The sequence below is a fragment of the Amblyraja radiata genome, chromosome 25 (genome assembly GCF_010909765.2).
Source record: "Amblyraja radiata isolate CabotCenter1 chromosome 25, sAmbRad1.1.pri, whole genome shotgun sequence".
Taxonomy (NCBI): domain Eukaryota; kingdom Metazoa; phylum Chordata; class Chondrichthyes; order Rajiformes; family Rajidae; genus Amblyraja; species Amblyraja radiata.
Genome location: NC_045980.1, coordinates 26,961,425 through 27,022,372, shown reverse-complemented (window position 1 = coordinate 27,022,372; position 60,948 = coordinate 26,961,425). Strand labels below are relative to the sequence as shown.

Genomic DNA, 60,948 nt, shown 5'->3' with positions numbered 1-60,948 from the left:
ACACATTAATAAATGATACATAAATTATACATGTACATCAGAAAGAAAGAAACAAGATTGCGACCAAAAACATAATAAAGAAAAAACAGTGTCGATAGTGTACAAGTTTGGGGCATAGTGTCCCGTTATCGACGCAAGATTAGGGGTAAGTTGGTCCTTCCAAAATCTGGATAGTTGTAGGCAAGTAACTGTTCTTGAACCGGGTGGTGTACTTTCTGTAGTAGATCTGTAAAAGTTTGTTGGAATATTTGGAGACATAAAGTATTTCTTTAAAATTCTTTGAAAGTAGAGGCATTGACGCTCCTTCGCGGATGCAGTTGTTTGCTGGGCCCGGGACACGTCATCCACGATGTTAATGCTTAGAATTTAAAGCTGATAACTCTCTCCACCACTGCTCCATCAAAAACAAACTGGCCTGAGATCCCCAGACTTCCTCTTTCTGAAGTCAGCGACCAGTTCCGTCTTGTTGCTTTGGAGCGAAAGGTTGTTGTTCTGACACCACTCAACCAAGTGTTCCGTCTCTCTTCGCTTTGTTGACGCAGCACCATCAGTGATTCATCCAAACAGAATGGTGTTGGGGGTGGATCAATAGATGACTTTGGAGCTGTGGGTGTAAAGGAAGCAGCCATGGGTGCAAAGGAAGTAGAACAGGGTGTAAAGCGCGCAGCCTTGAGATGCACTGTGTTGCTGGTCAATGGGGAGGAGATGATGTTCCACATCCGCACTCGGTCACTTGAAGCTAATTCACCAAAAAATAAAATGGTGGCTAATCTGATTGTAACCACTGATCTGTAGTCCCATCCACCTCTGGTAACATATCTCTATCCCACCTTGTTTATTAGGAATATTTCTGCCTTTGGAAAATAATAAAGACTGCTTCTACCACATTTTAAGAAACGTAATTGATGAGACTTTCTCCATTCTGAGAGATGTGTTTTGTTTCTTCACTTTTTGAAGTAGGCGTTTATTTTTGTGTAACTGGTGAGGTTTAGTTTTAGATTGCCCCAGACGAATTGTCCTCACCCTTCACATGCTGTTAAGACCCCGCATAATCACCTGTGCTTCAATTAAAGCACCTCTCACGCTTCTAACCGTCGAGCAATTCCTCATAAAACAACTCGCTCGTTGCAGATATGTGTCTACTAGTAATAATTTACTGAATTGCTTCAAAGGCATTTACATTTCAATACTCTGCTCGATTCGGCGATGAAGTATAACTGAAGCACTAAGAACCTCTCTCTTTTGCATTCGTTTTGTCTGACGTTAGATGCAAACACTATTACCTTTCATAGGTAGTTGTTGTACCTCATTCTAGCCTGTTGCGAATACTACCAGGGAACCGAAATAACTCTGCATTTCAAAACACTGCAAATTGTCATACTGTAAATTAGAAGGGTCTCGACCCGAAACGTCACCCATTCCTTCTCTCCGGAGATGCTGCCTGTACCGCTGAGTTACTCCAGCAGTTTGTGTCTATATTGTAAAGAACATTCTTTTATATCAGTTACCCTGACAAAATTGACATTCCACATGTTCCCATATCGTGCATTTACCGGGGATTTGCCCATTCACTGGAACTATCCACATGCATGGCGGCCTTGTTGGTTCTTCATGTTATTAGCAAATTCAACAGCCATATATTTTTTAGCTTTTTTTGACTGTGTGTATACATTTTTGGGAATTGTGGCTCCAGCAGTGACCTATGAGGCACATCAATTTTTGTATCTTTCCAACCAGAAATTAGCCTGTTTAAGCGTTTTCTATGTTTCCAACTAATCGCCCAATGTTCTGTTCTTCCGATTACCATAAACACCAAGACTCTTAGAAAATAGTAGGAGTAGGACATTCGGCCCTTCGAGCAGCACCTCCATTCAATATGATCATGGCTGATCATCCAAAATCAGTACCCCGTTCCTGCTTTATCCCCATATCCCTTCATTCCATCAGCCCTAAAAGGTATATCTAACTCTCTCTTGACCATATCCAGTGAATTGGCCTCCACTGCCTTGTGTGGCAGAGAATACCACAGATTCACAACTCTCTGGGTGAAAAAGTGTTTCCGCATCTCTGTCCTAAATGGCCTACCCTTTTTTTTAAAAACTGGGACCCCCGGTTCTGGATTCCCCCATCATCGGGAACATTTTACCTGCATCTAGCGTATCCAATCCCTTAAGAATGTTATATGTTTCTATAAAATCGCCTCTCATCCAAAATTCCAGTGCAGATAAGCCCAGTCGATCATATGTCAGTTCCACCATCCCGGGAATTAATCTGGTGAACCTACGTTGCCCTCCCTCAGTAGCAAGAATGTCCCTTCTCAAATTTGGAGACCAAAACCGCACACAATACTCCAGGTGTGGTCTCACTAGGGCCCTGTACAACTGCAGTAGGTCCTCCTTGCTCTTATACTCAAATCCTCTCGATATGAAGGTCAACGTGCCATTCGCTTTTCTTCACTGCCGACTGCACCTTCATGCTTTCTTTCAGTCACTGATGTTCAAGGACACACAGGTTTCGTTGCACCTCCCCTTTCCCTAATTTGACACCATTAAGATAATAATCTGCCATCCTGTTCTTACCACCAAAGTGGATAACCTCACATTTATCCACGTTGTACTGCATCTGCCCACTCACCCATCCTTTCCAAGTCACCCTGCAACCTCATGGCATCCTCCTCGCAGCTCACACTGTCACCCAGCTTTGTGTGATCAGCAAACTTGGAGATGTTACATTTAATTCCTTCATCTTAATCGTTAATGTATATTGTTAATAACTGAGGTCCCAACACTGAGCCTTGCGGCACTAGTCACTGCCTGCCATTCTGAAAAGGACCCGTTAATTCCTACTCTTTGCTTCCTGTCTGCCATATAGTTCACCGTCCATGTCAATACCCTACCCCCAATATTACCACATTATTTACCAGATCAACCTTAGATTCCTCACCTTACCAAATGCCTGCTCGAAATTATATCTGCCTGGCATGGTACTTCTTCAAAGCCTTTCGATAAATTGGTGAAACGTCCTTCATAAATTCATAAATTGTAGGACCAGAATTAGGCCTTTCAGCTCACTAATTCTACCCGGCCATTCTATCACGCTTGATTCTATCCCACTCAGCCCCATTCTCCTGACTTCTCCCCATAACCCTAAACACTCTTACTAATCAACAACCAATCAATCTGCACCTTAAAAATATCCATTGAGTTGGCTTCCACAGCGTTCTGAAGCAATGGATTCCACAGATTCACCACCCTCTGACTAAAGGAATTCCGTCTCATCACCTTTTGTAAATGTAGTCCTTTTATTCTGAGGCTATAAACTTTGGTCCTTGACTCCCCCGCTCGTCGAAACATCCACTCCACATCCACTCTATCCAGGAGGGGAGGGGGCGCTCTCCTAAAGTCTACTATCAATTCCACCGTCTTAAGAACATTGAGCTCCAGATTGTTACGAAGGCACCAGGACGCCAGCTGTGTTACTTCCTGACTGTAGGCAGATTCCTCTCCAACCTGGATCAGTCCAATCAGGGTTGTTTCGCCCCTGGGATCCCTGGGATCACCCTCGTAAACCGCCTCTGGACCCTCTCCAACGCCAGCTCACCCTTCCTCAGATTGGAGCCCAAAACTGTTCACAACACTCCAAATGCGGTCTGACCAGTGCCTGATAAAGGCTCAGCAATACATCCCTGGTTTTGTATTTTGTTTTTGAGTTCTGGCCCTCTCGAAAGAAATGCTAGCATTGCATTCGCCTTCCCGACTACACTTGTAAATTAACTTTTGGGGAATCCTGCACCAGCACTCCCAAGCCTCTTTGCACCTCTCGTTTCTGAATGTTCTCTCTTTCTCAACAACATTTTGACTTTTGCGAGATGACCTTATTGATCATTTTGTCAGTACCCTTTATATATTTTAGTAACAGCTTGCAATATTTCTGTCTCTCTTCCTTTCTGAATGAAAATGATCACCAAGGAACGTCCATGGTAGTTTTGAAATAAAAACTCAAAGCAATGAATTCAGCGCTGCAATGGGATGAATTAAGATTCTAGAATGAAATACAATACATCTTAACACCCTGTCAGCCCGTGGCTCTATCAACTTCCTAATGATTGCAACTTTTGTGAGTTTGTTCCTTGCTTCCACTTCCATGTCTGCAGCCGTTTCTGCGATGTTGTCCGTGTTGTGTAGTAGCGCAGACCGAGGACATTTTTCAGTTTACATTTTCTGTCATCTCCATATTCCCCTTTACTTTTACCCCAGATCCCCCTTCATTGTCCAGTCTGTAGGTTGTAATAAAAATGAAAGAAATTCTTATTATCATGCATTAACATTTCTAGCTGACGTCCAACAATACTTTAATATACTCATTGAACGCTTCGTCATATTTTTTTACAATACGCTGTTCAATTCTCTGATTTCCATTCAACTCATAGACATTTTTTTTGCTCTTAGTTTTCTTTAACATGTTTAGATAATCGTGGATGTGTCATGCACTTGGATTTTATTTCTTGTGGCACGTGTGTAGTTTCTGTCTTTTGAATGATTTCTTTGAAAGCTTCCGTCTACATCTGGCATTTCCGATATTTTAATTGAATTTGCTGGAGGATTTCAAGTTCAAGTTCACATTTAGTGTCACATACACGCACCAATTATGGTACAGTGATATTTGAGTTACCGTGCTTGCCATACAAGTAAAAATAACACAATACGTTCAGCTGGCTCCGTTCCATGGCATGCATTTACCCCCATACAGCATTCCCTCACCCTCACATTTCGACTTTAATTAATGATGTATTGTTCTTCCCATGCCCTTCAATTCGACCGTCTGAAGGGTCAACATCTACTCGTTCTCTCGCATTGCGATGAAGACATATTAACAGACTCTCCTGTGCCGTTTAATTTCACCATTAAAGTGGACACTTTAAATCCAATGAAGGGGCTAATGGTGGAATGGTGCCTTGCGATATTACACGACTGCGAATTATTTGTAGGAAAAGGACAAATGTATTATTTTATAATTATTTGGGAGCTTAAAGTGATTAGTGCAAAGTCTCTACAGTGCCACCATTCAACATAGCTGACACAGTTTACTCAGTAAATAAGAGCCTGCTCTCACACAACAGATCCCGTGTGAGTCTCAAAGCTTCTCTCCCCCTCCCCCCGCCGCCGTTGAGTTCACCGTTGTCTGCTATTCTCCTCCCACTTAAAACAAGATGAATATTTCTTTCTCCCAAAGGGCTGGAGCTGCAGAAATATAATTTTACCCCGAGCCAATAATTCAGTGAATCGATGTCACGTGGATAAAGATTTGCATGAATAATTAATAATTAGTGACTGAAGACTTTAAAAGAGAAACTTCGAAAGGGCTCAAAACCGCGCTTGTCTAGCAAAATATTCCTTTATCACCTTCAACATGGCTGAATGGGTTTGGGTTCTCGCCTTGGTGACCTGTTTCCACTGTGAGTAGAGCGCAGAATGATTAATGCTGTATCGTTTTACATTCTGCTGTGTTTTTTTCTAATGGTTCTGTATATTTATCTGTTATTTCTATCAGCTATAAACGCGGAAACTACCTTGACTCAGATCCCGTCTATATCAACCTCGCCGGGAACAACCGTCAAAATCACCTGTACACTTTCAGAGGGCAGCATCGGTAGCTTCTACACGAGCTGGTACTGGCAGAAGCCGGACAGCAGCCCTGTCTTCGTGTTGTATGCAAGCACCAACAGAGGCACCGGTATTCCAGACAGATTCACGGGATCCGAGGACTCATCCACGAACCAAATGCATTTAACCATCACCAACGTGCAATCGGAGGACGCGGCCGATTATTACTGTGCTGTGTGTGACACTAGTACATACCAATTCACCTTCGGGAGAGGAACCAAACTGAATCTAAGCAGTAAGTAAAGCATTCACGGTGTGAAACAACAAATCGTTGAACTTGGGTTTTGCTTTCCATCATAAATCCTCGTTAGAAAGATCCTATTAAACCAAAGTAGACAGAACGGGTCAGCCAGCTTCTCCGGTAGACGTATAGATGGGCAATGGTTTGTGTCGGAACCTTTGCGAGACTTTCCCGAACGGAAATCTCATCTTTCTTTGTCCTCCAGAGATGCTGTCTGATCCGCTGGATTACTTCAGCACTTTGTGTTGTACTCAAGATGCCAACATTCGCGGTTCCTTGTTTCTCCTACGTGAACTTGTTTTTTTTAATATAATTCTTTACCTCCATCCCTACAACACTCCGGGAAATCTGCGCTCATCTATCCGTGGCTTCTTGACCATCGTGGAATTTAACGCCTTCGCAGACTGACAGCTGTGCTTCAAAGTTTCATTAGCTTACAGTATATTGTGGACACGGAGAATACCAACTCTGAGAGTGGGCCAAATAGAATCATTGGAAGCATCCAAAGGAAAGTTAATAAACATTTGGCAAGGGATGTCGGTGAATTTAAATTGGATAGTTTTGAAATTGCAAATACCCATTAGGACAAATTGCGCGAAGTTGATTTCTGATCGTTTTAATGATACCATGAGGCTGAAGTGGCGTTTAGACAGGTTTACACGCGCTCCCTACATCAGCGCAAAAGCTAATTGTCAGGGAAAAGGTAAAAAAACAACATTTAAACGCTTCGCACGGCAGCATTTCAATTCTCTTTACGCGAAAGTGTGGTGGATTGTTGCAAGTCTGATTCAGCTCTGAAATTAAAAACAAGAGCAGCACCGGATTCGGGTTCATTTCTCGTTCAGCGAGCCATTGCCACCTGAGCTGATCACATTTGTGTGGATATGCCGTCAGATTCTTTGTACCCACCTTGTAGAACCTACAAGGGATTTTGATGCTGGTTCTCCGATTGCCATCGAGTGTATGATATAGCAGAAACGCAGACTGTTCATTATGCTGTTAAACATGATCCCTCTGATTGTTGATTTTTTTTTATGGGCAGGCGGTTGGTAGACCGACATGTCACAAAGCTCAAAAGAGCGAGACATCATTTGCCATTTTCGGATAAATTAATGCAGAAATGGGCACACGTGTATTCGAGGTTATTGCAGAATTGCCTTGAATCGTACGATTGGAAGGAAATAGTACAGCGTCTTTAAATTCAGCATTAGCTTGAAATGTTTTATAAAGTCCGAATATGTTGGATGTTAAACCCAGAGCTGTCTGGACATGTGTCAGAAGGAATTTGAATCCGACCAAAACATTTCGTTAGTTTTACCTTTCATTTTTCTGACCGCCACCATCATTGAATCATGGACTTTCTGGACGATGTGGAAGATTCACTAATAAGTAACATTCTAAAGACTATTCCGGGATAGAATTGGGATTACTATTTAAAGAAGCATTAATTTGGAAATGCTGCTCATTCTGCCAGGATGAGTTGTAATTCCATTTTTTCTGCCCGTTTCCATGATCTGTAGAAAATCGTAAGTTATATGTTTTACCAAACCTCGGATATACCCCCATAAAAATTAACTTATCATGATTCTGCTGTATAAAATGAGGTTTATAAATGAACGGTAATTGTAAAGCCAGTGCAGTACACGGCCATAGAGCCACGGAGTTATGCAGCGGTGGAACAGTCCTTCAGTCCACTTATTTCATGCCGACCGGGGTGCCCTACTCGAGCTGGTCCCATTTGCGCGTGTCAGGCCCATATCTCTTTGAACCTTTCTTATCCAAGTATTAATTCGAATGTTTATTTAAATGGTGTTATTGTACCTGCCTCATCAACTTCTCTGGGGAACTCATTCCATGGAATCAACGCATTATGTGTACAAATGTTGCCCTGAATCAAAGCCCTCTAATTCTTCATTTTCCTACTACCGGGAAAATACTCCGTGCGCTAACCCTATGTATCCCCCTCGCGATTTTGTACACCGCCATGCGATCACCCTAAGGTCTTCTACACTTCAAGGACTAACTGATAAATAATTCACTTGTATTTATTTCAATTCTTTATTTCTAGGTCCGCGCTCTCCCACCGTTTCCATTCTGGCGCCATCAATGGGTGAAGTCACCGCAAAAAGTACCGCCACCCTGGTGTGTTTGGTGAGCGGGTTCAATCCGGGCGTTGTGGACATTGAGTGGACCGTGGACGGCAGTGCGAGAAGTGACGGCGCTACGACCAGCCGGGTCCAGCAGGAGAAGGACAACTCGTTCAGTGCGAGCAGTTACCTGACTCTGCCAGCCGCCTACTGGAACTCACACGACCTTTACTCCTGTGTGGTTAAACACGAAACCCAGGCAACCCCGATTAAGTCCAATATCGCTAGATCCAGTTGCCTCTAATTCAAAGGATCAAATACCCGATTTGCTCCATTTCGTTGTAAATTAATCCAATATTCAGATATGGAATGTTCGCTTTAACAGGGGATTTGTTCAAACGCAGGACGTGTGCATTTTGTTGCCGTGAATGCGCTGTCCGTATTTTACGGTGAACTGACAAACAATAATGTAACATTTAATGCAATAAAAACGATTATTCTATTCACGATGCATCGTTGTAATTTTCTGTGCAAATGTCCTTGCCTTCAATAGAATAAAAACAATAATGTCCGATGATGCCAGTGTGTATAAATTGGCATTTTGTGAAACTTCGTAATATTTCAAATAAACTGCGAGTTCATGATTGATAGTGATCCATGTGTTAGGACAGTTGAAGGGACCGCTTGCACATACCCCCCCCCCCCCCAGATTGAAGAAATTAGGTGCAAATCCGTGTCTCCGATTTTGGATATCCCAGAAATACGGAAGCGCAGTCTTGGCATTACGCTAATATGCTTGAAGTACCCAAATGTGTCCAATCGATCCGCACTAAATATCACAATAAATCAGTGTTCATACCATGAAAAACGCGATGAAAAGTGTGGGTTGACGGATTAGTTAACTGCGGCATTACCGGGGTCTTTAATCAGCTCAACATTAATCACCAGAAGTGGTCATATATTTAAACAGTATAACGAGAGGAATACATTTCAGACTCGTAGGGGTGAGCGCTAGGGGGGACTTGAAGGGGGGCTTCGCAACAACAATTAACCGGAGTAAAAGTAGTTACTTCGCAATTCCCAGAAATGGGATAAACAGCTTTCGGGATATGGCAACTGCTTCGATTTTCTTCTCTGGGAATAAAAAAAAATGTTTAACAGGGGGAATAAATTGTGAAAAGTGGTGTACTGTGGCTGGGGAAAATCTGCAACCGATGTGGCTAGGTCCTATCTGGAGAGACCCTCCAGTATGATGTCAATTTCCAGTAGTACAATAACAGGTTGGGGACGTGTGCTGTCTATTTTCACCCCATCCCTTCCTCTATAGTTATCATTCACTCCCTTTCCCCCTTATTTTGTGGCTGATTTCACTTCTTGTTCCTTTTCATCCCCAGCCTTTGCAAATTAACCCCCACCCCCATCTGTTAATCAATCCCCCCTCACATGTATACACCTATCTATCACGTGGCCAGCTGTATCACACCTCATATCTATTTTCCAAATTTACCCCCTCTGTTCGAGGGGCACGACCTGAAATGATGCCTCGACATTCTAATCAGATGTTGCCTGACCCGGCGAGTCATGTAGAGTCCAATGGCGAAGTCTTGTTTTGCTGGATTTGTCCGGTATTATGACCACCTCTCTGATCGAATTTACCTCTTCAATCCACTTCTTGTCAGACTTTTCGATGATCTACATTGATATCCTACACCCAGTTGCAAGTCGAACATATCCATGCTTTGTCCCCATTTTCCTACCCCCGCGAGGCTTCCTTTGCTTTTGATGGGCGACGGGCATTTTGGAAATACAGGTCAGCGTTTAGTGTTTCATCAACGCGGTATTCCTCAACCACCATACGAGCTTGGATATTTGACCAGGCAAGTTCCACGGCGCCACGTGGTTTATTTACAAGAGGTAGTTCAAACAGGTACTATAACAGCATTTAATAAACATTTGGACAGGTACATTGATAGGAAAGGTTTAGAGGGATACGGGCCACCGCGGGCAAGTGGGACTTGTTGGGCCGAAGGGCATTTCCCTACTGAATAACTCCTAGTGATACTTTTTTTAAATGAAAATAGGTGCAGGAGTAGGCCATTCGGCCCTTCGAGCCTGCACCGCCATTCAATATGATCATGGCTGATACATGCTTACTGCGGATCTGCAGAAATGATCGGGACCTGTACAAAAAGAAACCCAGTTGGCAGAGGAATACGGGGGCTGGTGGGCAGGAGCACTCATCTCTGCACCGTAAAATAAAGTTGCCTAGCTGCTCACAATAACACAAGATGTAGCTTCGAGTATATTTTCATCCTGCGTGATGTGGCGCTGCATTCGACGCTATTCTGTGGTCCCTGCAGTTATCTTGCTGTTAGATGCTGAATCAATCCAAAATAGTGACATCATCTGCAGCACCTTTGGTATATTTACAGTTCTTGTCATTTATGGGGAGGCAAATGTAAACTGCTTGATGTGAAAATGCTGGTATTGCCCAAGATGCAATTCGGTGTATTAAAACAATATATCAGGAGCCTACAGCTAGGATTAAGGTAAATGGAAACATATCAAAAAGGATCCAGTTAGAGAGGGGCACAAGGCAAGGATGCTGTCTTTCTCCTACTCTCTTCGTTTTGTATATTGAACCCTTAGCACAAGCAATAAGGCAGAGAGAAGACCTGCAGGGGGTCAAAATAGGGGGTAAAGAGCATATAATTGGTCTTTTCGCTGATCATTATTTTTCTTGAACTACCAGATATGTCTCCTAAATCTAATGAACCTATTTGAAACATATGGATACTACTCAGGGTATAAACTGAATATAACAAAAACACAAATTCTTTCATTCAATTAATCTCCATCCCAACAAATCAGAGATGCATATAATCTGAAATGGAATTCTAAAACGATGCAGTATCTTGGTGTAACTATAACCAAAACACTTTCCAACTTGTTTGAAACTAATTATAACAAAATTGAAGAAAACATCAAAAAGGATGTTGAAAGGTGTCGACCCTTCCTCTAGACTTCAGTGCCAGAATACCAACGGTAAAATGAATATCCTACCTAAACTACTATATTTATTCCAATCTCTCCCAATTAATGTCCCCCGAGATAAATCCATAGCCTGGGATAAAATGATCTCTAGATTCATTTGGAATAGCAAAAAAACAAGAATAAAACTAACAACACTTCAACTGCCGAAAAGCAAGGGTGGAATGGCTTTATCAAATCTGAGGAAAGACTTTTATGCAGCTCAACGCAGACCTCTGTTGGTGTAGACCTGATTATGAATCTCGATGGAAAGAAATTGAAAGGGAGATACAGGGTTACCAGATCCAGATTTTGGTGGGAGACTAATATCTGAGAGGGGCTTTGAGACATGCTATGGACCCAATAGTAGCATTTACGTTAGAAATATGGAATGTTGTAGTGGAAAAATACAAATTAAAAAGAGGGGTTCACGCATTGAAGTGGTTCGCATATGACTCAAAGTTTAAGCCAGGGGTGCATGATTCAAAATTCAAAGAATGGGCACAAAAAGGCATAATGGCAATGTATACAGTTTCAGAAAATGCGAGTTTATGAGCTTCCAAGATTTAACGCCAAGTCTGGTCTTGAAAACAAAGATTTTTTTAGATACTTGCAATTAAGAGACTACTTTACAATAGAGATAAGGCCAGAACTAGATGAAACTTCAAATAATGTGATCAAGGTGATTGTGGATGCATACAAACAGAAGGGGTCTCGGGTCAACTCTGCTTTCTACCAAGCTCTGATGGGAAGCGGGGGAGAATCAACGCTCTACATAAAAACAAAATGGGAAACAGAATTAAAGATTCAGATAACAGAAGAAGAATGGTATCAAATGTGTGAAACACAATGTCCTTCTACAAGCTCTCTAGTATGGAAAGAATTTTGCTGGAAGAATCTATCTCGCTTTTTTATAAGCAGCCAACTTGCTGTCCAACAACACTGTTGGAGGCTGCGTGGGAGTACGGAGGCAGACCACTCGCATATTTTCTGGAACTGTGTAAAGATAAGGCCATACTGGGAAAATGTTAATGCAGCTGTAAAAAATATCTTGGGTTATAAAATCCCAAATACCTGCCATGTGATGTATCTGGGGCGTATTAAAGATATTGTAAAAATAAAAGATACATATTTGATTGAAGTTTTGCTTGCAGCAAGTAAGAAGGCCATTACCAGGCAGTGGCTTAATGAAAAAGTCCAAAACAGGAACAGTGGTTAGAAATTGTGCGAGACATCTTTAATATGGAGAAATTGACATATTCCTTGATAGTCAAGGAGAATTCATTTGAGAAGATCTGGGAATAATGGACCATTTATTTGAGCCATGACACCAATTAGATAAATGCCGAGCTGGATATGGGAAGATTGCGTTATATAGAACTAGATGGTATGTTTGTATGAATATTGAATTATCTCCAGATAACTAAGCAATGTAATGTTTTTTCTTTTTTTAAGTTGGTAAAGTGAACCACACGGTCTTATTCCAATTTAAAAAAAAATTTACTTCTTTATTTTCCCCAAGCTACTTATTTTTTTATTTTGATTGTTGTTTTTCTTACTTTGTTTTATTTATGGTGATGGTGTTGCACGGTTTTGTATATATCTCTCTTAAAAAAAAAGAAAATAAATTGATCATTTGACCGCGTGGGCAGAAGCTACTGATGCAGTCTCCGATTATAACGATAGATGGCGCTGCCGTACCTTACATCTGTGATGAAGCTCAACACGGCCAATTCTGAAATGGGTCAAACGCAATATTGTGTCTGAGCTCACGTACAGGCCAGACCAGCAATAATTGGATTATTTTCCCCTTGAAGGATTTATTTGGGATCCAGTTGTTTTGTAATAATCAATCATACAAACTGATGTCTCTTTTGAAATATTCCAGACACTTAACATAATTTAGATTCCACACCTTCCCTGTTGAAATATGTCTGGATATGTGGTCAAGGCCTTTGCGTGATGTGATTTCGGTTTGAAACCATTGCTTATCTTCACTTCCGTCACCTTTGCAGGGAGCGAATAGGATGAATCTTTCACTGCATAAAAATATTCTCCTTTCACAGTTTTCCGATTCAGCCACGGTTTAACCAAAGCTTGAGAGGTAACCTCTCCGCTTACTCGATACTTCGTTCTTTGAAACCCCACAAATATCACAGGTTTTTGCTCACTACTCTGTCATATGCTGAGATAATAGAGCAGCTGGGCTTGTAGGCTCTGGAGTTTAGAAGGATGAGAGGATATCTCATTGAAACATATACGATTGTTAAGGGTTTGGACACGCTAGAGGCAAAACACATGTTCCCGATGTTGGGGGAGTCCAGAACCAGGGACCACATTTTAAGAATAAGGAGTAAGCCATTTAGAACGGAGACGAGGAAATACTTTTTCTCACAGGGAGTGGTGAGTGTGGAATTCTCTGCATCAGAGGGCGATGGAGGCAGGTTCTCTGGATGCTTTCAAGAGAGAGCTAGATAGGGCTCTTAAAAATAGCGGAGTCAGGGGATATGAGGAGAAGGCGGGAATGGGGTACTGATTGGGGATGTCCAGCCATTGAATGGCGGTGCTGGCGCGAAGGGCCGAATGGCGTCCTCCTGCACCTATTGTCTGTAGTCTATTGTCTACTCTCGCGATATATATTTTTACCTTGGCAGATGTGTGCTCACGAACCCAAAGTCCCTCGGTTCCTGCGCACTTTGAACCCACATTGCCTCCCCCTCCCCCTCCCCTCCACACACGAGGCAAACTATACAAGCTCATACTTCTCTGTGATAGATTTCAGCCATCATTTACCTACTCATTCTCCTGTCATATTGAAGTTTGAAGTGCTCGCTGAATACTCTCTCTCTCTCTCCCGCGTGTAAGCCGCTATTCCATCATGATTGTTGATGTGAATATATTGCTGTTGGTACAGAACACAACTAGTTATGGGGATAGAGGAGAATTAAATCATTGGCCAAAATGCTCGTGCATACTGAATGTGAATAATGAGAATGTTACCTCCGGGAGAGCCTTTAATATTTTTTTTGGACAAACATGAAGACAGTTGCAAACAGGATTTTGTACATTTGAGTGGATTTTGGTTCCAGGATTTTAGCCCCAGGTTTCCCATCTATCCAATTTGCCAAGGTGTTGAGTGTCAATGAAAGTCATAAAGATTTAAACAACGACGCATGACATAAATAACTGAACATTGTTCTCTTAAAAGAAACAAACAGAAAATCCAATTACAACTCATTTTAAACCGAGAACTCTTGTTTGCAGAAACATCGCAGACACGTGGACTGTGACAGAAAATACACAGGAATAAATGATACATACATTATACATGTACATCAGAAAGAAAGAAACAAGATTGCGGCCAAAAACATAATAATAATAAAACATGTCGATAATGTACAAGTTTTGGGGCATAGTGTCCCGTTAGCGAGGCAAGATTAGGGTTATGTAGGTCCTTCCAAAAGCTGGATCGTTGTAGGCAAGTAACTGTTCTTGAACCGGGTGGTGTACTTTCTGTAGTAGATCTGTAAAAGTTTGCTGGAATATTTTGAGACAAAGTATTTCTTTAAAATTCTTTGAAAGTAGAGGCATTGACGCTCCTTCGCGGATGCAGTTGTTTGCTGGGCCCGGGACACGTCATCCACTATGTTAATGCTTAGAATTTAAAGCTGATAACTCTCTCCACCACTGCTCCATCAAAAACTAACTGGCCTGAGGTCCCCGGACTTCCTGTTTCTGAAGTCAGCGACCAGTTCCGTCTTGTTGCTTTGGAGCGAAAGGTTGTTGTTCTGACACCACTCAACCAAGTGTTCCGTCTCTCTTCTCTATGTTGACGCAGCACCATCAGTGATTCATCCAAACAGAATGGTGTTGGGGGTGGATCAATGGATGACATTGGAGCTGTGCATCATGCCATGGGTGTAAAGGAAGTAGAACAGGGTGTAAAGCGCGCAGCCTTGAGATGCGCTGGTCAATGGGGAGGAGATGATGTTCCACATCCGCACTCGGTCACTTGAACACTTCACCAAACAATAAAATGGTGACTAATCTGTCTCCAAATATTCCAGCAAACTTTTACCTCTGATCTGCAGTCCCATGCACATCTGGTAACATATCACTACCCCACCTTGTTTATTAGCAATATTTCTACCTTTGGAAAAAAATAAAGACTGCTTCTACCACATTTTCAGAAACGTAATTGATGAGGCTTTCTCCATTCTGAGAGATGTGTTTTGTTTCTTCAATTTTTGAAGTAGGCGTTTATTTTTGTGTAACCGGTGACGTTTAGTTTTAGATTACCCCAGACGAATTGTACTCACCCTTCACATGCTGTTAAGACCCCGCATAATCACCTGTGCTTCAATTAAAGCACCGCTCACGCTTCTAATCGTCGAGCAATTCTTCATTAAACAACTCACTCGTTGCAGATATGGGTCTACTAGTAATAATTTTCTGAATTGCTGCAAAGGCATTTACATTTCAATACTCTGCTCGATTCTGCGATGAAGTATAACTGAAACACTAAGACCCTTTCTCGTTCGTATTCGGGTTTTCTGGTGTTAGATGCTAACAGTGTTACCTTTCCTAGGTAGTTGTTGTACCTCTTTCTAGCCTGTGGCGAATCCTCACCAACAAATCGAAATAATTCTGCATCTCAAAACACTGAAAATTGTCAAAATGTAAATATGAAGGGCCTCGACCCGAAACGTTAACCATACCTTCTCTCCAGAGATGCTGCCTGTCCCTCTGAGTTACCCCAACTTTTTGTGTCTATATTGTAAAGAACATTCTTTTGTAACACTTACCCTGCCAAAATTGACATTTCACATGTTCCCACATCCCGCATTTACCAGGCCTTTGCCCATTCACTGGAACTATCCACATCCACGGTGGCCTTGTTTCGTTCTTCATGTCATTAACAAATTCAACAGCCAACGTTTTTTTTTTAGCATTTTTGGAAATTGTGGCTCCAGCAGTGATCTATGAGGCACATCAGTTTTTGCATCTTTCCAACCCGAATTTTGCCTATTTATGCGTGTTCTATGTTTCAAACTAATCGCCCAATGTTCTTTTCTTAACCATAAATACCAAGACTCGTAGAATATAGGTGCAGGAGTAGGCTATTCGGCCCTTCGAGCAGCACCGCCATTCAACATGATCATGGCTGATCATCCAAAATCGGTATCCCGTCCTGCTTTCTCCCCATATCCCTTGGTTCCATCAGCCCTAAAAGCTATATCTAACTCTCTGTTGAATACAACCAGTGATTTGGCCTCCACTGCCTTCTGTGGCAGAGAATTCCACAGATTCACAACTCTCTGCGTAAAAAAAGTGTTTCCGCATCTCTGTCCTAAATGGCCTACCATTTTTTTAAAACTAGGACGCCTGGTTCTGGATTCCCCCCATCATCGAGAACATTTTACATGCATCTAGTGTATCCAATCCCTTAAGAATGTTATATGTTTCTATAAGATCCCCTCTCATCCAAAATTCCAGTGCATATAAGCCCACTCGATCATATGTCAGTTCCACCATCCTGGGAATTAATCTGGTGAACCTACGTTGCACTCCCTCAATAGCAAGAATGTCCTTCCTCAAATTTAGGGAACAAAACTGCACACAATACTCCAGGTGTGGTCTCACTAGGGCCCTGTACCACTGCCGTCGGACCACCTTGTTCCTATACTCAAATCCTCTCGCTATGAAGGCCAACGTGCCATTCGATTTTCTTCACTGCCGACGGCGCCTGCAAGCTTTCTTTCAGTGACTGATGTTCAAGGACACCCAGTTCTCGTTTCACCTCCCCTTTCCCAAATTTGACACCATTCAGATAATAATCTGCCTTCCTGTTTTTGCCACCAAAGTGGATAACCTCACATTTATCCACGTTATACTGCATCTGCCATGCATCTGCCCACTCACCCATCCTATCCAAGTCACTCTGCAGCCTCATAGCATCCTCCATGCAGCTCACACTGTCACCCAGATTTGTGTGATCAGCAAACTTGGAGATGTTGCATTTAATTCCTTCATCTTAATCGTTAATATATATTGTTAATAACTGAGGTCCCAACACTGAGCCTTGCGGCACTACTCACTGCCTGCCATTCTGAAAAGGACCCGTTAATTCCTACTCTTTGCTTCCTGTCTGCCATATAGTTCACCATCCATGTCAATGCCCTACCCCCAATATTACCACATTATTTACCAGATCAACCTTTGATTCCTCACCTTATCAAATGCCTGCTCGAAATTATATCTGCCTGGCATGGTACTTCTTCAAAGCCTTTCGGTAAATTGGTGAAACGTCCTTCATAAATTCATAAATTGTAGGACCAGAATTAGGCCTTTCAGCTCACTAATTCTACCCGGCCATTCTATCACGCTTGATTTATCTCTCCCTCTCAGCCCCTCGCAGCCCCATTCTCCTGACTTCTCCCCATAACCCTTAACACTCTTACTAATCACCAACCAATCAATCTGCACCTTAAAAATATCCATTGAGTTGGCTTCCACAGCGTTCTGAAGCAATGGATTCCACAGATTCACCACCCTCTGACTAAAGGAATTCCTCCTCATCACCTTTTCAAGTCAAGTCAAAGTAAACTTTATTGTCAATTCAAATAATGCCACAAGTAGTTACACAGAGGATTGAAATTGCGTTTCCACATACTCCAAATGTGCAAGTAATATTTATAACACAGACAGACAATATACCAATAAGATAGACAATGGACATATACATTATATAATATATTCACAGTGTGCCAGAGTGTAGTAAAATATGAGGTATGTTATTAAGGTGCAATAATAAAAGGTGCAATATAGAAAAGTGCAAATAGCATACTGCAGACATTGAGTTAAAGTTATTTGGTAAATGTACGTCCTTTTATTCTGAGGCTTTAACCTTTGGTCCTTGACTCCCCCGCTCGTCGAAACATCCACTCCACATCCACTCTATCCAGGAGGGGAGGGGGCGCTCTCCTAAAGTCTACTATCAATTCCACCGTCTTAAGAACATTGAGCTCCAGATTGTTACGAACGCACCAGGACGCCAGCTGTGTTACTTCCTGTCTGTAGGCAGATTCCTCCCCAACCTGGATCAGTCCAATCAGGGCTGTGTCGCCCCTGGGATCCATGGGATCACCATCGTAAACCTCCTCTGGACCCTCTCCAACGCCAGCTCACCCTTCCTCAGATTGGAGCCCGACACCGTTCACAACATTCCAAATGCGGTATGACCAGTGCCTGATAAAGGCTCGGCATTACATCCCTGGTTTTGTATTTAGTTTTTGTGTTCTGGCCCTCTCGAAAGAAATGCTAGCATTGCATTCGCCTTCCTGACTACAGACTTGTAAATTAACTTTTGGGGAATCCTGCACCAGCACTCCCAAGCCCCTTTGCACCTCTCGTTTCTGAATGTTCTCTTTCTCAACAACATTTTGACTTTTGCGAGATGACCTTATTGATCATTTTGTCAATACCCTTTATATATTTTAGTAACAGCTTGCAATATTTCTGTCTCTCTTCCTTTCTGAATGAAAATGATCACCAAGGAACGTCCATGGTAGTTTTGAAATAAAAACTCAAAGCAATGAATTCAGCGCTGCAATGGGATGAATTAAGATTCTAGAATGAAATACAATACATCTTAACATCCTGTCAGCTCGTGGCTCTATCAACTTCCTAATGATTGCAACTTTTGTGAGTTTGTTCCTTGCTTCTACTACCATGTCTGCAGCCGTTTCTGGGATGTTGTCCGTGTTCTGTAGTAGTGCAGACCGAGGACATTTTTCAGTTTACATTTTCTATCATCTCCATATTCCCCTTTACTTTTACCCCAGATCCCTACTTCATTGTCCAGTCTGTAGGTTGTAATAAAAATGACAGAAATTCTTACTATCATGCATTAACACTTCTAGCTGACGTCCAACAATACTTTAATATACTCATTGAACGCTTCGACATATTATTTTACAATTCGCGGTTCAATTTTCTGATTTCCATTCAACATTGCTCATAGAATTTTTTTGTGCTCTTAGTTTAATGCTGTCTTTAACATGTTTAGATCATCGTGGATATTTTATTTCTTGTGGCACGTGTGTAGTTTCTGTCTTTTGAATGATTACGTTGAAAGCTTCCATCTACATTGGAATTTCCGATATTTTAATTGAATTTGCTGTTGGATTTCAAGTTCAAGTTCACATTTAGTGTCACATACACGCACCAATTATGGTACAGTGATATTTGAGTTACCGTGCAGCCATACAAGTAAAAATAACAATACATTCAGCTGGCTCCGTTCCATGGCATGCATTTACCCCTATACAGCATTCCCTCACCCTCACATTTCTACTTTAATTAATGATGTATTGTTCTTCCCATGAACTTCAATTCGACCGTCTGAAGGGTCGTTCTCTCGCATTGCGATGAAGACATATTAACAGACTCTCCTGTGCCGTTTAATTTCACCATTAAAATGGACACTTTAAATCCAATGAAGGGGCTAATGGTGGAATGGTGCCTTGCACTATTACACGACTGCGAATTATTTGTAGGAAAAGGACAAATGTATTATTCTATAATTATTTGGGAGCTTAAGGTGATTAGTGCAAAGTCTCTACAGTGCCACCATTCAACACAACTGACACCGTTTACTCAGTAAATAAGAGCCTGCTCTCACACAACAGTTCCCGTCTGAGTCTCAGAGCTTCTCTCCCCCTCCCCCCGCCGCCGTTGAGCTCACCATTGTCTGCTATTCTCCTCCCACTTAAAACAACATGAATATTTCGTTCTCCCAAAGGGCTGGAGCTGCAGAAATATAATTTTACCCCGAGCCAATAATTCAGTGAATCGATGTCACGTGGATAGAGATTAGCATGAATAATTAATAATTAGTGACTGAAGACTTTAAAAGAGAAACTTGGAAAGGGCTCAAAACCGCGCTTGTGCAGCAAAATATTCATTTATCATCTTCAACATGGCTGAATGGGTTTTGGTTCTCGCCTTGGTGACCTGTTTCCACTGTGAGTAGAGCGCAGAATGATTAATGCTGCATCGTTTTACATTCTGCTGTGTTTTTTTCTAATAGTTCTGTATATTTATCTGTTATTTCTATCAGCTATAAACGCGGAGAATACCTTGGCTCAGATCCCGTCTATATCAACCTCGCCGGGAACAACCGTCAAAATTACCTGTACACTGTCAGGGGGCAGCATCGGTAGCTTGTACACGAGCTGGTACTGGCAGAAGCCAAACAGCAGCCCTGTCTTCGTGTGGTATGAAGGCTCCACCAGAGGCACCGGAATTCCAGACAGATTCACGGGATCCGTGGACTCATCCACGAACAAAATGCATTTAACCATCACCAACGTGCAATCCGAGGACGCGGCCGATTATTACTGTGCTGTGTCGGATGGCTATACATTCACATTTGGGAGAGGAACCAAACTGAATCTAAGCAGTAAGTAAAGTATTCACGGTGTCGAATCGTTGAACTTAGGTTTTGCTTTCCATCACAAATCCTCCGTAGAAAGATCCTATTAGACCTAAGTAGAACACAACGGGCCAGCCAGCATCCCCGGTAGACGTATAGATGGGCAATGTTTCGTGTAGGAATCTTTGCGAGACTTTCCCGAACGGAAATATCATCTTTCTTTGTCCTCCAGAGATGCTGTCTGACCCGCTGGATTACTTCAGCACTTTGTGTTGTACTCAAGTTGCCAACATTCGCGGTTCCTTGTTTCTCCTACGTGAACTTGTTTTTTTTTAATAATCCTTTAACTCCATCCCTACAACACTCCGGGAAATCTGCGCTCATCTATCCGTGGCTTCTTGATCATCGTGGAATTTAACGCTTTCACAGACTGACAGCTGTGCTTCAAAGTTGTTAAATTCTGGAATGATCTGAAGGTCTATTTCCCACTTTCTTCCCTGATTTTCATGAAACCTGCTCCTTTAACAGGAATACCGATTCTCTGATTTGATGTATCCTCAAGTGGCGGGTTCCATGTGAGACTGCTGCTATTGGTCACTTTGCTTCAATATAAGCGGAATGCAAACCAAAACTGTTGCCGTTACTTGAACAAATGTTCGGGAAATTATGAGATTTCATTTACTTACAGTATATTGTGGACACTGAGAAAACCAACTCTGAGAGTGGGCCAAATAATATCATTGGAAACATCCAAAGGAAAGTTAATAAACATTTGGCAAGGGATGTCGGTGAATTTAAATGGGATATTTTTGGAATTGAAAATACCCATTAGGGCAAATTTCGCGAAGTTGATTTCTGATCGTTTTAATGATACCATGAGGGTGAAGTGGCGTTTCGACAGGTTTACATGCGCTCCCTACAACAGCGCTAAAACTAATTGTCAGGGAAAAGTTTAAAAACAAATATATCAACGCTTCGCACGGCAGCATTTCAATTCCCTTTACGCGAAAGTGTGGGGGATTGTTGCAAGTCTGATTCAGCTCCGAAATTAGAAACAAGAGCAGAACCGGATTCTGGTTCATTTCTCGTTCAGCGAGCCATTGCCACCTTAGCTGATCACAATTGTGTGGATATGCCGTCAGACCCTTGACTCTTGTAGAACCTGCAAGGGATTTTGATGCTGGTTCTCCAATTGCCATCGAGTGTATGATATAGCAGAAAACGCAGACTGTCTATTGTGCTGTTAAACATGATCCCTCTGAGTGTTGATTTTTTTTACGGGCAGGCGGTTGGTAGACCGACATGCACAAAGCTTCAAAGAGCGAGACATCATTTTGCCATTTTCGGATAAATTAATGCAGAAATGGGCACACGTGTATACGATGTTATTGCTGAATTGCCTTGAATCGTACGATTGGAAGGAAATAGTGCAGCGTCTTTAAATTCAGCATTAGCTTGAAATGTTTTTTAAAGTCCTAATATGTTGGATGTTAAACCCACAGCTGTCTGGACATGTTTCAGAATGAATTTGAATCTGACTAAAATATTTCTTTAGTTTTACCTTTCATTTTTCTGACCGCCACCATCATTGAATCGTGGCCTTTCTGGACGATGTGGAAGATTCACTAATAAGTAACATTCTAAAGACTATTCCGGGATAGAATTGGGATTACTATTTAAACAAGCATTAATTTGGAAATGCTGCTCATTCTGCCAGGATGAGTTGTAATTACATTTTTTTCTGACCGTTTCCATGATCTGTAGAAAATCGTATGTTATATGTTTTACCAAACCTCGGATCAACCCCCATAAAAATTAACTTATCATGATTCTGCTGTATAAAATGAGGTTTATAAATGAACGGTAATTGTAAAGCCAGTGCAGTACACGGCCATAGAGCCACGGAGTTATGCAGCGGTGGAACAGTCCTTCAGTCCACCTATTTCATGCCGACTGAGGTGCCCTACTCGAGCTGGTCCCATTTGCGCGTGTCAGGCCCATATCTCTTTGAACCTTTCTTATCCAAGTATTAATTCAAATGTTAATTTAAATGGTGTTATTGTACCTGCCTCATCAACTTCTCTGAGGAACTCATTCCATGGAGTCAACGCATTATGTGTACAAATGTTGCCCTGCACCAAAGCCCTCTAATTCTTCATTCTCCTACTACGGGGAAAAGATTCCATGCGCTAACCCTATTTATTCCCCTCGCGATTTTGTACACCGCCATGCGATCACCCTAAGGTCTTCTACACTCCAAGGACTAACTGATAAATAATTCACTTGTATTTATTTCAATTCTTTATTTCCAGGTCCGCGCTCCCCCACCGTTTCCATTCTGGCGCCATCAATGGGTGAAGTCACCGCAAAAAGTACCGCCACCCTGGTGTGTTTGGTGAGCGGGTTCAACCCGGGCGCTGTGGACATTGAGTGGACCGTGGACGGCAGTGCGAGAAGTGACGGCGCTGCGACCAGCCGGGTCCAGCAGGAGAAGGACAACTCGTTCAGTGCGAGCAGTTACCTGACTCTGCCAGCCGCCTACTGGAACTCACACGAGCTTTACTCCTGTGTGGTTAAACACGAAACCCAGGCAACCCCGATTAAGGCCAATATCGCCAGATCCAGTTGCCTCTAATTCAAAGGATCAAATTCCCGATTTGCTCCATTTCGTTGTAAATTAATCCAATATTCAGATATGGAATGTTCGCTTTAACAGGGTATTTGTTCAAACGCAGCACGTGTGCATTTTGTTGCCGTGAATGCGCTGTCCGTATTTTACGATGAACTGAAAAACAATAATGTAACATTTAACGCAATAAAACCGATTATTCTATTCACGATGCATCGTTGTAATTTTCTGTGCAAATGTCCTTGCCTTCAATAGAGTGAAAACAATAATGTCCGATGATGCCAGTGTGTATAAACTGACATTTTGTGAAACTTCGTTATATTTCAAATAAACTGCGTTTTCATGATTGATGGTGATCCGTGTGTTAGGACAGTTGAAGGGACCGCTTGCAAGAACCCCCCCCCCAGATTGAAGAAATTAGGTGCAAACCCGTGTCTCCTATTTTGGATATCCCAGAAATACGGAAGCGCAGTCTTGACATTACGCTAATATGCTTGAAGTACCCAAATGTGTCCAATCGATCCGCACTAAATATCACAATATATCAGTGTTTATACAATGAAAAACGCGATGAAAAGTGTGGGTTGACGGATTAGTTAACCGCGGCATTACCGTGGTCTTTAATCAGCTCAACATTAATCACCAGAAGTGGTCATACATTTAAACAGTATAACGAGAGGAATACATTTCAGGCTCGTAGGGGTGAGCGCTAGGGGGGGCTTGAAGGGGGGATTCGCAACAACAATTAACCGGAGTAAAAGTAGTTACTTCGCGATTCCCAGAAATGGGATAAACAGCTTTCGGGATATGGCAACTGCTTGGATGTTCTTCTCTGGGAATAAAAAAACATGTTTAACAGGGGGAATAAATTGTGGAAATCTGGGAGAAATCTGCTTCCGATGTGGGTAAGTCCTATCTGGAGAGATTCTCCACTACGATGTCAATTTCCAGTAGTACAATAACAGGTTGGGGACGTGTGCTGTCTATTTTTACCCCATCCCTTCCTCCACGGTTATCATTCACTCCCTTTCCCCCTTATTTTGTGGCTGATTTCATTTCTTGTTCCTTTTCACCCCCAGCCTTTGCCAATTAACCCCCCGCCCCCATCTGCTAATCAACCCCTCTCACATGTATCCACCGATCTATCACTTGGCCAGCTGTATCGCACCTCATATCTATTTTACACATTTACCTCCTCTGTTCCAGGGGCACGACCTGAAATGATGCCTCGCCATTCTAATCAGATGTTGCCTGACCCGGCGAGTCATGAAGAGTCCAATGGCGAAGTGTTGTTTTGCTGGATTTGTCCGGTATTATGACCATCTCTCTGATCGAATTTACCTCTTCAATCCACTTCTTGTCAGACTTTTCGATGATCTACATTGATATCCTGCACCCAGTTGCAAGTCGAACATATCCATGCTTTGTCCCCATTTTCCTACCCCCGCGAGGCTTCCTTTACTTTTGATGGGCGACGGGTATTTTGGAAATACTGGTCAGCGTTTAGTGTTTCATCAACGTAGTATTCCTCAACCTCCATACGAGCTTGGATATTTGGCCCAGCAAGCTCCACGGCGCCACGTGGTTTATTTACAAGAGGTAGTTCAAACAGGTACTATAACAACATTTAATAAACATTTGGACAGGTACATTGATAGGAAAGGTTTAGAGGGTTACGGGCCACCGCGGGCAGGTGGGACTTGTTGGGCCGAAGGGCATTCGCCTACTGAATAACTCCTAGTGATACTTTTTTAAAATGAAAATAGGTGCAGGTCTAGGCCATTCGGCCCTTCGAGCCTGCACCGCCTTTCAATATGATCATGGCTGATACATGCTTACAGCGGATCTGCAGAAATGATCGGGACCTGTACAAAAAGAAGCCCAGTTGGCAGAGGAATGCGGGGGGCTGGTGGGCAGGAGCACTCATCTCTGTACCGTAAAATAGTAAGATTAAACGAGAATTTACCAGTTTGAAGTTTGATCTGTATTTTATGAGGAGTTACGATGAGGGATTACGTGAGGAACCCGCTCAGTGCGCAGGCGCGGCATACTTCCAAGCAGCGGTGTGGAATCACAGATAGACACAGTTATTTGAAGTAAACATAGTAAAGATAAGGAGACATCAATTTATTAGTTTGATCCATATAATGAGGGTGGGAGCGGAGGGCACGTAATCCCTCATCGTAACTCCTCATAAAATACAGATCAAACTTCAAACTGGTAAATTCTCGTTTAATCTTACTATTTTACTTCGGAGTCACGTGAGTGACTACGTGAAGACTTCAAAGCTCTGTGATTTCAAACCGTAACAGTTCATACTTCACTCGCTGCCGAAGTCATTCGAGGGAGGAAGTATGTTATCGTAATCAACCATGAATCTGTTTGTAAAAACAATAATGGTGTTATTAACAACAACAAGACCAATTGCTCCCCCGGGCTTAAATTATATATTTTTTGCAGATTCTTTTTCTGCAAACGATACAGGTTCTGTCAGTGGTTTGTTATAAAAGTTTGGAACGTATACTCCCTAGACCACCCTGCAGTAGCCAGGATGTGGTCCATAGGCTCGTCCATCCTCTTAGTTACTGACGTGGAAGCTGTCCTGGTGGAATAAGAATTTATACACGTTAGTATTTACTCCAGCAACTCCCAGTACCTGCTTGAGCCACTAGAGATAGTTTAGCTCGTCACCCGACCATGAGGTTTCCTGTGGCTGACCCATAAGGCTTTTCCCTCTCCCTCGGTATTCCTTATTGTGTCGATCTCTAAGTGGGTCATGACACATAAAACGTGGTTCAGGTGGGTATGCCCGGAATTTCATGACTGGACCTGATGTTCCTGGTCTGTTCTGTTTGGCCAACCCTTGAATGGGCATGTGACACTATCTGGTGTTATAACCATGTTGTCCCATCGCAGTAGATGGGAGAGCTGGCTCTTTGTGTTGATGTAAGGCCACCAGCATGTCCATCTTCAGGGTAGGCTGTTCCAGGGTGAGTGACATGGCTGGTGATCATCCCCTAAGGTATGTCAGGATTTCACTGACATCCCAATTTGGGCGTACCTATTTCTGGGGAATGGATTGATATACCTCTCCTGTATCTGATCACCAGTGAGCGGTACCCAAGTTGAGTAGGCTGACAGAACATGTCCTTCATTGTGGTGAAGACCTGCCAGGAGCTCCAGTACAGTTTTTTGTTATAGTTGAATGTGTGATTCCTGTTTTGGAAAACAGTGTACCATTTCTTGATGCTCCTCAGGTATGTTCCCTAGGATATGCGACGGAATGCTGTCATCAGGTTGATAGTGCTGCTGATCCAAGCACAGCAATGGTCTTCCCAATTCTGCAATTCTTTTAATGACCATGTCGAGGATCACTGGGAACCATGCTTGTGGACTTGGTCCACTGTAATTTGCGTAGTACCCGACTGATGAAGCCGTAGTACCTATTGAAGAGGTAGAAGGAAAGGAAAACATAGAGATTAGGTTCCCCCCACCCCTCAATACGCGGGAATGTCTCCATTGCCGCTGCCTTGAGATTGGTTTCATGTGACGTAAGTTAGTACGTGGTGATTTAATTGGATATAAGGAATCGATATCTGGTGTCCATATTGCTTAGTAATTTCAGCAAATATTTTTGGTTTAAATGTATGTTTACAGTATTTAGCTCACCTGATAGGTGAGTTACTGATGGTCAAACATGTTTGACGACATACGGTTTCCAATTGTTAATAAATTGTCACCTAATATCGATGTTCTCCGCCCAAGTGGTTTGGTATATGCCACCACTGTGATGTTGTTATCTTATAAACGAACATGCAAATTTGGTGGATTACTGAGCAAATGCTTCACTAGAATTAAGTAAGTTAATATATAACATGTTTAAGTCAATTCATATTGGCATTAAGTATTACAAGCTCAGTAACACACCAGGACACATCAGATGTTACTCAAAACAGGTGGAAGTGTACAACCATAATCCTTCCTGCCGATAAATTCCATGATAACACTACAGATTAATCCATTTGCCCCCATATTACAGGTATGGAGATAGTTTTGAACACTAGTATCTCAGCTCATAGGAAAGGTACAAAGTTCAGTAGCTGGTAATGCTGCTATATCCCAATTACTTTGCCACGTAGTTGATTGGTGGTTAATGCACCATGACTGATAGTCTTAATGAATACTAGATAACAAAGTTGTGGATGGTCAACGTAAATATATGGATATATATTTTGTGCACCGTTCCCAGAGGCACTGCAATACTGGGTCGATGCGTGGAGTGGACGGAGCAAGCCCCTATTCCATCTCCCTGTTCCAAAATTCAATTTAATATATGGTCCCTAGATAAGGGACGTATCAGATTATTAAACTGATAAGAACAGGTACTACACTTGATCTTAGCCAAAAGGCCGTGAAGCGATGCAGCTAAAGCTGTATCCAAGGATAGTTTGTCGTTAATATATAGACATGCCATGACGGAATGTTTCTAAGTGTCAGGGCTAGTTGATTCTGGATAACTTTGACTTAAATGCCGCAACGCTCATCATGGTTACTCCATCCAGGTAATTGCGGTATATCCGAAACTTATATGAGAAGGTACTGAATAGTGTGCATCTTCAAGGTCGATGTCTACCCTAAAGTATCCTTGGATCCATGGTAGTAGTTACAAATCCCATGAATGGGTATACCTGGTGAAATACTCAAGTGGTTTATCAATGACGGTGCGACATTCACCATCGTGGGAGGGTAGACCCCTTGGGGTGCTTGCTGAATTGGTGGCAAGATATTAATTCTATTCCCCTTGTATTTATTTTTTGGTATATAACTACCAAGAGTGATAGCTTCCTAACCAGGCGTGATTCACCCACCCCTTGTTAGTACAACCCTTAACCTTTATGTGATGGTAGGAACCATACTTATCTGTCTTCATTGTTGTTTTCTTCGGTTTCTGGTTCCTTGTTCTTGTAGGGACGATGTTTGGTGGGGGGGTGGCGCATTTCCCCTGGGGCCTGCTCTGGGCCGTGGCTTAAAATGCTACGGGTTTGGCATGCAGGCCCCGAGCTTTCACCAGTACCATGAGGTAGACGCCCCTGGTGGACACGTAGAGGTACTGCTGTCTGGTTTAGTGTGGTGCTCATTCCAGACTCTTCCCTCTTGTGCCGAATAGTTTGAACACTTCGTCCAGTTTTTTAGGACTGGTTTGGTAAGTGCCAGGTAGCAGGATCTGTGCTTGTGAGGTCGGCGTTCTCATAGTCCTGTTAATTTCATAGATTGAGGGCAGGTTTGTGAGTTCATTTGAGAAGTTATGAGGTATACCGTTGAACAGTAGGGTCAGGTGTTTTGCCATACTACCCTGCCCTTCTGGAATGAGCAGGTGGACATGATAGCCGACGTCAGGGTACCAAATGCATTTTTAAAATATTTAGGTTAAATGCGCTGCTCAATGTATCCCCCAATAATGGCGGGCACTTTGAGTAAGTGCAATTTAGGGGAGGCGTGATAAAACCAACGCCTCATGGCTACCTGTCTTGGAGAGGTTTTTTGGAAAAGACAGGTAGTAAGCTGGCCATCAGTTGAGACTGAAAAGCCATCTCGCTAGTGGTGGAGCCACATAGCGGCCACACCCAGCAGCTCTTCCTGATCCTGTACCTCAAGCATACTCCCGATATTGTTCAGCCAGTGACCCCTCTTCATGACCAGCCCAGCCACTGGTCACCCCAAAGCTAACCACACTAAGGAGGAAGCGATGGGCAGTGCCTACGCACTGTGGAGGGTATGCCTGAACCCTCCAGCGAGACTGCCCCTCACGTAGCGTGTCTCGCAGGAGCTCCTGCTCCAGGAGCCGCTCCAGCGGCTCAGGCGGCTGTCTCTCTCCCATGCGGGTGGAGAGACGTCCCCTCCGACAAGTCGGAAGCCACCGGCCGGATGCCTCTTCGGATGGCTGAACATCCAGACCGCAGTTCAGGCACTAGCGGGACTGGCCTCGGCGCGGTGTGGGGATAGCGGTACGCCCGGTAATTGTTCCTACCGCCTTCTTCTGGAGCTTTTGTGCCTTGTAGTAGCGAGAGCGCCCCTCTAGCAGCGCGTCTGCACCCAGAGCCGCACCTGCACCCAGAGCCGCTCCAGCAGCTCAGGCGGCTCTCTCACCCCCCGTGCGGGTGGAGAGACGTCCCGTCCCAAATCGGGAACACCTGCCGGATGCCTCTTCGGGTGGCTATACATCCAGCCCGCTATCGGGCTGGCCTCGGCACGGTGTCGGGGAATTGCGGAACACCGGGTCGCTCCTACCGCCTGTTGCTGCCCCCCTTCCCGACGGGAAACGTTCCTCCTCGAACGGGGGACAGTTTTGTTCCAGAGCCTTTTTTCTCTGCCTGTAAAACACAAGCAGAAAAAGGGGCTCCCCTGTAAAAGAAACCCGACCTCAGGATACTCACCTGACGGTCCGTTTCATTCTGTAGCGGGAGAGCCTAACTCCCGCTGCCGCTGTTGCACTGCTGGCGTAATGCCGCGCCTGCGCACTGAGCGGGTTCTTCACGTAGTCACGTAGACCTGTACAAAAAGAAGCCCAGTTGGCAGAGGAATGCGGGGGGCTGGTGGGCAGGAGCACTCATCTCTGTACCGTAAAATAAAGTTGTCTGGCTGCTCACAATAACACAAGATGTACCTTCGAGTAAATGTTCATCTTGCATGAAGTGGCGCTGCATTCGACGATGTTCTGTGGTCCCTGCAGTTATCTTGCTCTTAGATGCTGAATCAATCCAAAAATATTGACATAATCTGCAGCACCTTTGGTATATTTACAGTTCTTGTCATTTATGGGGAGGCAAATGTAAACTGCTTGATGTGAAAATGCTGGTATTGTCCAAGATGCAATTCGGTGTATTAAAACAATATATCAGGAGCCTACAGCTAGGATTAAGGTAAATGGAAACATATCAAAAAGGATCCAGTTAGAGAGGGGCACAAGGCAAGGATGCTGTCTTTCTCCTACTCTCTTCGTTTTGTATATTGAACCCTTAGCACAAGCAATAAGGCAGAGAGAAGACCTGCCGGGGGACAAAATTGGGGGGAAAGAACATATAATTGGTCTTTTCGCTGATGATATCATTATTTTTCTTGAACGACCAGATATAGGTCTCCCAAATCTAATGAACCTATTTGAAACATATGGATACTACTCAGGGTATAAACTGAATATAACAAAAAACACAAATTCTTTCATTCAATTATTCTCCATCCCAACAAATCAGAGATGCATATAATCTGAAATGGAATTCTAAAACGATGCAGTATCTTGGTGTAACTATAACCAAAACACGTTCCAACTTGTTTGAAACTAATTATAACAAAATTGAAGAAAACATCAAAAAGGATGTTGAAAGGTGGTCGACCCTTCCTCTAGACTGCAGTGCCAGAATACAAACGGTAAAAATGAATATCCTACCTAAACTACTATATTTATTCCAATCTCTCCCAATTAATGTCCCCCGAGATAAATCCACAGCCTGGGATAAAATGATCTCTAGATTCATTTGGAATAGCAAAAAAACCAAGAATAAAACTAACAACACTTCAACTGCCGAAAAGCAAGGGTGGAATGGCTTTACCAAATCTGAGGAAATACTTTTATGCAGCTCAACTCAGACCTCTGTTGGTGTAGACCTGATTATGAATCTCGATGGAAAGAAATTGAAAGGGAGATACAGGGTTACCAGATCCAGATTTTGGTGGGAGACTAATATCTGAGAGGGGCTTTGAGACATGCTATGGACCCAACAGTAGCATTTACGTTAGAAATATGGAATGTTGTAGTGGTAAAATACAAATTAAAAAGAGTGGTTCACGCATTGAAGTGGTTCGCATATGACTCAAAGTTTAAGCCAGGGGTGTGTGATTCAAAATTCAAAGAATGGGCACAAAAAGGCATAATGGCAATGTATACAGTTTCAGAAAATGGCGAGTTTATGAGCTTCCAAGATTTAAAGTCAAAGTCTGGTCTCGAAAACAAAGATTTTTTTAGATACTTGCAATTAAGAGACTACTTTACAAAAGAGATAAGGCCAGAGCTAGATGAAACTTCAAATAATGTGATAGATAGATAGATAGATAGATATAATTTAATTGTCACACAACCAAGGTCGGTGGAATTTGGGTTGCCAGCAGCGATACAGTAATAAAGAACACACAACCACAATAAAAAATTTACACAAACATCCTCCACAGCATTCATCACTGTGGTGGAAGGCACAGAACTTGGCCAGTCCTCCTCCATTTTCCCCCGTGGTCGGGACCTCCACCCTCCACAGCCGTTGCTGCGGGCGTCCAGATGGTAAGGGACAAAGTCAAAGTCAAGGTGAGTCCAGGATCGGCTCTTCCCAACCAGAGACCGCGGCTTCAGGCTGGTGTAGGCCGCAGGCCGGCGGTCAAAGTTTTAAAGTACCTGCCGTGCCGCAGCCGGAAGCACCGCAGTCTGCAGGGCCGGCGGTCGAAGCTCCCCTCCAGGGGAGATGGTAAGTCCATGCCGCACCCGCGGTAGAAGACGGCCGCGGGCCGGCGGTGGAAGCTTTTTCTTCCCCCCGGGTCCTCCACGAGGGATCCCGGACTGTAGATGCCGCACCAGTTGGAGTTCTGCAGACCGCTGCTTCAGGCTGCCGGCTGCCGCGGGCCAGCGTAACGGAGCGCTCCCCTCCAGCGAACCCCAGTGAGGTCTCACCCGCTCCGCGCCGAGAGTCCACGCTGCGCCCGCCGCTGAAGCTCCGGGCGCGTCTCCGGGAAAGGCCGCCCGATCCTCGATGTTAGGCCACGGGGGAGGCGACCTGGAAAAAGTCGCCTCTCCATGGAGGAGGCGGCCGAAACGGTTCCCCCTTACCTCCCCACACCACCCCCCACACAAAACACACAAAGAAACATTAAAAACAGACTTTTAAACATACTAAAAAAATAAAAAAAGTTGGGGGAAAAACGGACACGCTGCCGACAGGCTGCTGCAGTGCAGCGCCCCCTTCCCGAATCAAGGTGATTGTGGATGCATACAAACAGATGGGGTCTCGGGTCAACTCTGCTTTCTACCAAGCTCTGATGGGAAGCGGGGGAGAATCAACGCTCTACATAAAAACAAAATAGGAAGCAGAATTAAAGATTCAGATAACAGAAGAAGAATTGTATCAAATGTGTGAAACACAATGTCCTTCCACAAGCTCACTTGTATGGAAAGAATTTTGCTGGAAGAATCTATCTCGCTTTTTGTATAAGCAGCCAACTTGCTGTCCAACACCACTGTTGGAGGCTGTGTGGGAGTACGGAGGCAGACCACTCACATATTTTCTGGAACTGTGTAAAGATAAGGCCATACTATGAAAATGTTAATGCAGCTGTAAAAAATATCTTGGGTTATAAAATCCCAAATACCTGCCATGTGATGTATCTGGGGCGTATTAAAGATATTGTAAAAATAAAAGATACATATTTGATTAAAGTTTTGCTTGCAGCAAGTAAGAAGGTCTTTACCAGGCAGTGGCTTAATGAAAAAAGTCCAAAACAGGAACAGTGGTTAGAAATTGTGCGAGACATCTTTAATATGGAGACATTGACATATTCCTTGAGAGTCAAGGAGAATTCATTTGAGAAGATCCGGGAATAATGGACCATTTATTTGAGCCATGACACCAATTAGATAAATGCCGAGCTAGATATGGGAAGATTGCGTTATATAGAACTAGATGGTATGTTTGTATGAATATTGAATTATCTCCAGATAACTAATCAATGTAATGTTTTTTCTTTTTTTAAGTTGGTAAAGTGAACCACACGGTCTTATTCCAAATTTTTTTTTTTTTTACTTCTTTTTTTCTCCCCTATCTACTTATTTTTTTATTTTGATTGTTGTTTTTCTTACTTTGTTTTATTTGTGGTGATGGTGTTGCACGGTTTTGTATATATCTCTTAAAAATCAAATAAATGTAAGTGACAAAAAAAAAAGAAATTGACCATTTGACCGCGTGGGCAGAATATACTGATGCAGTCTCCGATGCTAACGGTAGATGGCGCTGCCGTACCTTACATCTGCGATGAAGCTCAACACGGCCAATTCTGAAATGGGTCAAACGCAATATTGTGTCTGAGCTCACGTACAGGCCAGATCATCAATAATTGGATTATTTTCCCCTTGAAGGATATATTTGGGATCCAGTTGTTTTGTAATAATCAATCATACAAACTGATGTTTCTTTTGAAATATTCCAGACACTTAACATAATTTAGATTCCACACCTTCCCTGTTGAAATATGTCAGGATATGTGGTCAAGGCCTTTGCGTGGTGTGATTTCTGTTTGAAACAATTGCTTATCTTCACTTCCGTCACCTTTGCAGGGAGCGAATAGGAGGAATCTTTCACTGCATAAAAATATTCTTCTTTCACAGTTTTCCGATTCTGCCACGATTTAACCAAAGCTTGAGAGGTAACCTCTCCGCTTACTCGATACTTCGTTCTTTGAAACCCCACATATATCACAGGTTTTTGCTCACTACTCTGTCATATGCTGAGATAATAGAGCAGCTGGGCTTGTACACTCTGAAGGATGAGAGGATATCTAATTGAAACATATACGATTGTTAAGGGTTTGGACACGCTAGAGCAGTGGTTCCCAACGTGGGGGAAATTTGATTTTTCTTTTTTTTTGGCAATTTTTTAGTAATTTCTTGCTCAGAACTTTAACTGTCTTTTGTTTATTTCATTTTTCTTTTTCATGGATGCCATGTTGTTTTGAAGCTTGTTTAAACCAAGGTATTGGCATTTTAAGCTTCTTCAGCTGAAACGGAGTTCACTTTTTAAATGATAAGAATTATATATCACCGCGGGGGGGGGGGGGGGGGATCAGGATTTTAGAGGTGATTAGGTGGGGCATGGCCAAAAAAAGGTTGGGAACCACTGCGCTAGAGGCACAAAACATGTTCCCGATGTTGGAGGAGTCCAGAACCAGGGACCACAGTTTAAGAATAAGGAGTAAGCCATTTAGAACGGAGACGAGGAAATACTTTTTCTCACTGAGAGTGGTGAGTGTGGAATTCTCTGACTCAGAGGGCGATGGAGGCAGGTTCTCTGGATGCTTTCAAGTGAGAGCTAGACAGGGCTCTTAAAAATAGCGGAGTCAGGGGATATGAAGAGAAGGCGGGAATAGGGTACTGATTGGGGATGATCAGCCATTGAATGGCGGTGCTGGCGCGAACGGCCGAATGGCCTCCTCCTGCACCTATTGTCTGTAGTCTATTGTCTACTCTCGCGATATATATTTCTACCTTTGCAGATGTGTGCTCATGAACCCAAAGTCCCTCGGTTCCTGCGCACTATGAACCCACATTGCATCCCCCTCCCCCTCCCTTCCACACACGAAGGGAGTTACCATACAATACAAGCTCATACTTCTCTGTGATAGATTTCATCCATCATTTACCTACTCATTCTCCTGTCATATGGAAGTTTGAAGTGCTCGCTGAATACTCTCTCTCTCTCTCCTGCGTGTAAGCCGCTATTCCATCATGATTGTTGATGTGAATATATTGCTGTTGGTACAGAACACAACTAGTTATGGGGATAGAGGAGAATTAAATCATTGGCCAAAATGCCCGTGAATACTGAATGTGAATAATGAGAATGTTACCTCCGGGAGAGCCTTTAATATTTTTTTTGGACAAACAATGAAGACAGTTGCAAACAGGATTTTGTACATTTGAGTGGATTTTGGTTCCAGGATTTTAGCCCCAGGTTTTCCATCTATCCAATTTGCCAAGGTGTTGAGTGTCAATGAAAGTCATAAAGATTTAAACAACGACGTATGACATAAATAACTGAACATTGTTCTCTTAAAAGAAACAAACAGAAAATCCAATTACAACTCATTTTAAACCGAGAACTCTTGTTTGCAGAAACATCGCAGACACGTGGACTGTGACAGAAATACACATGAATAAATGATACATACATTATACATGTACATCAGAAAGAAAGAAACAAGATTGCGGCCAAAAACATAATAATAATAAAACATGTCGATAGTGTACAAGTTTTGGGGCATAGTGTCCCGTTATTGAGGCAAGATTAGGGTTATGTAGGTCCTTCCAAAAGCTGGATAGTTGTAGGCAAGTAACTGTTCTTGAACCGGGTGATGTACTTTCTGTAGTAGATCTGTAAAAGTTTGCTGGAGTATTTGGAGACAAAAAGTATTTCTTTAAAATTCTTTGAAAGTAGAGGCATTGACGCTCCTTCGCGGATGCAGTTGTTTGCTGGGCCCGGGACACGTCATCCACAATGTTAATGCTTAGCATTTAAAGCTGATAACTCTCTGCACCACTGCTCCATCAAAAACTAACTGGCCTGAGGTCCCCGGACTTCCTCTTTCTGAAGTCAGCGACCAGTTCGGTCTTGTTGCTTTGGAGCGAAAGGTTATTGTTCTGACACCACTCAACCAAGTGTTCCGTCTCTCTTCTCTATGTTGACGCAGCACCATCAGTAATTCATCCAAACAGAATGGTGTTGGGGGTGGATCAATAGATGACTTTGGAGCTGTGGGTGTAAAGCGCGCAGCCTTGAGATGCTGGTCAATGGGGAGGAGATGTTGTTCCACATCCGCACTCGGTCACTTGAAGCTAATTCACCAAACAATAAAATGGTGGCTAATCTGATTGTAACCACTGATCTGTAGTCCCATGCACCTCTGGTAACATATCACTACCCCACCTTGTTTATTAGCAATATTTCTACCTTTGGAAAATAATAAAGACTGCTTCAACCACATTTTTAGAAACGTAATTGATGAGGCTTTCTCCATTCTGAGAGATGTGTTTTGTTTCTTCACTTTTTGAAGTAGGCGTTTATTTTTGTGTAACCGGTGACGTTTAGTTTTAGATTACCCCAGACGAATTGTCCTCGCCCTTCACATGCTGTTAAGACCCCGCATAATCACTTGTGCTTCAATTAAAGCACCGCTCACGCTACTAATCGTCGAGCAATTCTTCATTAAACAACTCACTCGTTGCAGATATGGGTCTACTAGTAATAATTTTCTGAATTGCTTCAAAGGCATTTACATTTCAATACTCTGCTCGATTCTGCGATGAAGTATAATTGAAACACTAGGACCCTTTCTCTTTTGTATTCGGTTTTTCTGGCGTTGGATGCTAACACTGTTACCTTTCCTAGGTAGTTGTTGTACCTCTTTCTAGCGTATCCTCACCAACAAATCGAAATAATTCTGCATCTCAAAACACTGAAAATTGTCAAAATGTAAATATGAAGGTCCTCGACCCGAAACGTTAACCATACCTTCTCTCCAGAGATGCTGCCTGTCCCTCTGAGTTACCTCAACTTTTTGTGTCTATATTGTAAAGAACATTCTTTTGTATCACTTACCCTGCCAAAATTGACATTTCACATGTTCCCACATCCCGCATTTACCAGGCCTTTGCCCATTCACTGGAACTATCCACATCCACGGTGGCCTTGTTTCGTTCTTCATGTCATTAACAAATTCAACAGCCAACATTTTTTTTTAGCATTTTTGGAAATTGTGGCTCCAGCAGTGATCTATGAGGCACATCAGTTTTTGCATCTTTCCAACCCGAATTTTGCCTATTTATGCGTGTTCTATGTTTCAAACTAATCGCCCAATGTTCTTTTCTTAACCATAAATACCAAGACTCGTAGAAAATAGGTGCAGAAGTACGCTATTCGGCCCTTCGAGCAGCACCGCCATTCAACATGATCATGGCTGAGCATCCAAAATCGGTATCCCGTTCCTGCTTTCTCCCCATATCCCTTGGTTCCATCAGCCCTAAAAGCTATATCTAACTCTCTGTTGAATACAACCAGTGATTTGGCCTCCACTGCCTTCTGTGGCAGAGAATTCCACAGATTCACAATTCTCTGCTTAAAAAAAGTGTTTCCGCATCTCTGTCCTAAATGGCCTACCATTTTTTTAAACTAGGACGCCTGGTTCTGGATTCCCTCATCATCGGGAACATTTTACATTCATCTAGTGTATCCAATCCCTTAATAATGTTATATGTTTCTATAAGAACCCCTCTCATCCAAAATTCCAGTGCATATAAGCCCACTCGATCATATGTCAGTTCCACCATCCCGGGAATTAATCTGGTGAACCTACATTGCACTCCCTCAATAGCAAGAATGTCCTTCCTCAAATTTAGAGAACAAAACTGCACACAATACTCCAGGTGTGGTCTCACAAGGGCCCTGTACCACTGCCGTCGGACCACCTTGTTCCTATACTCAAATCCTCTCGCTATGAAGGCCTACGTGCCATTCGATTTGCTTCACTGCCGACTACACCTGCAAGCTTTCTTTCAGTGACTGATGTTCAAGGACACCCAGTTCTCGTTTCACCTCCCCTTTCCCAAATTTGACAACATTCAGATAATAATCTGCCTTCCTGTTTTTGCCACCAAAGTGGATAACCTCACATTTATCCACGTTATACAGCATCTACCATGCATCTGCCCACTCACCCATCCTATCCAAGTCACCCTGCAGCCTCATAGCATCCTCCATGCAGCTCACACTGTCACCCAGCTTTGTGTGATCAGCAAACTTGGAGATGTTGCATTTAATTCCTTCAGTTATAATATAATTATATAATCGTTAATATATATTGTTAATAACTGAGGTCCCATCACTGGGCCTTGCGGCACTAGTCACTGCCTGCCATTCTGAAAAGGACCCGTTAATTCATACTCTTTGTTTCCTGTTTGCCATATAGTTCACCATCCATGTCAATACCCTACCCCCAATATTACCACATTATTTACCATATCAACCTTTGATTCCTCACCTTATCAAATGCCTGCTCGAAATTATATCTGCCTGGCATGGTACTTCTTCAAAGACTTTCGGTAAATTGGTGAAACATCCTTCATAAATTGATAAATTGTAGGACCAGAATTAGGCCTTTCAGCTCACTAATTCTACCCGGCCATTCTATCACGCTTGATTTATCTCTCCCTCTCAACCCCATTCTCCTGACTTCTCCCCATAACCCTTAACACTCTTACTAATCAACAACCAATCAATCTGCAGCTTAAAAATATCCATTGATTTTGCTTCCACAGCGTTCTGTGGCAATGAATTCCACAGATTCACCACCCTCTGACTAAAGAAATTCCTCCTCATCGCCTTTTGTAAATGTACGTCCTTTTATTCTGAGGCGATAACCTTTGGTCCTGGACTCCCCCGCTCGTCGAAACATCCACTCCACATCCTCTCCATCCAGGAGGGGAGGAGGCGCTCTCCTAAAGTCTACTATCAATTCCACCGTCTTAAGAGCATTGACTCCAGGATGTTACGAAGGCACCAGGACACCAGCTGTGTTACTACATGCCGGTAGGCAGATTCCTCCCCAACCTGGATCAGTCCAATCTCTTTCTCAACAACATTTTGACTTTTGCGAGATAACCGTATTGATCATTTTGTCAGTACCCTTTATATCGTTTTAGTGACAGCTTGCAATATTTCTGTCTCTCTTCCTTTCTGAATGAAAATGATCACCAAGGAACATCCATGGTAGTTTTGAAATAAAAACTCAAACCAATGAATTCAGCGCTGCAATGAGATGAATTAAGATGCTAGAATGAAATACAATACATCTTAACACCCTGTCAGCCCGTGGCTCTATCAACTTCCTAATGATTGCAACTTTTGTGAGTTTGTTCCTTGTTTCCACCACCATGTCTGCAGCCGTTTCAGGAATGTTGTCCGTGTTCTGTAGTAGTGCAGACCGAGGAAAAGTTGCAGTTTACATTATCTGTCATCTCCATATAACCCCAGATCCCTTACTTCATTATCCACTCTGTAGGTTGTAATAAAAATGACAGAAATCCTTATTATCATGCATTAACACTTCTAGCTGACGCCCAACAATACTTTAATATGCTCATGGAACGCTTCGTCATATTTTTTTACAACTGGCTGTTCAATTTTCTGATTTCCATTCATCTTTGCTCATAGAAATTTTTTTTGCTCTTAATTTACTTTAACATGTTTAGATAATCGTGGATGTGACATGCACTTGGATTTTATTTCTTGTGGCTCGTGTGTAATTTCTGTCTTTTGAATGATTACTTTGAAAGCTTCCGTCTACATCTGGAATTTCCGATATTTTAATTGAATTTGCTGGAGGATTTCAAGTTCAAGTTCACATTTAGTGTCACATACACGCACCAATTATGGTACAGTGATATTTGAGTTACCGTGCAGCCATTCAAGTAAAAATAACACAATACATTCGGCTGGCTCCGTTCCATGGCATGCATTTACCCCTATACAGCATTCCCTCACCCTCACATTTCTACTTTAATTAATGATGTATTGTTCTTCCCATGCCCTTCAATTCGACCGTCTGAATGGTCAACATTTACTCGTTCTCTCGCATTGCGATGAAGACATATTAACAGACTCTGTGTTCAAAAGGGAACTGCAGATGCTGGAATATCGAAGGTACACAAAATTGCTGGGGAAACTCAGCGGGTGCAGCAGCATCTATGGAGCGAAGGATTCAAAAGGGAACTGCAGATGCTGGAATATCGAAGTTCAAAAGGGAACTGCAGATCCTTCGCTCCATAGATGCTGCTGCACCCGCTGAGTTTCCCCAGCAATTTTGTGTACCTATTAACAGACTCTCTTGTGCCGTTTAATTTCACCATTAAAGTGGACACTTTAAATCCAATGAAGGGGCTAATGGTGGAATGGTGCCTTGCGATATTACACTCCGAATTATTTGTAGGAAAAGGACAAATGTATTATTTTATAATTATTTGGGAGCTTAAGGTGATTAGTGCAAAGTCTCTACAGTGCCATAATTCAACACAGCTGACACCGTTTACTCAGTAAATAAGAGCCTGCTCTCACACACCAGTTCCCGTCTGAGTCTCAGAGCTTCTCTCCCCCTCCCCCCGCCGCCGTTGAGTTCACCGTTGTCTGCTATTCTCCTCCCACTTAATACAACATGAATATTTCTTTCTCCCAAAGGGCTGGAGCTGCAGAAATATCATTTTACCCCGAGCCAATAATTCAGTGAATCGATGTCACGTGGATAAAGATTTGCATGAATAATTAATAATTAGTGACTGAAGACTTTAAAAGAGAAACTTGGAAAGGACTCAAAACCGCGCTTGTGTAGCAAAATAATCCTTTATCACCTTCAACATGGCTGAATGGGTTTTGGTTCTCGCCTTGGTGACCTGTTTCCACTGTGAGTAGAGCGCAGAATGATTAATGCTGTATCGTTTTACATTCTGCTGTGTTTTTTCTAATTGTTCTGTATATTTATCTGTTATTTCTATCAGCTATAAACGCGGAGACTACCTTGACTCAGATCCCGTCTATATCAAAATCGCCGGGAACAACCGTCAAAATCACCTGTACACTGTCAGGGGGCAGCATCAGTAGTTTGTACACGAGCTGGTACTGGCAGAAGCCGAGCAGCAGCCCTGTCTTCGTTTGGTATGAAGACTCCATCAGAGGCACCGGAATTCCAGACAGATTCACGGGGTCCGTGGACTCATCCACGAACCAAATGCATTTAACCATCACCAACGTGCAATCGGAGGACGCTGCCGATTATTACTGTGCTGTGTGGGACGACAGTAAAAAACAACTCACCTTTGGGAGAGGAACCAAACTGAATCTAAGCAGTAAGTAAAGTATTCATGGTGTGAAACAACGAATGGTTGAACTTAGGTTTTGCTTTCCATCATAAATCCTCGGTAGAAAGATCCTATTAAACCAAAGTAGACAGAACGGGTCAGCCAGCATCTCCGGTAGACGTATAGATGGGCAACGTCTCGTGTCGGAATCTTTGCGAGACTATCCCGAACGGAAATATCATCTTTCTTTGTCCTCCAGAGATGCTGTCTGATCCGCTGGATTACTTCAGCACTTTGTGTTGTACTCAAGATGCCAACATTCGTTGTTTCTCCTACGTGAACTTGTTTTTTTTAAATAATCCTTTACCTCCATCCCTACAACACTCCGGGAAATCTGCGCTCATCTATCCGTGGCTTCTAGATCATCGTGGAATTTAACGCTTTCACAGACTGACAGCTGTGCTTCAAAGTTGTTAAATTCTGGAATGATCTGAAGGTCTATTTCCCACTTTCTTCCCTGATTTTCACGAAACCTGCTCCTTTAACAGGAATACTGATTCTCTGATTTGAAGTATCCTCAAGTGGCGGGTTCCATGTGAGACTGCTGCTATTGGTCACTTTGCTTCAATAGAAGCGGAATGCAAACCAAAACTGTTGCCGTTACTTGAACAAATGTTCGGGAAATTATGAGATTTCATTAGCTTACAGTATATTGTGGACACGGAGAATACCAACTCTGAGAGTGGGCCAAATAGAATCATTGGAAACATCCAAAGGAAAGTTAATGAACATTTGGCAAGGGATGTCGGTGAATTTAAATGGGATATTTTTGAAATTGCAAATACCCATTAGGGCAAATTGCGCGGTTGATTTCTGATCGTTTTAATGATACCATGAGGGTGAAGTGGCGTTTAGACAGGTTTACACGCGCTCCCTACAACAGCGCTAAAACTAATTGTCAGGGAAAAGGTTAAGAACAAATATTTAAACGCTTCGCACGGCAGCATTTAAATTCCCTTTACGCGTGTGGAGGATTGTTGCAAGTCTGATTCAGCTCCGAAATTAGAAACAAGAGCAGAACCGGATTCGGGTTCATTTCTCGTTCAGCGAGCCATTGCCACCTTAGCTGATCACATTTGTGTGGAAATGCCGTCAGACTCTTTGTACCCACCTTGCAGAACCTGCAAGGGATTTTGATGCTGGTTCTCCGATTGTCACCGAGTGTATGATGTAGCAGAAAACGCAGACTGTTCATTATGCTGTTAAACATGATCCCTCTGAGTGGTGATTTTTTTTTACGGGCAGGCAGTTGGTAGACCGACATGTCACAAAGCTTCAAAGAGCGAGATATCATTTTGCCATTTTCGGATAAATTAGTGCAGAAATGGGCACACGTGTATACGAGGTTATTGCTGAATTGCCTTGAATCGTACGATTGGAAGGAAATAGTACAGCGTATTTAAATTCAGCATTAGCTTGAAATGTTTTTTAAAGTCCGAATATGTTGAATGTTAAACCCAGAGCTGTCTGGACATGTGTCAGAAGGAATTTGAATCTGACCAAAACATTTCTTTAGTTTTACCTTTCATTTTTCTGACCGCCATCATCATTGAATCATGGACTTTCTGGACGATGTGGAAGATTCACTAATAAGTAACATTCTAAAGACTATTCCGGGATAGAATTGGGATTACTATTTAAACAAGCATTAATTTGGAAATGCTGCTCATTCTGCCAGGATGAGTTGTGATTCCATTTTTTCCTGCCCGTTTCCATGATCTGAAGAAAATCGTAGACTACATGTTTTACCAAACCTCGGATATTCGCACAGTGAACATTAACTTATCATGATTCTGCTGTATAAAATGAGGTTTATAAATGAACGGGAATTGTAAAGCCAGTCCAGTACACGGCCATAGAGCCACGGAGTTATGCAGCGGTGGAACAGTCCTTCAGTCCACCTATTTCATGCCGACCGAGGTGCCCGACTTGAGCTGGTCCAATTTGCGCGTGTCAGGCCCATATCTCTTTGAACCTTTCTTATCCACGGATTAATTCAAATGTTTATTTAAATGGTGTTATTGTACCTGCCTCATCAACTTCTCTGCGGAACTCATTCCATGGAGTCAACGCGTTATGTGAACAAATGTTGCCCTGAACCTAAACCCACTAATTCTTCATTCTCCTACTACGGGGAAAAGCCTCCGTGCTAACCCTATGTATTCCCCTCGCGATTTTGTACACCGCCATGCGATCACCCTAAGGTCTTCTACACTCCAAGAACTAACGTCCTCGCATATCCAATCTATGACTGTAGTTCAGGCGTTCGAAACCTAGCACCGTCGGCATAAATCTTGCCTGGAGTCATTCCAGCTGAATCGATTTTGACTTATAACGACAACTGATAAATAATTCACGTATTTATTTCAATTCTTTATTTCCAGGTCCGCGTCCCCCCACCGTTTCCATTCTGGCGCCATCAATGGGTGAAGTCACCGCAAAAAGTACCGCCACCCTGGTGTGTTTGGTGAGCGGGTTCAACCCGGGCGCTGTGGACATTGAGTGGACCGTGGACGGCAGTGCGAGAAGTGACGGCGCTGCGACCAGCCGGGTCCAGCAGGAGAAGGACAACTCGTTCAGTGCGAGCAGTTACCTGACTCTGCCAGCCGCCTACTGGAACTCACACGAGCTTTACTCCTGTGTGGTTAAACACGAAACACAGGCAACCCCGATTAAGGCCAATATCGCCAGATCCAGTTGCCTCTAATTCAAAGGATCATATTCCCGATTTGCTACATTTCTTTGTAAATTAATCCAATATTCAGATATCGAATGTTCGCTTTAACAGGGTAGTTGTTCAAACGCAGCACGTGTGCATTTTGTTGCCGTGAATGCGCTGTCCGTATTTTACGGTGAACTGACAAACAATAATGTAACATTTAATGCAATAAAACAGATTATTCTACTTACGATGCATCGTTGTCATTTTCTGTGCAAATGTCCTTGCCTTCAATAGAATAAAAACAATAATGTCCGATGATGCCAGTGTGTATAAACTGGCATTTTGTGAAACTTCGTAATAATTCAAATAAACTGCATTTTCATGATTGATGGTGATCCATGTGTTAGGACAGTTGAAGGGACCGCTTGCAAGAACCCCCCCAGATTGTAGGAATTAGGTGCAAATCCGTGTCTCCTATTTTGGATATCCCAGAAATACGGAAGTGCAGTCTTGGCATTACGCTAATATGCTTGAAGTACCCAAATGTGTCCAATCGATCCGCACTAAATTTCACAATATATCAGTATTTATACAATGAAAAACGCGATGAAAAGTGTGGGTTGACGGATTAGTTAACCGCGGCATTACCGTGGTCTTTAATCAGCTCAACATTAATCACCAGAAGTGGTCATATATTTAAACTGTATAACGAGAGGAATACATTTCAGGCTCGTAGGGGTGAGCGCTAGGGGGGGCTTGAAGGGGGATTTCGCAACAACAATTAACCGGAGTAAAAGTAGTTACTTCGCGATTCCCAGAAACAGATAAACAGCTTTCGGGATGTGGCAACTGCTTGGATGTTCTTCTCTGGGAATAAAAAAACATGTTTAACAGGGGGAATAAATTGTGAAAATCTGGGGGAAATCTGCTTCCGATGTGGGTAAGTCCTATCTGGAGAGATTCTCCACTACGATGTCAATTTCCAGTAGTACAATAACAGGTTGGGGACGTGTGCTGTCTATTTTTACCCCATCCCTTCCTCCACGGTTATCATTCACTCCCTTTCCCCCTTATTTTGTGGCTGATTTCATTTCTTGTTCCTTTTCACCCACAGCCATTGCCAATTAACCCCCCGCCCCCATCTGCTGATCAACCCCCTCTCACATGTATCCACCGATCTATCACTTGGCCAGCTGTATCGCACCTCATATCTATTTTACACATTTACCCCCTCTGTTCCAGGGACACGACCTGAAATGATACCTCGCCATTCTAATCAGATGTTGCCTGACCCGGCGAGTCATGTGGAGTCTAATGGCGAAGTCTTGTTTTGCTGGATTTGTCCGGTATTATGACCACCTCTCTGATCGAATTTACCTCTTCAATCCACTTCTTGTCAGACTTTTCGATGATCTACATTGATATCCTGCACCCAGTTGCAAGTCGAACATATCTATGCGTTGTCCCCATTTTCCTACCCCCGCGAGGCTTCCTTTACTTTTGATGGGCGACGGGTATTTTGGAAATAGTGGTCAGCGTTTAGTGTTTCATCAACGCAGTATTCCTCAACCTCCATACGAGCTTGGATATTTGGCCCAGCAAGCTCCACGGCGCCATGTGGTTTATTTACAAGAGGTAGTTCAAACAGGTACTATAACAACATTTAATAAACATTTGGACAGGTACATTGATAGGAAAGGTTTAGAGGGATACGGGCCACCGCGGGCAGGTGGGACTAGTTGGGCCGAAGGGCATTTCCCTACTGAATAACTCTTAGTGATACTTTTTTTTAAATGAAAATAGGTGCAGGAGTAGGCCATTCGGCCGTTCGAGCCTGCACCGCCTTTCAATATGATCATGGCTGATACATGCTTACAGCGGATCTGCAGAAATGATCGGGACCTGTACAAAAAGAAGCCCAGTTGGCAGAGGAATGCGGGGGGCTGGTGGGCAGGAGCACTCATCTCTGTACCGTAAAATAAAGTTGTCTGGCTGCTCACAATAACACAAGATGTAGCTTCGAGTAAATGTTCATCCTGCATGAAGTGGCGCTGCATTCGACGATGTTCTGTGGCCCCTGCAGTTATCTTGCTCTTAGATGCTGAATCTATCCAAAAATATTGACATAATCTGCAGCACCTTTGGTATATTTACAGTTCTTGTCATTTATGGGGAGGCAAATGTAAACTGGTTGATGTGAAAATGCTGGTATTGCCCAAGATGCAATTCGGTGTATTAAAACAATATATCAGGAGCATACAGCTAGGATTAAGGTAAATGGAAACATATCAAAAAGGATCCAGTTAGAGAGGGGCACAAGGCAAGGATGCTGTCTTTCTCCTACTCTCTTCGTTTTGTATATTGAACCATTAGCACAAGCAATAAGGCAGAGAGAAGACATGCAGGGGGACAAAATAGGGGGGGAAGAACATATAATTGGTCTTTTCGCTGATGATATCATTATTTTTCTTGAACGACCAGATATATGTCTCCCAAATCTAATGAACCTATTTGAAACATATGGATACTACTCAGGGTATAAACTGAATATAACAAAAACACAAATTATTTCATTCAATTATTCTCCATCCCAACAAATCAGAGATGCATATAATCTGAAATGGAATTCTAAAACGATGCAGTATCTTGGTGTAACTATAACCAAAACACTCTCCAACTTGTTTGAAACTAATTATAACTAAATTGAAGAAAACATCAAAAAGGATGTTGAAAGTAGGTCGACCCTTCCTCTAGACTTCAGTGCCAGAATACAAACGATAAAAATGAATTAACTAATGAACTACCTAAACTAAAAATGAACTACCTAAACTACTATATTTATTCCAATCTCTCCCAATTAATGTCCCCCGAGATAAATCCATAGCCTGGGATAAAATGATCTCTAGATTCATTTGGAATAGCAAAAAACCAAGAATAAAACTAACAACACTTCAACTGCCGAAAAGCAAGGGTGGAATGGCTTTACCAAATCTGAGGAAATACTTTTATGCAGCTCAACTCAGACCTCTGGCTTGTTGGTGTACCCCTGATTATGAATCTCGATGGAAAGAAATGGAAAGGGAGATACAGGGTTACCAGATCCAGATTTTGATGGGAGACTAATATCTGAGAGGGGCTTTGAGACATGCTATGGACCCAACACTAGCATTTACGTTAGAAATATGGAATGTTGTAGTGGAAAAATACAAATTAAAAAGAGGGGTTCACGCATTGAAGTGGTTCGCATATGACTCAAAGTTTAAGCCAGGGGTGTATGATTCAAAATTTAAAGAATGGGCACAAAAAGGCATAATGGCAATGTATACAGTTTCAGAAAATGGCGAGTTTATGAGCTTCCAAGATTTAAAGTCAAAGTCTGGTCTCGAAAACAAAGATTTGTTTAGATACTTGCAATTAAGACACTACTTTACAAAAGAGATAAGGCCAGAACTAGATGAAACTTCAAATAATGTGATCAAGGTGATTGTGGATGCATACAAACAGAAGGGGTCTCGGGTCAACTCTGCTTTCTACCAAGCTCTGATGGGAAGCGGGGGGAGAATCAACGCTGTACATAAAAACAAAATAGGAAGCAGAATTAAAGATTCAGATAACAGAAGAAGAATGGTATCAAATGTGTGAAACACAATGTCCTTCCACAAGCTCACTTGTATGGAAAGAATTTTTCTGGAAGAATCTATCTCGCTTTTTTATAAGCAGCCAACTTGCTGTCCAACAACACTGTTGGAGGCTGTGTGGGAGTACGGAGGCAGACCACTCGCATATTTTCTGGAACTGTGTAAAGATAAGGCCATAATGGGAAAATGTTAATGCAGCTGTAAAAAATATCTTGGGTTATAAAATCCCAAATACCTGCCATGTGATGTATCTGGAGCGTATTAAAGATATTGTAAAAATAAAAGATACATATTTGATTAAAGTTTTGCTTGCAGCAAGTAAGAAGGCCATTACCAGGCAGTGGCTTAATGAAAAAGTCCAAAACAGGAACAGTGGTTAGAAATTGTGCGAGACATCTTTAATATGGAGAAATTGACATATTCCTTGAGAGTCAAGGATAATTCATTTGAGAAGATTTGGGAACAATGGACCATTTATTTGAGCCATGACACCAATTAGATAAATGCCGAGCTAGATATGGGAAGATTGCGTTATATAGAACTAGATGGTATGTTTGTATGAATATTGAATTATCTCCAGATAACTAATCAATGTAATGTTTTTTTTTTTTTGTTTTTTTTTCTTTTCTTTTTTTTTCTGTGATTTAAATATTTTTATTTGAATTTCACAGCAATTTGCATACATACAATGATAACAGACAGTGACAGTCAAGGCATAATTGTGCAACAGTATGTAAGCGACCCTCAAAGCCCTTACCCGTACCTACCTTCAACCCACCTTCAACCCACCCGAATCAGGTCGGAACCAAACGGGGACAAACAACACTCACATACATACACATCCACACAAATATGGTAAGATAAACGAAACAAAAAGTACTAAAAAAAAATTTTTTTTTATTAAAAAAAAAAAAAAAAGGGGTCACTAATAACAGTAAATAAGGAAGTAATTAAATAAATAAGTCTGTGTGTGGGGGGGGGGGGGTAAGGGGAGAGCAGCTGCAGTAGAGCAGAACAATGGTGGAGAGCAGTCAGTCCTCTTCCGAGTCCGGGGTCAAGTTGAGAGAGTTAACAAGTTCCAAGAAAGGATTCCATGTATCTAGGAATGTCTTGGTAGAGCCTTTGAGAGAGAACCTAAGTTTTTCAAGCTTTAAATTGTAAAGCACCTCCTTAATCCAGGGGGCGTGTGTCGGGGGACAGGTGAGCCTCCAGTTAAGCAAGATCAGTCTCCGGGCTAACAAGGTTGTAAAAGCTAGGACCCGTTTCACCGCAACAGAGAGGTTGGTGTTGGGAGGGGTACCGAAAATGGCTGACAGTGGGTTTGGAGGAATAGTCTGGCCGTAGGCTCTGCTTATCAAGTTGAAAGCACTCCTCCAAAAGGCTGCTAGCTTAGGGCAAGAGCAAAACATATGGCTGTGGTTGGCAGGAGATTGATTACATCTGTTGCAGGTGTCCCTAACAACGGGGTAAATTCTAGATAATCTTGCATTTGTGTAGTGGACTTTGTGAAGGACTTTGCATTGGATTAGGCCATGACGGGCACATATGGAGGAAGAATGGATCAAATCCAAGGCAGAGTTCCATTGCTGGTCTGTTAGTTTCGTATTCAGCTCACCCTCCCACGCAGCTTTTAATGAGGTATGAGGTTTCAATATAACCGACCCTAACAAGTTATACAAAACAGAGATGCATTTCTTCCGGTTGGGATCTAGAGCTAAGATGGTATCGGTCAGGGTTTCAGGGGGGCGATTTGGGAAATGGGGGAATGTCTTCTTCACAAAATCCCTGATCTGGAAAAAACGAAAAAGGTGGGAGTTTGGGAGGCTATAGTTGGACGAGAGCCCCGCAAAAGACGAAAAGATGCCATCCTTGTGTAGGTTTTTGATACTACTGATACCGTTGCTATGCCAGGTTTTGATTGCGTGGTGTGTACTTGAAGGTTTAAAGATGTGGTTTTTAAGCAGTGGGGTCAAGATGGAAGGGCCTTGTAAACCAAAGTTTTTCCTGAGTTTACTCCATATCTTGAGCGAGAGGGATGCAATTGGGCCTGCACCCACAGATGTTATAGGAAGGGGGAGTTGGGAGCATAGGACAGACCGCAACGGGAGATGTGAACTCGCCTTTTCCATGTGTACCCAGGTCGGTAGGTGGTCGCAATCATCATTCATCCAATACAGGAGTTTTTGCAAGTTAGCTGCCCAATAGTGTCGCCTAAAGTCAGGAAGTGCCAAACCGCCATCACTCTTAGGAGACTGCAGTATCGCCTTTCGGATTCTAGCCGGTTTGCTACCCCATAAAAAATTAGATATTGTCCTTTCTAATTTATCAAAAAAAGATTTAGTGATAAGTATAGGGACGTGCTGGAAAAGATACAGGAATTTGGGTAGGACGACCATCTTGACCAGATTTATCCGGCCCACGAGGGATAGCGGTAAAACTGACCAGCGGTCAAAATCTCTTTCAGCTTTCTCAACCAGAGGCAGAAAGTTTGTGCGGAACATATCAGATAAGGGTGTTGTGATAAAGACAGGTAGCGAAACCCGTCCTCTGCCCATTTGAATGAGGTTAAAGAGCGAGGGAGCTGCTTAGCCAATGAGTTAATCGGTAATAGCTCACTCTTTTGGTAGTTAAGTTTATAACCAGAATACGCACCAAACCGTTCTAAAATATTCGTAATCACAGGGAGAGAGCTGACAGGGTTCGAGATGTACAGGAGCAGGTCATCCGCATACAATGAGACTTTATGAGTTGTGTCGAACCGTGTAATAGCTTTAAAGCCCTTCTCTGAGCGTAACCAGACCGCCAAGGGTTCTATCGTGACAGCAAACAGGAGTGGTGATAACGGTCAACCCTGTCTGGTACCTCTCTGAAGGGGGAAGTGGGACGACAGTGTGCCGTTTGTTTGTACTGAGGCCACCGGGGACGAGTATAATAGACTGACCCAAAGAATAAAACTGTTACCGAGGCCAAAGCTTTTTCGAGGGAGACCACTATCTCCGGCGTCTCACTACTCGGTGAATGGATGATGTTAAGGAGACGCCTAGTATTGTGGGAAGACTGTCGGCCTGGTATGAACCCTGTTTGGTCTAACGAGATAATAGAGGGCATCATTCGTTGAAGACGGAGCGCAAGGGCTTTAGAGAGGATTTTGAGGTCCACATTCAGGAGTGAAATTGGTCTATAGCTACTACAAAGCAGGGGATCTTTCTCCTTTTTAAGAATTAGGGAGATAGTAGCCCACGACAAGGTGGGCGGTAGGCGACGATGTAAAAACGCCTCATTGTACATATCTCTCAGGACTGTTGCGAGGAGAGCAGCGAAAGCTTTGTAATATTCTACAGTGAAGCCGTCAGGGCCGGGTGAGTTTCCGCTTTGCAGCGATGTGATGGCTGCTTAGACCTCAGCAACAGTTATGGGACCACCCAAGTCTCTCGTGGCTTCTTCGTCAATTCGGGGAAACGTCATACTACTGAGCATGTCACCTGCAGTGGGAGGACAATCGGAAACGTATAGTTCAGCGTAGAATTTAGCAAATGCTTCATTAATTCTAAGAGGATCAGTATGAATCTCCCCTAAGCTGGATCCAATGGCTGGAATTAGCCGTGAAGTCGCCTCGGTTCTGGCCTGATGGGCCAAAAGCTTCCCAGCTTTATCCCCAGATTCAAAAAAGTGTTGCCTAGATTTAAGCAGTCGTAGCTTGGCTTTATTAGTAGACGTGAGGTCAAAGTCTGTTTGTAACCTAAGGCGTTCTCTATAAAGGTTAGGGTCTGGGTCAGATGCATTTTTGTCATCAATGTCCTTTATTTTTTGTAACAAGTCTGCCGTTTGGGACGTCTCGGTTCTTTTCAGGTTGGAGACAAAAGAGATAAGTTGGCCCCTAATATAGGCTTTTGAAGCTTCCCAGAGTATACCTCTTTCTATGTCCGGCGAGTCATTCAGCTCAAAATATAAGGTGATTTGGGAGTGCGAGAATTGCATGTAGTGAGCCTCTGCTAATAATGAGGAGTTGAACCTCCACTGTTTAAAGGGGTTAGTTCGTTTACGAAAGTGGAGATCGAGGGAGGTTGCAGCGTGATCTGATATTACGATGCTATAATACTCGCTGGATTTGATTTTGGAGAGCAGTCTGTTATCTAAGAGAAAGAAGTCTATACGGGTATAGGTACGGTGCACGTGGGGAAAAAATGAAAATAATTTTGTCGTGGGGAATGTAAATCTCCATGGGTCTGTGAGCCCAAGTTGTTTGGCGAAAGCATGCAGAGTCTTACCTGATTTAGTTAAAGTTCGAAGATCTGTCCAGTATAGGGTCTTGGACCAGATTAAAATCTCCACCCACAATGACGTGGTGATTTTCAATATTTGGGAGAGATGTTAAAAATGTGGTTACAAATGAGCTGTCATCCCAGTTGGGACCGTAAATGCTGGCCAATATGACAGGTATGTCTTGCAGTTTGCCAGACACCATGACAAAGCGGTCAGCAGGATCCTCCACAGTTTTCTGTGGTTCGAACATAACGTATCAAAGCGAAGGATGATGCGTACAAATTAGCCAGAAAAAGCAGCATACCGGAGGACTAGGAGAAATTCAGAGACCAGCAGAGGAGGACAAAGGGCTTAATTAGGAAAGGAAAAATAGATTATGAAAGAAAACTGGCAGGGAACATAAAAACTGACTGCAAAAGTTTTTATAGATATGTGAAAAGAAAGAGATTAGTTAAAACAAATGTAGGTCCCTTGCAGTCAGAAACAGGTGAGTTGATCATGGGGAACAAGGATATGGTGGACCAATTGAATAACTACTTTGGTTCCGTCTTCACTAAGGAAGACATAAATAATCTGCCGAAATAGCAGGGGACCGCGGGTCAAATGAGTTGGAGGAATTGAGTGAAATCCAGGTTAGCCGGGAAGTGGTGTTGGGTAAATTGAATGGATTAAAGGCCGATAAATCCCCAGGGCCAGATAGGCTGCATCCCAGAGTACTTAAGGAAGTAGCTCCAGAAATAGTGGATGCATTAGTAATAATCTTTCAAAACTCTTTAGATTCTGGAGTAGTTCCTGAGGATTGGCGGGTAGCAAACGTAACCCCACTTTTTAAGAAGGGAGGGAGAGAGAAAACGGGGAATTACAGACCAGTTAGTCTAACATCGGTAGTGGGGAAACTGCTAGAGTCAGTTATTAAAGATGGGATAGCAGCACATTTGGAAAGTGGTGAAATCATTGGACAAAGTCAGCATGGATTTACAAAAGGTAAATCATGTCTGACGAATCTTATAGAATTTTTCGAGGATGTAATTAGTAGTGTGGATAGGGGAGAACCAGTGGATGTGGTGTATCTGGACTTCCAGAAGGCTTTCGACAAGGTCCCACATAAGAGATTAGTATACAAACTTAAAGCACACGGCATTGGGGGTTCAGTATTGATGTGGATAGAGAACTGGCTGGCAAACAGGAAGCAAAGAGTAGGAGTAAACGGGTCCTTTTCACAATGGCAGGCAGTGACTAGTGGGGTACCGCAAGGCTCAGTGCTGGGACCCCAGCTATTTACAATATATATTAATGATCTGGATGAGGGAATTGAAGGCAATATCTCCAAGTTTGCGGATGACACTAAGCTGGGGGGCAGTGTTAGCTGTGAGGGGGATGCTAGGAGACTGCAAGGTGACTTGGATAGGCTGGGTGAGTGGGCAAATGTTTGGCAGATGCAGTATAATGTGGATAAATGTGAGGTTATCCATTTTGGTGGCAAAAACAGGAAAGCAGACTATTATCTAAATGGTGGCCGACTAGGAAAAGGGGAGATGCAGCGAGACCTGGGTGTCATGGTTCACCAGTCATTGAAAGTAGGCATGCAGGTGCAGCAGGCAGTGAAGAAAGCGAATGGTATGTTAGCTTTCATAGCAAAAGGATTTGAGTATAGGAGCAGGGAGGTTCTACTGCAGTTGTACACGGTCTTGGTGAGACCACACCTGGAGTATTGCGTACAGTTTTGGTCTCCAAATCTGAGGAAGGACATTATTGCCATAGAGGGAGTGCAGAGAAGGTTCACCAGACTGATTCCTGGGATGTCAGGACTGTCTTATGAAGAAAGACTGGATAGACTTGGTTTATACTCTCTAGAATTTAGGAGATTGAGAGGGGATCTTATAGAAACTTATAAAATTCTTAAGGGGTTGGACAGGCTAGCTGCAGGAAGATTGCTCCCGATGTTGGGGAAGTCCAGGACAAGGGGTCACAGCTTAAGGATAAGGGGGAAATCCTAAAACCGAGATGAGAAGAACTTTTTTCACACAGAAAGTGGTGAATCTCTGGAACTCTCTGCCACAGAGGGTAGTCGAGGCCAGTTCATTGGCTATATTTAAGAGGGAGTTAGATGTGGCCCTTGTGGCTAAGGGGATCAGAGGGTATGGAGAGAAGGCAGGTACGGGATACTGAGTTGGATGATCAGCCATGATCATATTGAATGGCGGTGCAGGCTCGAAGGGCCGAATGGCCTACTCCTGCACCTAATTTCTATGTTTCTATGTTTCTTACGAATCAGGATAGCAGTACCCCTAGCCCTATCATTAAATTTCGAGTGAAATAAGTGGCTAATCCAGCCTCTCTTAAGCCGTGTTACCTCTCTGTTGCGAAGGTGGGTCTCTTGAATAAAAAATATATCGCCTTTGAGCTGTTGCAAGTGGGCCAAGATACTGTCAGTCTTGGTAGGACTTCCCACCCCCCTCACGTTCCACGAGACAAATCTAAGAGTGTCGTTTATGTTGGCCATACTTAGCTATATCCAAGCGAGTGGGCAGAGCGCTGTAGTACTGCAAGTCGAAACGGAAGAGCGCATCGAAACCAGCTGCCGAGAGTGGGGATGTGTGTGTGTGTGGAGGGGGGGGGGGGGGGGGGGGGAGAAGGAGTGATAAAAAAATTAAAAAAAAGATACATACACACGTATACACACAACAAACAAGTGGGACACATATCACTTAACCACCTTTCAAACCTAAGTCCCCGGACCTGAGATCTCCCATGTCCCAACTGAACCTTGAGTGCCCATTGCACCAAGGTGCGTTGTCCTCGCATCCGCATGGAGATATCCGATCTTAACTCCCAATATTTCCACCTACCAAAGCAACAAAATCGCTCAATGTCAGTAAAGTAACATAAAATGAAATCAGTGTAGTAATAATAATAATAATAACAATGATAATAATAATTTGAAAAATAGAAAGTAGAAATAAAGTAAAATAAACATAAATAACTAAATACAAAGTTGAAATAATTGCCATAATAGTTGCACTGCCAATGTCATTGCTAACACTAATGGTAATGGTAGTAATGATGATAGTAATAATAAGACAAAGCAAATTAACAAAATAACCATATAACCATATAACAATTACAGCGTGACACTGGTGATACTGAATAAGCAAGCTAACATATAAGTGGAGCAAGAATAGCTTCCTTTGGTATTACATAGTATATCTTAAAATCGACAAGGTATAAAGAAAGAGTCAGCGTTATGGAAGTTAGCAAGTTGCAAACTGGGCTCTTGGATTAAAGCGCAGGGCAAAAGAACATCAATTAAGTATTGTTAAACAAAAACGATGTAGGAGCAGATTGGTATAACACAGCCTTGGCTGTAATGAGCTCTTATCAGCCCCAGACAGTCCGCTAGGAAGACTAGTGTAAACAAACTAGCCGAATGCTGGCAGTGTTAGCAGCCAGCTGCTAAAAACAAGAAGGCAGAGACCAGATCACGAACCACAAAGTGGGTCCCTTAAGCCCAATTTTATAGCATGTGCAGGTGAAGAACCTTTCAAGTATGATTACACATAAACATTATAAGGAAAAGTTGGTATAAGATAGCCACGAATCGTGGTGAATTCTTACCAGCCTCATACATTTCAAGACAGGGGTCTAGTGTAATCAGCAAGGCCGAGCGCTAGCAATGGCTAGTTGCTAAGAGCAGTCAAGCTAAAGTTAGTCTATAGTGTAACCGTAGATTAACCGGACCCCTGTGCCACTCGGATATAGACGTACCGAGCGAAGTCAGTCGTCTGTGGGTCCCGGTCTGCGTCGACGGTAAGATGAGATGAAATCCTGAGCGTCCTCAGGAGATGTTAGTCGTCGCCTTTTTCCTTCCCCGGCCATAATGAACAGCTTGGCTGGATAATGAAGGGAGGGTTTGAGACCCAGGTTGTACAGCCCCTTCATAACGTCTCGGTGCGCGGAGCGTTGTTCAACTATCTCGGGACAGTAGTCTTCGAAAATGTCGATCGGGATATCCTTGTACTTCAGCTTACCCCTCCGCCTCCGAGCCTCACGCACCACCAACTCGCGGGTCTGGTATATATGGAAGCAGATCACAACTGCTCTGGGTTTCTCACCAGGGCTTGGCTTGGCTGTTGGCGTACGGTGGGCTCGGTCTAGCTCCGGGGCTGATTCCAGTGTGTGTTCGCCAAGAGTCTCGAGCAGGAGTTGGGAGAAAAAAGCTGTTGTTTGGGGGCCTTCGATGTTCTCGGGGAGACCGACTATCCTTATGTTATTTCGGCGACTCCTGCCTTCCAGGCCGATAAGCTTAGACTTTAGCTTGGCGTTCTCTTCGGTCACCGTAGTTAGCATTGTCGCTATAACTCGTATGTCTTGGCTGGTGGTATCGGCAAAAGACTCTAATGACGAAAGAAGGTGTTGGTGATCTAAAATTGTGGTCTGGATATTGCGTTATATAGAACTAGATGGTATGTTTGTATGAATATTGAATTATCTCCAGATAACTAATCAATGTAATGTTTTGTCTTTTTTTAAGTCGGTAAGTGAACCACACGGTCTTATTCCAAATTTTTTTTAAATTTACTTCTTTTTTTCCCCCTATCTACTTATTTTTTTATTTTGATTGCTGTTTTTCTTACTTTGTTTTATTTATGGTGATGGTGTTGCACGGTTTTGTATATATCTCTTAAAAATCAATAGAAATTTAAGTGACAAAAAAAAGAAATCGACCATTTGACCGCGTGGGCAGAATATACAGATGCAGTCTCAGTTTTTAACGGTAGATGGCGCTGCCGTACCTTACATCTGTGATGAAGCTCAACACGGCCAATTCTGAAATGGGTCAAACGCAATATTGTGTCTGAGCTCACGTACAGGCCAGACCAGCAATAATTGGATTATTTTCCCCTTGAAGGATATATTTGGGATCCAGTTGTTTTGTAATAATCAATCATACAAACTGATGTTTCTTTTGAAATATTCCAGACACTTAACATAATTTAGATTCCACACCTTCCCTGTTGAAATATGTCTGGATATGTGGTCAAGGCCTTTGCGTGATGTGATTTCGGTTTGAAACCATTGCTTATCTTCACTTCCTTCACCTTTGCAGGGAACGAATAGGAGGAATCTTTCACTGCATAAAAATATTCTTCTTTCACAGTTTTCCGATTCAGCCACGGTTTAACCAAAGCTTGAGAGGTAACCTCTCCGCTTACTTGAAACTTCGTTCTTTGAAACCCCACATATATCACAGGTTTTTGCTCACTACTCTGTCATATGCTGAGATAATAGAGCAGCTGGGCTTGTACACTCAGGAGTTTAGAAGGATGAGAGGATATCTCATTGAAACATATACGATTGTTAAGGGCTTGGACACGCTAGAGGCAAAAAACATGTTCCCGATGTTGGGGGAGTCCAGAACCAGGGACCACAGTTTAAGAATAAGGAGTAAGCCATTTAGAACGGAGACGAGGAAATACTTTTTCTCACAGAGAGTGGTGTGTGTGGAATTCTCTGTCTCAGAGGGCGATGGAGGCAGGTTCTCTTGATGCTTTCAAGAGAGAGCTAGATAGGGCTCTTAAAATAGCGAAGTCAGGGGATATGGGGAGAAGGCAGGAATGGGGGTACTGATTGGGGATGATCAGCCATTGAATGGCGGTGCTGGCGCGAAGGGCCGAATGGCCTCCTCTTGCACCTATTGTCTGTAGTCTATTGTCTACTCTCGCGATATATCTTTCTACCTTGGCAGATGTGTGCTCACGAACCCAAAGCCCCTCGGTTCCTGCGCACTTTGAACCCACATTGCCTCCCCCTCCACACACGAGGCAAACTATACAAGTTCATACTTCTCTGTGATAGATCTCATCCATCATTTTCCTACTCATTCTCCTGTTATATTGAAGTTTGAAGTGCTCGCTGAGTACTCTCTCTCTCACTCCCGCGTGTAAGCCGCTATTCCATCATGATTGTTGATGTGAATATATTGCTGTTGGTACAGAACACAACTAGTTATGGGGATAGAGGAGAATTAAATCATTGGCCAAAATGCTCGTGCATACTGAATGTGAATAATGGGAATGTTACTTCCGGGTGAGCCTTTAATATTTTTTTTGGACAAACATGAAGACAGTTGCAAACAGGATTATGTACATTTGAGTGGATTTTGGTTCCAGAATTTTAGCCCCAGGTTTTCCATCTATCCAATTTGCCAAGGTGTTGAGTGTCAATGAAAGTCATAAAGATTTAAACAACGACGCATGACATAAATAACTGAACATTGTTCTCTTAAAAGAAACAAACAGAAAATCCAATTACAACTCATTTTAAACCGAGAACTCTTGTTTGCAGAAACATCGCAGACACGTGGACTGTGACAGAAAATACACAGGAATAAATGATACATACATTATACATGTACATCAGAAAGAAAGAAACAAGATTGCGGCCAAAAACATAATAATAATAATAAAACATGTCGATAGTGTACAAGTTTTGGGGCATAGTGTCCCGTTAGCGAGGCAAGATTAGGGTTATGTAGGTCCTTCCAAAAGCTGGATAGATGTAGGCAAGTAACTGTTCTTGAACCGGGTGATGTACTTTCTGTAGTAATCTGTAAAAGTTTGCTGGAGTATTTGGAGACAAAAAGTATTTCTTTAAAATTCTTTGAAAGTAGAGGCATTGACGCTCCTTCGCGGATGCAGTTGTTTGCTGGGCCCGGGACACGTCATCCACAATGTTAATGCTTAGAATTTAAAGCTGATAACTCTCTCCACCACTGCTCCATCAAAAATAAACTGGCCTGAGGTCCCCGGACTTCCTCTTTCTGAAGTCAGCGACCAGTTCCGTCTTGTTGCTTTGGAGCGAAAGGTTGTTGTTCTGACACCACTCAACCAAGTGTTCCGTCTCTCTTCTCTATGTTGACGCAGCACCATCAGTAATTCATCCAAATAGAATGGTGTTGGGGGTGGATCAATGGATGACATTGGAGCTGTGCTTCATTCCATGTCTGTACAGGAAGTAGAACAGGGTGTAAAGCGCGCAGCATTGGAATGCACTGTGTTGCTGGTCAATGGGGAGGAGATGATGTTCCACATCCGCACTCGGTTACTTGAACAATTCACCAAACAATAAAATGGTGACTTCTCTGATTGTAACCTCTGATCTGCAGTCCCATGCACCTCTGGTAACATATGGTAACTCTGGTAACTACCCCACCTTGTTTATTAGCAATATTTCTACATTTGGAAAATAATAAAGACTGCTTCTACCACATTTTCAGAAACGTAATTGATGAGGCTTTCTCCATTCTGAGAGATGTGTTTTGTTTCTTCACTACTTCACTGAAGTAGGCGTTTATTTTTGTGTAACCGGTGACGTTTAGTTTTAGATTACCCCAGACGAATTGTCCTCTCCCTTCACATGCTGTTAAGACCCCGCATAATCATATGTGCTTCAATTAAAGCACCGCTCACGCTTCTAATCGTCGAGCAATTCTTCATTAAACAACTCACTCGTTGCAGATATGGGTCTACTAGTAATAATTTTCTGAATTGCTTCAAAGGCATTTACATTTCAATACTCTGCTCGATTCTGCGATGAAGTATAACTGAAACACTAAGACCCTTTCTCTTTTGTATTCGGTTTTTCTGGCGTTAGATGCCTTTCCTAGGTAGTTGTTGTACGTCTTTCTAGCCTGTGGCGAATCCTCACCAACAAATCGAAATAATTCTGCATCTCAAAACACTGAAAATTGTCAAAATGTAAATATGAAGGGCCTCGACCCGAAACGTTAACCATACCTTCTCTCCAGAGATGCTGCCTGTCCCTCTGAGTTACCCCAACTTTTTGTGTCTATATTGTAAAGAACATTCTTTTGTATCACTTACCCTGCCAAAAGTGACATTTCACATGTTCCCACATCCCGCATTTACCAGGCCTTTGCCATTTCACTGGAACCATCCACATCCACATCCACGGTGGCCTTGTTTCGTTCTTCATGTCATTAACAAATTCAACAGCCAACATTTTTTTTAGCATTTTTGGAAATTGTGGCTCCAGCAGTGATCTATGAGGCACATCAGTTTTTGCATCTTTCCAACCCGAATTTTGCCTATTTCCTCCCCTTTCCCAAATTTGACACCATTCAGATAATAATCTGCCTTCCTGTTTTTGCCACCAAAGTGGATAACCTCACATTTATCCACGTTATACTGCATCTGCCATGCAACTGCCCACTCACCCATCCTATCCTAGTCACCCTGCAGCCTCATATAGCATCCTCCATGCAGCTCACACTGTCACCCAGCTTTGTGTGATCAACAAACTTGGAGATGTTGCATTTAATTCCTTCATCTTAATCGTTAATATATATTGTTAATAACTGAGGTCCCAACACTGAGCATTGCGGCACTAGTCACTGCCTGCCATTCTGAAAAGGACCCGTTAATTCCTACTCTTTGCTTCCTGTCTGCCATATAGTTCACCATCCATGTCAATACCCTACCCCCAATATTACCACATTATTTACCAGATCAACCTTAGATTCCTCACCTGATGACACTGTGGTGGTGGGCCTGATCTCAGACAACGACGAGAAGGCCAACTTGGAGGAGGTGGCTGGTCTAGCACTCTGGTGCCAGGATAACAGCCTCCTCTTGAACATCAAAAAAACGAAGGAGCTGATCATGGACTTTAGGAGGGCACATCATCCGAGGACGTACACTCCATTGAGGATAAATGGGGATCCTGTGGATAGGGTGAACTGTTTTAAATATCTGGGAGTCCACATCTCCGAGGATATGACATGGGCATCACATGCCTCAGCACTCGTGAGTAAGGCAAGGCAGCGCCTATGCCACCTCAGGCAATTGAGGAAATTCAGAGTGTCTCTGAGGATCCTCCAGTGCTTCTACGCAGCGGCGGTGGAAAGCATCTTCTCCGGGAACATTACCATCTGGTTTGGGAATTACAGGGTTACAGGGTTTCCTTTATTGTCATTCAGACCGAAGTCTGAACGAAATTTCGTGCCTGCAGTCATATATACAATACAATAAAAAACAGCAATAAACACATATTAACATCCACCACAGCGAGTCCACCTAGCACCTCCTCGCTGTGATGGAGGCAAAAGTCTTAGGGCTGCAGTCTCTTCCCTCCTCTTCTCCCTCTGCGCTGAGGCGATACCCCACCGGGCGATGTTAAAAACATTCCCGCGGCTCAATCACCGCGGCCCGCGTGGTCGAAGCTGCCGTCCACCAGTCCCGCCGACGCAGCCGCTGGCTCGCGGCCGAACCCCGGACGTAGGTCACCGCCACCAGAACTGCCGTCCCAGCCACCGGAGCAGCGTTCCAGCCCCGAGCCGGATCGCCCTCACGTGAGTGCCGTTACTGTCTCAGCCTCGCGCCAGGCCGCCCCGACTGGGCACCGCTTCTCCCTCGGACTGGTCCGCCACGACCGGGCGCCGCTCCTCCCTCGGGCTGGGCCGCCCCGACTGGGCACCGCTTCTCCCTCGGGCTGGGCCGGGCAGCCCCGACATGGGCGCCGCTCCTCCCTCGGGCTGGGCCGCCCCGACTGGGCACCACTTCTCCCT

At 43.1% G+C, this 60,948-nt stretch overlaps 2 protein-coding genes and 1 non-coding gene across 3 annotated transcripts; 2 read left to right on the top strand and 1 right to left on the bottom strand.

Annotated features, from left to right (window-relative positions):
* Window positions 1–5,368: 5,368 nt before the first annotated feature.
* On the top strand, window positions 5,369–23,287 carry LOC116987509 (immunoglobulin lambda-1 light chain-like). The gene is made up of 3 exons (XM_033043578.1): window positions 5,369–5,455; window positions 20,143–20,484; window positions 22,770–23,287. The coding sequence occupies exons 1-3, from the start codon at window positions 5,410–5,412 to the stop codon at window positions 23,090–23,092; spliced, it is 711 nt and encodes a 236-aa protein (XP_032899469.1). The 5' UTR covers window positions 5,369–5,409; the 3' UTR covers window positions 23,093–23,287.
* Window positions 23,288–27,315: 4,028 nt separating this feature from the next.
* On the bottom strand, window positions 27,316–27,507 carry LOC116987689. Its single transcript, XR_004415757.1, has one exon. It is a non-coding gene; the product is annotated as a U2 spliceosomal RNA (small nuclear RNA).
* A 12,751-nt stretch (window positions 27,508–40,258) lies between these two features.
* LOC116987508 (immunoglobulin lambda-1 light chain-like) lies at window positions 40,259–43,709 on the top strand. The gene is made up of 3 exons (XM_033043577.1): window positions 40,259–40,345; window positions 40,440–40,787; window positions 43,184–43,709. The coding sequence occupies exons 1-3, from the start codon at window positions 40,300–40,302 to the stop codon at window positions 43,504–43,506; spliced, it is 717 nt and encodes a 238-aa protein (XP_032899468.1). The 5' UTR covers window positions 40,259–40,299; the 3' UTR covers window positions 43,507–43,709.
* The last annotated feature ends 17,239 nt before the right edge of the window (window positions 43,710–60,948 follow it).

What these genes read in the sequence shown, in the direction of transcription:
- LOC116987509 (XM_033043578.1), top strand. Translation starts at nt 5,410, where the DNA reads ATGGCTGAATGGGTTTGGGTTCTCGCCTTGGTGACCTGTTTCCACT. An exon ending in CTTGGTGACCTGTTTCCACT is followed by an intron (nt 5,456 to 20,142) that starts GTGAGTAGAGCG and finishes TATTTCTATCAG; the next exon opens with CTATAAACGCGGAGAATACC. An exon ending in AACCAAACTGAATCTAAGCA is followed by an intron (nt 20,485 to 22,769) that starts GTAAGTAAAGTA and finishes CTTTATTTCCAG; the next exon opens with GTCCGCGCTCCCCCACCGTT.
- LOC116987508 (XM_033043577.1), top strand. Translation starts at nt 40,300, where the DNA reads ATGGCTGAATGGGTTTTGGTTCTCGCCTTGGTGACCTGTTTCCACT. An exon ending in CTTGGTGACCTGTTTCCACT is followed by an intron (nt 40,346 to 40,439) that starts GTGAGTAGAGCG and finishes TATTTCTATCAG; the next exon opens with CTATAAACGCGGAGACTACC. An exon ending in AACCAAACTGAATCTAAGCA is followed by an intron (nt 40,788 to 43,183) that starts GTAAGTAAAGTA and finishes CTTTATTTCCAG; the next exon opens with GTCCGCGTCCCCCCACCGTT.